We start from the raw sequence: 72,089 nt of genomic DNA, 5'->3' as shown, positions 1-72,089 counted from the left end.
AGTCATTATTGAATCATGCAGTCGATTAGCGACTTTTTTCACTCAAGTGAGGTGACGAAACAAATCGTGTAATGTTTATCTAACGCTCCACACTTGAGACTTTTTTTTTTTTAGTCTATATGGGTGAGACACATGCAGAGGTGGGTAGTAACATTTACTTCGTTACATTTACTTGAGTAATTTTTCGGGGTAACTAATACTTTTCGGAGTATATTTAAAAATGGGTACTTTATACTCTTACTTGAGTAAATGTTTTGGGAAAAATCTGTACTGTTCGTTACTGTGAGCGACGCTCCTCTCGTTACTTTATCTTAATGTAATAAATGTTATAAATGCTTCAGTTTATTCCAAACGCGCCGTCTACTTTTCTCTGGGCAATGAGCGATGCCCATTCGCTAATGATTCATTATTTTGAGTCAATTCTGTTCAAAGGCTTGATCAAACCAATTGGCAAACGAGTGAATTGGTTCATGAATCAGTTTGAATGAGTCGTTCAGTTCCCTGCCGCACGCGCTGAGCATCTGAAGCGGTTCACTCAGAGTTATAACGTTTATCATCAGCAGCGTTGAAAACGTGGCTATGGAACTGCACTGAATTGAAAGCAAATCTGCAAAGCCTACCCAGATAGCATACATATCCGGGCCTCATCTGGGCCAACTATGGCACATCTGGCTCAGTTCTGGCACCGGCAGAGGTTATATGGGCCATCTCTGGCCCACACACATCAAGCCGGTTTTAGTTTGAGTTGTGGCATGCTGTTTATGGGCCAGATCTGGCCCGTGTGCAACAAACCTGCTTTAGTTTGAGTCGTGGCTTGCTGTGTGTGGGCCAGATCTGGCCCGTGTGTGACAAACCGGCTTTAATTTGAGTCGTGGCTTGCTGTGTGTGGGCCAGATCTGGCCCGTGTGTGACAAACCGGCTTTAATTTGAGTCGTGGCTTGCTGTGTGTGGGCCAGATCTGGCCCGTGTGTGACAAACCGGCTTTAATTTGAGTCGTGGCTTGCTGTGTGTGGGCCAGATCTGGCCCGTGTGTGACAAACCGGCTTTAATTTGAGTCGTGGCTTGCTGTGTGTGGGCCAGATCTGGTCCGTGTGTGACAAACCGGCTTTAGGTTGAGTTCTGGCTTGTTGTATGTGGGCCAGATATGGCCTATACCAGGTGACCTTATGTGCCATTTTCTGAAGACACGTCCTGGCAGATCACCTTACTTTACCAGTCAGTGGTTCTAAAACTATTTTGAGTACTGGACGCCCATAATATTTTAGGACACGTAATATAAATACATACACACATTTATTTGACCTACACGGACCTGTTATGAAGCTGCAATGTTATTCAATTTTTTTACATTTTTGTACCATGTCCTCTGGTGTGACGCCATGTCCTTTGAACTTTTTCGGAACCACTACAAATGTTTTATGCTTTGTTGTGCATTAATATGACACCCCTAAATTATATATTTTTTTTTTTATTAAAAAGTGCATGTTAAGATACATAATCCTAGAAAATTTTGCAAATGTGTCTTGCTTGCCACTAATGACAGGTTAGCTTGGAACAGCAAGGTCATTAATTGACAGAAAAGGCTGAAACGTCCTTTGGTGTGATAAAAAAAAAGTCCTCCATTGTGACACCTGTACTGTCACACCACAGGACAAAGTTTCTTTAAAAATCATTTTAAATAATTAAATAATATTTGTTTAACTCCTTTTATATACTTTTAAATGCAATAATTACATTCATTAAATTAAGCTCTAGTCATCAAAAAAAATAATAATTATGAATCTTTAGAATATATGAAAATTTCACTTTTTAATAAACAAAAAATGAACTTTTTTCATGATATTCACATTTCTTCAAGATGCGCCTTACACACACACACACACACACACACACTTTTGTGAATGACATTAATTGAATGACATTTTGAATTATGTAGTGATCTAATTCTATACACCAAGAAATTGTATGTGAATGTGTGAGACTTATGGTCATGGTTATAGGGAAATAACAAGAAGAACAAAGTGCAGTAAACGGTAAAACTGTTTGCACTACAAACCAGTACGTTCATAATTAAGACAATACATTAAAAATAACATGGTAAGATACAGCAGTTTGCAACAGTAAACAGCAAAACAAGCTTGTACAGCTGATATAGCTGGAATGACACCGAAAGCCAGACACATTAAATTTACAAATGGCCGCGCCCCCTCTTACAGAAAAAAATAAGGGGCATATGTTTATTCATAAGTTTATTTATGTAACGTAAGTATGTGACTTTTAATTCGTGACGTGCTTTCATGGGCGTGCGCGCGGACCGGATAGAGTTGCCATGGAAACGGAGCTTAACACTGCAGATGTCACGAGGAAACACCCCGTTTCTCGCTGATTTCACTGTTTTCAGGTGAGTTAAGTCCATAAAATCACACAAATATTACTTGTAACTGTTGTTGACACTTCTCTTACTTGTATTTGACTCGCTTCTGTTGTTTATCTACTTTATAGGAATGGTTTAATGTCTTCGAAAAAGTCCGTTAGCATTTCTACCGTTTTCAGACGACGTATCGTCAGGTATGATAACTCTTTTGTGCTCTTATTTATGAAAGTTTGGGCTTTTAATCAAATCTTCATCTGTAGATGATAGCTTTTGACTGTTTTGTTGGTAATCTTTCAATGGATGATTGGAAATTGCTTAATTTATTTAACCTTAACATTTACACTTTACTGTTTATCGATGACGTCACGTTATCAAGGAGCGCGAAAATTGGCAGAAAACTAAAGTTGTTTTGATCTTTTATGGTAAACAGAAAACTGTTCTGCGATTTCAAGAGTGACAAAATAATCCTTCTACAACAGAAGGGAGTGTCCAAGATTTCAATATTTCTGAAGGGAGCTGCTGACAGAGATGTAGGAAGCGCTGAAAAGGTTAGGTAACCTAATATGCATTTTTTTCACAACATATATCGCAATGAATCTGTTATTTTATTTATTTATTTTTTCATCTCACCTGCTCTAGCTTGTTTCCATCTAATAAACCTGGAACTGCAGACTAAATATCGTCGGCTCTGTGTCAAATTGCTTGTTTTGTTCCTAGATTCTTCAGTGCTGATGGCCTGCTGCATCCAGCAGAGTCGAAGTGAACCTACTGTAAGACAACATCTCCAAGACGCTATTGACCACAAGACTAGTACAGTAAGTCAAACCTCAAATATACAGTACACCAGTGTTCAAAAGCTTGAAGTTGATACAATTTGTAATAATTATCTTCTGCTCACCTCTGTAGTAATTATTTGATTAAAATATGTAAAAAGAGTAATATTGTGAAATATTATTACAATTTAAAATAGCTGTTTTCTATGTGAATACATTATAAACTAATTTATTCCTGTGATGTGCAGCTGTATTTTCAGCATCATTTCTCCAGTCTTCAGTGTCACATGGATCCCTCAGAAATGCTGATTTGCTGCTCAAGAAACTTATTATCAGCGTTGAAACAGTTGTGCTGCTTCATTTTTCTTTGTGGAAACCGTGATGCATTTTATTTTTCAGGATTCACAGATGAATACAAAGTTCAAAAGACCTGCATTTATTTATGCATTTTTGCAGACGCTTTTATCCAAAGTGTCTTACAGTGCATTCAGGCTATAAATTTTTACATATCATGTGTTCCCGGGGAATCAAACCCCCAACCTTGCGCTTGCTTGCTAGCACAGTGCTCTACCAGTTGAGCTACAGGAACACTATTTGAAACAGATGATTTTGAACAATTTGATGCATGTAACACTAACATTCACATGTTTGGAGTCTATGTAACAATGAATCCAACAAAAAAAAAAAAATCAGCACGTCTGTATTTTAACATTGATCATAATCAGAAATGTTTCTTGAGCAGTAAATCATCATATTAGAATGATTTCTGAAGATGTATCACTGAAGACTGGAGTAATGTACTCCATTGATGAAATAGTAAAAAGTGCACATTGCCTGAAATGATATGAACAGCAGCTATGCTAATCTTTCTCCCTTTGCCTTCCTGTTTCTGCAAATGTCCATCCCAAGGTTATTAGAAACTGCACAGCACAGGACTTGCAGGACTTGTGAGGACTTCAGATGATACCAGTACTCAAAAGACCTTAGATGATGGCAACTATAGATGGACATACAAACTACCGCCACTGCAAAAAAGGTAATGTTAATTTGAAAGAGCTGTGTCACAGTATCAAGGGCTCCCTTATCAGTTCTGCTTTCAGTACTGGAGAGTAAAAGATACATATTTTTTGTTTGATGTTTTTATTAGTACATATACGTTATCTTGCACATTTTATCTCCCCAACAGATTCTAATTTGAAAGAAGTTTATAATGCATGTTCGCTACTCCCAATTCAGAAGACTGAATCAGCCTGTGTATCTGAATGTTTCTCATACTCACTCCTCTCTGCCGCGTCTGAATTTAGCTGTCAGTTATAAACGTCAAAATTAAAAGAAATAAACATTTGAAATATATCAGTCTATGTGTAATGAATAAATATAATATACAAGTTTCACTTTTTTAATGGAATTAGAGAAATAAATCAACTTTTTGATGATATTCTAATTATATGACCAGCACCTGTATATCATTGCTCTTTTGTTGATTTTGATTGCTTCCATTGTCCTCATTTGTAAGTTGCTTTGGATAAAAGTGTCTGCTAAATGTAAATGTAATGTTAATGTGTATTTAACTATATTTATAAATATTTATCTGTATTTTTTATTTTGTAATAATGTAAATGTATTTGTTTTATATATATATACACACATGCAGTTGTATTCATGTATGTATATTAATTTGTCTAATTTTTATATTTTAATAAAGCAGTTTAAACTACATGAGTGTTTTCTTTATTCTGGATGAATTACATATTCTTTTGTGTCTAGAAAGGGTAAATATGGGCCATATCTAACCCAGAAGTCAGCCACAACTGGGACGGATCTGGGCCACATCTCAGAAATGGCGTGGTTGACATCTGGGCCAGGTGTCGCCCATGCCATTTGTGAGATGCGGCATGGATCTGGCAAAGTTGTGGCCGACTTCTGTCAGACAAAACTGGGCCAGTTCTGGCCCAGATGTCACCCACACCATTTCTGAGATGTGGCCCAGATCTGGTTCAGTTGTGGCTGACATATGTCAGCCAGACTCAGGTTGAGTCATCGCCGTCATTCCGCGCGGTATGTGGGCCAGAAGAATATGGGAGATGTGGGCCAGAACTGGGCCACATGTCATTTGCTATCTGGGTATTATTTGCTTGCGATGGAGATCCTTATTAGATGAACACCGCGTGTACTGTCTACTGTTTAACAGGTAATAACTTGGGCTACATTCGATTACAGTACACGATACCACTGTGACATTAGTTTGTTGTACGTGTGTGGCTTATAACAGAGGGGAGTCAAGTTGAATGCAGCTTCCAAAAGACAAAAAATAGCCGATTAAGATTGTATTAATTTTAATACAATCACACCGGTGCGAGTACGTTCAGCAAGTCACATCATCAGCTGCTAAATTCAGATCTGTGATCGCTTGCTGGCGCTGAGCCAGAGATAGACGTGTTTTACATCGTTGCGCATTATAACCAATCAGACACGGTTCTGTTGAGCTTTTGAATGCAATGGCCAATCAGAGGCGTTCGGATGAGTCATCGCTGAAATGTCGGTGCTTCCTTCACTCGCTCACTGACTGAATACCTCTTTTTGGCGAATCCTCTCGTCAGAACCAACAAAGTGCAGATGTGTGTACGAATCTATAATTAAAGATATTGATTTTACAGTGTTAACAATTTCAGTGATTTTAATGGGAGTTTCTGAGAGTGATTGAAATCTAGACTGTCAGTGAAAATGTTCTTTAATAATGTAAAAGTTATTTGCTCTCTTTCTGAACAATGAAAGATTATTAGCAATATTTATATCACATTAACGTTCAATGTTAAATTCACATTTAATATAAAGTAAGTCGTATTAAAAATATGTTATGGCATGAAACCTATATCTGTTACTTAAGTAAACAGACAGGGTTTTATAATAAATTGGAGTAAAGGCTGATGAAATATATACATTTACACACGCACACATACATTACATACATTTATATATCTAAATAAAAATAGGCTCCGTATATATGACCCAAAGTAACTAACTACTTGAGTAGATTTTTTTATCCGATTACTCAAGTAACTATTCAAGACTAGTACTTTTACTTTTACTTGAGTAAATATTTCTAGAATTACTTTTACTTTTACTTGAGTAAAGTTTTTGGGTACTCTACCCACCTCTGGACACATGCAAAAACATTGTTTTTTTTTACTGGTCAATTTTGAGATTTGGGCCTGTTTGTCTTCAGTAACATGTCTTCTTTCAGACTTGTGGTGAAAAAAAAGTCCAAAATACACATATAGGTCTTTATTTTTCTACACCTTTAGTCTATTTGCGTCTGTAGATTCCTAATAAATTCAGTTGGCGTTCTAAATCACCATGGTGCTCCGCGATTGCTGTCTGCACCCTGGAAAGCTCTCTCTCTAGCTCTCTCTCCCTCCCTTCACAGAAGTTATTGACAAAACGTCATTTGATGACACCCAGAAACATTCTCAAAAAAATCATACATAATTATTTAATGCATGATTAAATAGCTAAATAAATAACTAATACTAAAATAACACTGGACTAATTAAGCTATTCTAAACTGTTTTATAGGATCCACATATTTTACATGTTAAACTAAAGCTACCTTTTTGAACAAGTAGCTTTCTAACAAAGTATGGATATATGATATTTTTAAATCAATATGCTCAAGATTAATTAGCCTTGGCATAAGTTGATTTTGTTTATTCATCAATGCAAATTTACTGCAACTGCTGCTATGCAAATTGAATGGGATGTGGATAATAAACAAAAACATATAATGAAATTATATTAAATTTATATTAGTTATATTAATTAATTAATTGTGTATTTATTTCTATGAATTATTAATGTTATTCTGCATTTATATAAATAAGGCTATTATATATATATTATATAAGGCTATTATAAATAAATTATATTATTATTATTTGTGAGTTGTACACTATTCATACATTGGATTATTTTATTTATTACAGTTTTTCTTTCACTTTTGTAAAGTGAAAAGTTAATACAAATTGTATTTGATTTTTTGTTATTTAGAGCAGTGAATAATTGCTATTATCACTGTTTATTACTAATTTTAAAGGTTACTGAACTCTTGAAATGATTTGGATATACAGTTCAAACAACACAAGATTGGCCCCTCTGTATTAATCGTGGCCCCTCTTGTGCCCCCCAGTTGAAAAAATCCTAGAATCGCCCCTGGTCCATAAATCATCGAGGAAACGTACGTCATACATTTATATCCAGTTTAATTCTTACCTGACGCCATTTGAACACCTTGACAAACATCGAAATAGAAAGAAGAGCACTGATAGAGATCTGAACAGCGCCCAGCCTGCACATACTCAGAGAAAATATTTGACAAATCAATCTTTCTGCGTCCTTTCATTTTCCTTTTCAAACCAGAAATGATCTACACGGAAGATGCGGTTTCTTTAATTATTCTGATCAACATTATAAGCAGAGACAAACTGACAGAAATATATTTTTACTATAAATAAATGCATTAGTTCAGATGAAGCAGATTGTGAGTCGCAGCTGAAGACGCGCTTCTGTGTGTTTGTGTGATTCAGACAGAGGGTGGCGCTATAATAGAGAACAACAGGAAACAACTACACACGCACAGAACGAGATCTTAGTACATTTATAGTCTGTGGAGGAGCATTCAAAAAAATGTTTGCACATTATACTTGTACACAACAATGGATGACTTTAACTTGACACTAGCTGGGTAAAAATAAACACATCACTTCATTTTCTGTTCATCTATTAGATTGTACAAAATTACATTTCTAAACTCTGTCAACAGTTACTTACCCTCACATTGTTCAAAATCAACCCTTTAAGACAAGTGTTCATCTTTGAAACCAAACCGAAGATACTTTAATGAAACATGAGAGATTTGTGTCCATCCAAATATATCCCCAAAAGAACACATTTCATGTTTTATTTTGAAATGGGGAAGTGTAAATTACAGGAACATTATTATCACACTTTCTGTGATAATAATAACACTGAATAATATTAAGATGGAGTTCTCACAGGAAAGATTATTTGAATGATATACATCACAGCGCTAAAGAAACATTGCATTTTACAGATTTGTTCAATGCCCCAAATGAATCATAAGCATAAGTGCACTTAAACGAAGCGTCTGCTCTAGTCTCAGTGATTGTGTGGCTGCTGAAATGCAGATGAACTCTATTAACACTGTGAAGGTTTAAAGTTTAAAGAGTTGAAAAGCTCCTCATCTTCCTCTGGTTTGGCACCTGATCTCAGGCTGAGCACATGTCTGTGTAGATGTTACTGACGATATGATTCAGATCCAGACTCTGGGTCAACATCACCAGTAAATTCATGTCATTTCTGTCACTGTGTTTATTTTATGGCATGGTCTGCTATCTGCTGGACTCTCAATCGAGTGGTCGACGCATGTATTAACTGATAGACAGACCTGGATCATCCAGACCACACGGCCATCCTCACTCGACTCGGGCCACCCCTTCTCAAACAGAGTCAGGGTACAAGTAATTCACGACCCTTTTAAACAAGACAGCTGTCTAGTTGTTATACTGTATATTACATTATATTTTATTTCAACCAGTATTAATTTGTATATTTTTACCTTACATGCACTGCATTATTATTTATCAGATTTTCCATAATAAATGTATTATTTCACATAGAAATAAATACTATATGATTGAATGTTTAGCAGTCTGATTGTTACGGTCAGCACACAGCAATGAAAGGGTTAAGTGTGTCACACACAAACTGGTAAACACTGTCAGTTTCAGCTGTTAGCATTCATTAACTTATATTACTTAACATAACCAGTATATTACATTTATGAATCTTAGTTGATATTATGTTCAAAATTTACTTCTATGTTATTAATTAAAATTGAAACTTGTATCTGTTAACATTAGTTAATACCATTAACTAACATGAACCGAGAGCTCTCAGTCCCTCCATTGAAGCTGTGTGTACGGTATACTGTCCATGTCCAGAAAGGTAAGAAAAACATCATCAAAGTAGTCCATGTGACATCAGAGGGTCAGTTAGAATATTTTGAAGCATCGCAAATACATTTTGGTCCAAAAATAGCAAAAACTACGACTTTATTCAGCATTGTCTTCTCTTCCGTGTCTGTTGTGAGAGAGTTCAAAACAAAGCAGTTTGTGATATCAAATTCGCGAACAAATCATTCGATGTAACCGGATCTTTTTGAACCAGTTCACCAAATCGAACTGAATCGTTTTAAAAGGTTCGCATCTCTAATACGCATTAATCCACAAATGACTTAAGCTGTTCACTTTTTAATGTGGCTGACACTCCCTCTGAGTTCAAACAAACCAATATCCCGGAGTAATTCATTTACTCAAACAGTACACTGACTGAACTGCTGTGAAGAGAGAACTGAAGATGAACACCGAGCCGAGATAACGAACAAAACATTGACTCGTTCACGAACAAACTGTTAAAGTTTGATTAAAATGGAAGTTACAAAACACTTCCTATATCAAATTTCTTGCCATAAATATGTTGCCTCACCATGGCCAAACTGTTCAAGATATCGAAAATCCCTTCGCAATTTAGCATCCTCAATGTCTTGAGATCAGAAGTTTGGTGGCAATCGGAGGAAAGCACTTGGACAAGTATAACAAATTCCAGAGCATGCAGTTTTCACAAAACCTAGAATAGCTGACTTCCTGTTGGGTGGAGCTAATGACATAAAGTGCAAAGTTGTTAAGCTTGATGTGTACCGAAGTTCATACAGGAAAATATGATATATGGACCACAATATTCTAAAACATGTGCTAATCATTTTGTTGGCATAGTATGTAGACTTTAATCATTATGAAAATTGTTCAATCCCTGCAGATCATTACCTTATTACTAAAGAAACATCTCTAATGAAGAGATTAATTCTTAATTCTTTCAGTTTCTCCACCTGTGTCTCCATCAGTGTCTCTGTGGAGAAACAAACACCACTGTTTTCTTCAACCATCTGCTCCAGTTTCTCCATCAACTCAGACACTTGTGTGTTCAGGCTGATGAAATGATGTCTTCCTCCAAATCTCTCAATGACAGACTGTGTTTCTTCATTTGGTTCTTCTGTCTGATGCTCTGAATCCTGCTTTATGAGGATCATGATGTGTTTGTTGACTCTAGAGCTGAACATCTTCTGGATCTCCTCTATTTCTGTTCTGTCTTCATTATTAAGTGGAGAATCAGGAATGATGAGGACGAACACATGAACTGACGAACACATGAACTGGACGAACAGGATGACAGAGAGACACACAGCGGTGAGTCGGACAAATCACTTCCTCCTCTGAGAGACTGGAAGCTCTATTACATTGATCTGTTTTCCATGAATCATTCCCTCTTTCTTTACACATGCTTTACTCATCTCTTTCTGAGGTTTTCGTATTTTGCCTCTCAATATTCTAGACACTGAGTTCTTGAGTGTTGAGATATTTCCACACAGCACAATATTCAGCTTTGCTTTCCCAGTAGTCGACACTGAAAACATGAATTTGAATATATTAGGTTGCTGTACAGTCTCTTATAAACTGAAGGGTTTGATCACATTTGTTCTCTATGTTTGGATCTATAACATCATGCAGACAGTCTGCACTCACAGCACAGCCTTAAGAGAAATAGTTCACTCAAAATGGAACATTATATTATCATTTACCCACTTCAAAAGTGGAAAAATGAATTCACATCGGAAAAAAACACACACAAATGAATCCTAGAAGACTTAGTTTTTCACCTGCTAATAACATCATGCTCCTCCTCACCTGCTAGCGACATTAGCATCATCTACACACCTTCTAGTGACATCAGCATCATCTACACACCTTCTAGTGACATCAGCATCATCTACACACCTGCTAATGACATCAGCATCATCTACACACCTGTTAGTGACATCAGCATAATCTACTCACCAGTCAGTGACATCAACATCATCTACACACCTGCTAGTGACATCAGCATCATCTACACACCTGCTAGTGACATCAGCATCATCTACACACCTGCTAGTGACATCAGCATCATCTACACACCTGCTAGTGACATCAGCATCATCTACACACCTGTTAGTGACATCAGCATCATCTACTCACCTGTTAGTGACATCAGCATCATCCACACACCTGCTAGTGACATCAGCATCATCCACACACCTGCTAGTGACATCAGCATCATCCACACACCTGCTAATGACATCAGCATCATCTACTCACCTGTTAGTGACATCAACATCATCTACTCACCTGCTGGCGACATCAGCATCATCTACACACCTGCTAGTGACATCAGCATCATCTACACACCTGCTGGCGACATCAGCATCATCTACACACATTCTAGCGACATCAGCATCATCTACACACCTGCTAGCGACATCAGCATCATCTACACACCTGCTAGTGACATCAGCATCATCTACACACCTGCTAGTGACATCAGCATCATCTACACACCTGCTGGCGACATCAGCATCATCTACACACCTTCTAGCGACATCAGCATCATCTACACACCTGCTAGTGACATCAGCATCATCTACACACCTTCTAGCGACATCAGCATCATCTACACACCTGCTAGCGACATCAGCATCATCTACACACCTGCTAGTGACATCAGCATCATCTACATCAGCATCATCTACACACCTGTTAGTGACTTCAGCATCATCTACACACCTGCTAGTGACATCAGCATCATCTACACACCTGCTAGTGACGTCAGCATCAGCTACACACCTGCTAGTGACATCAGCATCATCTACACACCTGCTAGCGACATCAGCATCGTCCACACACCTGCTAGTGACATCAGCATCATCTACACACCTGCCAGTGACGTCAGCATCATCTACACACCTGCTAGTGACATCAGCATCATCTACACACCTGCCAGTGACATCAGGATCATCTACACACATGCTAGTGACATCAGCATCATCTACATCAGCATCATCCACACACCTGCTAGCGACATCAGCATCATCTACACACCTGCTAGCGACATCAGCATCATCTACACACATGCTAGTGACATCAGCATCATCTACACACCTGCTAGTGACATCAGCATCATCTACACACTTGCTAGTGACTTCAGCATCATCTACACACCTGTTAGTGACATCAGCATCATCTACACACCTGCCAGTGACATCAGCATCATCTACACACCTGCTAGTGACATCAGAATCATCTACTCACCTGCTAGTGACATCAGCATTATCTACACACCTGCTAATGACATCAGCATCATCTACACACCTGCTAGTGTCATCAGCATCATCTACACACCTGCTGGCGACATCAGCATCATCTACACACCTGCTAATGACATCAGCATCATCTACACACCTGCTAGTGACATCAGCATCATCTACACACCTGCTAGTGACATCAGCATCATCTACACACCTTCTAGCGACATCAGCATCATCTACACACCTGCTAGTGACATCAGCATCATCTACATCAGCATCATCTACACACCTGTTAGTGACTTCAGCATCATCTACACACCTGTTAGTGACATCAGCATCATCTACACACCTGCTAGTGACATCAGCATCATCTACACACCTGCTAGTGACATCAGCATCATCTACACACCTGCTAGCGGCGTCAGCATCATCTACACACCTGCTAGTGACGTCAGCATCAGCTACACACCTGCTAGTGACATCAGCATCATCTACACACCTGCTAGCGGCGTCAGCATCATCCACACACCTGCTAGCGACGTCAGCATCATCCACACACCTGCTAGTCACGTCAGCATCATCCACACACCTGCTAGCGACATCAGCATCATCTACACACCTGCTAGAGACATCAGCATCATCTACATCAGCATCATCCACACACCTGCTAGCGACATCAGCATCATCTACACACATGCTAGTGACATCAGCATCATCTACACACCTGCTAGTGACATCAGCATCATCTACACACCTGCTAGTGACATCAGCATCATCTACACACCTGCTAGTGACATCAGCATCATCTACACACCTTCTAGCGACATCAGCATCATCTACACACCTGCTAGTGACATCAGCATCATCTACATCAGCATCATCTACACACCTGTTAGTGACTTCAGCATCATCTACACACCTGTTAGTGACATCAGCATCATCTACACACCTGCCAGTGACATCAGCATCATCTACACACCTGCTAGTGACATCAGCATCATCTACATCAGCATCATCTACACACCTGTTAGTGACTTCAGCATCATCTACACACCTGTTAGTGACATCAGCATCATCTACACACCTGCCAGTGACGTCAGCATCATCTACACACCTGCTAGTGACATCAGCATCATCTACATCAGCATCATCCACACACCTGCTAGCGACATCAGCATCATCTACACACCTGCTAGCGACATCAGCATCATCTACACACATGCTAGTGACATCAGCATCATCTACACACCTGCTAGTGACATCAGCATCATCTACACACTTGCTAGTGACTTCAGCATCATCTACACACCTGTTAGTGACATCAGAATCATCTACTCACCTGCTAGTGACATCAGCATCATCTACACACCTGCTAATGACATCAGCATCATCTACACACCTGCTAGTAACATCATTTGTTGGTCACTTTTTTCTTGACTATTTTCTTCCTAGCAAAACATGAATGTATGTGCCAAAGTAGAATTCATCAACGTTAGACGTGATCTCTGTGATCAGCTCATCATCTCTCCATACCCTCTCCACATGGAAGTCACCCTTGTCACAAGATCACACCAAGCTAACTAAGCCAGTAACCATCAGCTAACCTTGGACCTGCTAATTGTGTTTCTTTCTCAGTTTTGCATGGTCCCCAATAAAATCAATGTGGGATGCATCTGCGATTTCTTTAACAGCAGGGCACTTAACCTCTACCAGGCCACAGGAAGGTTCTTCATTTGGGTCATCCACTTTGCCATCTGCACCAAAGTGTGGAGCATCAGGGTGGATGATGAGACCAGATGGAAGAACGTTAACGTCAAAGGTTCAGCATAGCGGTGAAAAACCTCTGGCTCAAGTTTCCATCCTCTACACATCTCTCTCTAGAGACCCCAGACAGATGTTTTTTACATGTAGTTTCATAACAAGGTTCAGAATACAACTTTACCTTTTCCGTCTTGTGTCTGGAAATGCTTACCCTTTCGATGCCTTGTGTATTGAGCTCCCATCGGATGTCAGAAAGAGCCTCCCGGCTAGACAACCTTACCTTTACCTTTCTATGGTCGGCGAGGCTTACCCGTTCTATGCCTTGAGGATTGAGCTCCCATCAGACATCGGCGAGAGTCTAACGGCAACCTAACTTTTTGTTTCTGTTTGACGGGTGACGATGCTCGCTGTACGACGACAAGAGTCTCCACTTCCCACCAAACTCTGTCCAAATCTTTTCCCCCCTGCCTGGTGCCGCTTACACGTTTGATGTTCTGAGCCCTGATCTCCCATCAAATGCTGTGAGAGCCCGCACAGTCTGGTTTTCCTTTTCCTGCTCCCCGGCCAGTGAGGCTTACCTATCTGATGCCGTTGAGTCGTGTGCTCGTGTCAGATGTCGGCGAGAGTGCTCCCGGTTGGGTTTTCTTTACTTGCCGCCCACAAACAGTTCTAACCCATTTGATGCCGTGAGTATTGATCTCCCATCGGGTGTCTCAAGAGTCCTCTTTGTCTGCAGCCCAAAGCCTGTTTATCTGCTCAACTGAGAGGACTTGCATGTCCGTCGTCCTGAGTCTTGATCTCCAGTCGGAGGCTTCATGGGTCCTCTCGGTCAGTTTTCTACCCTGTTTGCTCACTGATTAGCAGGGCCTCATCAGCCAGTAGGGCCCGTACGCCAACACCGTGACCTATTCACGGCAACTCGGGCCCTCTTGGTCAGGCTATCCAATCACATTGCTTCTCCACTATTGTCTGGTAGGGCTCATCCATTCCAATGCAGTGAGGTGCTCCGGTTGTGCAGCGGCTCGAGCCCTCCCGACCAGGCATCCCAAATCACACAGTCCAATACAAGCAGCCGGTAGGGCCTATCTCTCCAAATATGTAAAGTTGCTTCCACTGGAGTACATAGGCTCTTCCGACCTGCCAACCAGCTGACTTTCTAAATAAAAAGCTATTGTGGGGGGGTCCTTAGGCTGGCGGCTGTCCTTTCCGCTATTGCTTTTTGGGGGGTACTCTAGGTTCGGCCCATTCCTGAGCTCTGAGCCCTTCCCCGGACAGCACGCCAAATATGTATTATAATACTTCAGGTAATTATATGTAAGTGTGAACTGAATATACAGAATATAATTTTTGTTTAAACTTTTTATTTTACATGTTTATATGAAATGCTTATACAAAAAAAAAACTGTAGTTAACTTTAGTTATCTATATTTCTTGCTTTCATACATGGTCATATGAAAAATTTGCCGTACTTTAGTAGCAGATTTATGCCATGTACTGGAAAACACATTTAAAATGACTATTTTAAACAAAAGCACTATATGACCATTATTGAGTGACTTTATTACACTAATATACAATCAGAAATCCCAATTTCTGTTTTGGTAAAGTCATTAAGTGTCATGTAATTTAGCACTTTTTTTTATTTGGGGTCCTGAAATACCCTGAACACTGCACAGAGGTTATGATGACTATTGCTACATAAAATAAAAATGTATTTCCCATCCTCGTTTAAATTTTTCTTACTAAATTATACAGTTACTGTTGCTATAGACTGTGGGATGACTTATAGGCAACATTGGAAACCATTTTGTGATTAAAAGACATTTATTAAACTAAATCCTGTAACTTATGTATTTACCTCGAGCTGATGTGGTTCTTCACGCTTTCTTAACGACCTATAATATCTTGCCCTAATAACCACTTTCCCTGCAATAATATCTGAGTCTGAAGTGTCCAAACACACACACATAGTTAACAAGCTAGATTTTATTAAACCACTTTCAAAATAATCAATAAAAGAAACTGAATTCAAAAATCAGTATCATGGAAACTGGCTCATTATACATAACGTTACCTTGATAATCAAATGTACATTGTTCCAAAAATTATTTGTAGCCTTTGTCCAATTTGGATCTCTTCACATCTCCCTGAAAATCATCAAAAAAACGAACAGCATATGCAATTCTGAGTTTTGGCAGATAACTTAATGATTAGGAGAAAACAAGCTGTTCGCAATCCATGATTGTGATCGTAGCACTGGCACGAGCGGAAGTACCACTACCCTACTTCCTGTCTCGCTCGTCATCTTGTGAAATAGGCCTATTCTCACAGATGAGAAATTCTATACTTTCTTTCTTGATTATCTCTTCTGTCCTTCTGAACATCTCATAGCGCCATCCTGTGCTTACTGTAGAAAACTTCAGATGTCCTCCTCCACACTCCTTTATTATATCATGAACAGAGTTATTCCTCGAAGTGAATTGTGATCTGTGTTGCACATCTTCAGTAGTCAGCACTATAGTGTGTTTCATGGCCTGGTAGCTGAAGAGGTTCAGCACATATTTCACTCTCTGTCTGTCATTCTCTCTGAAGTTGTTATACTTCAGTACGAGTACAAACACATGAGGTCCTGGAGCAGACAGAGATACACACTCTCTCACTCCATCTATTATCTCTCCCTGTGGGAAATTTGGCTGGAGCAGGTGAGGATTGAAGACTGTGATCTTTCTCTCCTCCACCTCTCCACTGATTCTGTCACTGGATTGCTGTAAATAATATGTAGCTTCACTGTCAAACACTGCTCTTCCCAGTATAGTGTTTGCCACTCGTCTGTTTTCTGATCCATTCTTTCCTATCAGCACAATCCTCAGATCACTCACTGAAAAAGAGCGCACACAAACAAAGTTCAATACAAAACACTGCACAAGAATTTCATGTTAAATATTCTACAGAACAAACAGATTTAACACAAGCAAAATATCACGTAACCCTTCCACAAGGATTTCTTTACACAAAACACAGAAACAGCTTAAACTGCAGTGTGCACAGATCATGTTTTCTCTAGGCTACTGTATTAAGAGTACTGTATTGTGTCTGACATCACTGCTCTTACCTATAATGAGATCTCAGTTATTATGGACTGAATTAGTTTTATGGTAATTCTATCCCAGATAGCACAATTCCTACAGGCCCAGATCAGGCCCACACCTGGCACTTATAAATAAAGCAGAACTGGCCCAAATCAAAGCCACATTGGTTTGAATTCTCACCCAGATCCTAGACCTTGCTCCGGCCCACATAATGTATGGAATAATGCCATTTGGGCGGTCCATTCCTGATACAGATTTGGTATTCAAATAAGTGCCTGATGTAAGCCAACCAAATAAACCAAAACTGGCAAACTCGAAGTGAACATACAGGAACTTAAGTACTCAGACCAAACAAGGATAATTAACTAGGCACAGCTCAACAGAATAATACAATCAACACAACAAGGGAAACAAAGTCCAAATTAACAGAAAACATGATGATAAAGTCCGAGACACACTGCATGATTTTAGCAATTTTCACGTTGACTTCATATCTCATTTTATTGGTTGGTCAGTAAATGTGGATCATATCAGCAAACACACTGTGCAATAATCATGCTGTATCAGCCCAATCTCATGGCAATTTCTACATATTTTACGAGGTCGCTAATTTGTACGAATTCGTACAACCACACTCGTACAAATTCATAAAATTTTTGCCAAATCGTACATATTTTATGAATTGCACAACTCCGCTCCTAAACCGACCCGACATTAGGGTTTAGACAAATCCTATAAAATCGTACGAGTGAGGTTGTACAAATTCGTATGAATTAGCCACCTCGTAAAATATGTCCGAATTGTTTGTGAGATTACATTAGCTGTATCACTGGCTATTTTTGGTCGCAAGACTATGACAACAGCCATCTTTTGACTTTTTTTAGTATACGACACAGAACCACCGATTAGGAGCCACGATCACAGAAATTACGATTGTTTCACAATGCCAATCTTTCATCTGGGACAGCCAAAAATCATGCAGTGTTTCTCGGGCTTGAGAGCTATCATTAAAGTGCACTTCTGTTTTAATGCTGCACAGTACACATATAAAAAACTGCCATTAAAAGCATGTTTTAAAAAATGATGATAATAGCTTCTCACACAATATAAGTGGGCCTTTATTCATGTAAAAATCATAGCTGATTTTATAATTTAGTAAAGTAATTATATCTCCTGCAAGGGAATTAAAATATTTGGGTTTCTTTGGCATCAGACAGTGTTTTGTCTCTCTCACACACAACTTGATATTTAATTAAGGACAAGTGACTTTCAATTGAACAGTTTTAGGAGTTGTTCACATTCTCATTTTTATAAAACAATTAAAGCTTAATATATTATGACTATTTGTAATTTTTGACTTTTTTTAGAGTTTAATTTAAAGTTTAGAATTTTAGAGATTCATCGATAATGTCTCATATAAAATCAAACACATAACTGTTTGTGCTTCAATTAACTTACTGTCAGGACGATCAAATAATGGACTACATCTACCTGCTTCTATAGGGAGAAACACACACACAGAGAGAGAGAGAGAACAGATTGTTTAGCTATTATACATTATTTATAAAAACATCTGTTAGAACTGAGTAAATAACAGTGTGTTAGTGATAGATCGACGCTAATTTAATTGATGTTGATTCTTACCTGTCGCCATTTTAACAATATCCCCTTTAAATCTTAATCGAAAGAAAAACGCCGCAAGACTTGTCCTGTTCTCCTGTAGAGCTCGAGGGCAAATGAACTCAAATTCACAGAGGAGCTGTGTGACGAGTCAGATTCTAGTTTCGGTTTCGATTCCCACCAACGTGAAAATGTGACACGCTGTTGCTTTCCTTCACGGTTTCGCCCCTGCTTTACAGTCTAAACGTAACGTCTATGCTTTATTTTAAGAGTTATTAAAAGCTCTTTAAACCGAGAAAGAGAAGTTTGGCCTAAACCATCAAATAAACATCAAAATATGTCAACGCCCGCTGCAGTCACGCCATCTGCGTTAGAGTAGCGCGGTCACGCCATCTGCGTTTAGAGTAGCGCGGTCACGCTAGGCGCGCTTCAAGTTCATTGCGCGTCTACTCGCGGTGTTGTGCCTGAACGCGTTCATTGAAGGATAGTTCATGAACTCGTTCATATTTTGGGCGAACGTGAACTGAACGTGCTGTATTAATGCCTGATGAACGTTACTGTCAACTCGTTCATTCTGGTGTCTGTGCACGCTCTCTCAGGTTAATTTCGTTCAGTAGGGTGCCAGATTTCTATAGAGCCTTCCAGGCGAAAAACCAGCTAAAACACACCGTAAACGGGTTTTAATATGTAGCGGAAAAACACCCAAATCTGGCAACACCAGCCACCAGGGTCGCACCACCGTCCGCCGCATGCGTGACGCGTCATCAAAAAAAAAAGGCATCGAGGCGACAGCAGCATGTAGCAAGAAGGCGTATGATCATTTAAAATAATTTTATGATGTTTATGACAAGGTCGGTGAGAATGGGAGACAAAGCATTAAAGCAACAAGGGGGAGTGCTGTCCCCTTAATGCTTATGTAAACCCTGGTTGGATAAGGATTCAAAATTGGATATGAAGATGAAATCTGAAGCATAGCTTCATTGTTAAAACTGATAAAATAATTGCTGTCTGTGATTCTATATGGGCTGTCGCAGCAACATATGGAAAAAAAGAACTATGAACTAGTTCATTTTTGGAACTGTGTGAACTTAGTTCAAAATTTTGTAGTTTGAACTATGAAGTGATCTAGTTCATTTTTAAATTTGTGAATTGAACTTTGAACTAGTTCATGTAGAAAGTGAACTTTCCCAACACTGTCTACTCGGCGGTGCGTGGTACATTAACGTGCGAGCGTTACAGTCTTCTTCTTTTAGTAAATCCTCCTTCGGTTGTCATATTTATACATATTCATACGAATGGCGGAATTCATTCACGTTTTAAGTGTTATAAGTGCATATGTTATCATTCAATCTGTACCTGCTATTGTATGGTGTATCCTGCTTATGTGGAGAGAATCTAAATTCTTATTTTTAAAAAATATAAAAAAGGATTAAAGCAAAATAATAATTCTTTAATAAATTCTTTAATAATTGCATGCCAAAATCAGGGGGGGGGGGAACACAAAAACAAATCATAAATTGCCAAATCATGAAGAATGCTATCTTTTTCAATATCATGAATTTGGTGGGTAATTATTAAATAATGATGCAGTAAAATGTTATGACAATCACCACAGTGGCACGTGGGGAGATGTACAACAAGAGTCTGGTGGAGTTTGCAGAAAACAATTTAATTCATTTTTTTATGAATTTTCAAATCTGACTGTATAGTGAAAAAGATAGCATTCCTCATGATTTTGGCACGCAATTATTAAAGAATGATACAGTAAAAAATACAGTAGAAAGACAGTTGTACAAAACACAATCCCAATTCAGTAGCATTCCCCATAAAAAGGAAAAAGTATACAGCTTTGAACCCAAAAATACATAAATAAATAAAAACACATAATTTTAGTAAAATAAATGGTGAAAACTTAAATAGAAGGCCGTGAATATGAATAAGAATATGAATAAATATGAAAACCGAGGGAGGATTTAGTAAAGAAGAAGACGGTAGCGTCTTTAACCCGCTCGCACGGTAATGTACCACGCACCGCCGAGTAGACGCGCAATTTATTTGAAGCGCAGATAGCGTGACCTCAGTTTTGTTTAAGTTAACGAGGCGCAGTGACAGGGAAAGTTTGCTCAGAAACCCTTGTTGAAATATGAATCAGTAGCTGTAATGTACCCGGAAAGGGACATAAGTTCAGCTTACTAAGTTCTGTTGTGGCTGCACGAGTTTAATGTCTAAACAAACCTGCATGACCACAGCGAGGGGCGTCATGCACTCGTTATTTTCGAGGGGGCACGAGTTGGGGGTAGGGTCGTCATGTGCCATACAGCAGCCACAACAGCATATGGGCTAGTCAAGAGGGTCTGGCTGCAGACATATCCAAAGTTGCATATCTCCGCCATCTTGGATTTCCGGTCTTGCGAGTGTGTTCGTAGATATTTCCGGTTGTGCTGTACGCCAGTGCGGAGAACCGGAGAAGTCCGAATATTACCTTCTATATATGTTTACAGGACTTATAATATCACTTAAAATGCAAATAAGATATACACTGCTATTATTACTATTCTATAAATGTTAACTGAGCCAGTGCATTTGAAACTGTATATGTTTGGGTACAGTGAATGAATTAAATACACTAATGTTCCCTACTGTTCACGAAATGAAAATTAAACTCATGGTGTGTACACACAGATATATAATTTATTTTTACCTTACCAATTATGTAAATGTAAAAATTACTTATTTCTCGTAAATGTTTGTATTACATTGATTATTATTTTTTTGTTTAATGAAATATTCACCTTGTGCGACATGGGCTGTGATTTATCTTCACATTTCTCAATTGTGCACATACAGTTTGTTTCATCATCATTTTCACAACATATTTCATTATTTGACAGTCAATTTTGCATCAAACATTTTGAAATGAAAAAAACGGGCTGTAAAATAATATAACTAACACATGGCTAATTTTAATATTTGTTTTATCTGAAGAATTCATAACAAAATACATGCGCTGCTTATAGACAAAATTATTTATGCTGCAGATATTTTACAAAACAGATGAACATTGATAAAACGCAAATGAATGCACACAGCGATCTTTTAATTAATGCAAACCTACCATAATAGCATTACTAAAATTGTACACAGTTATAATCAAATAAAGTAAAAAAACATACATACTTTATCTCGTTTGACAGTCAGAAACCTTATGATCTTATAGATAACAGTCAGAACAAAATCAGCTCTCCATTTGAGTGGTTTGTGTTTGAATGAAGAAATCCCTGTGGACTGATTAACCTGATGCTGGCGCTGATCCGCATAATCAACAGAAGAATAAAGCAATCTCCGTGTTGTATCTAGATTAATTTCCACAAAGAGGTACACAAAAATGTAGGGAGGATGTTTCCTCGTGTCTTTGATATACCACTATTCGCTGTTAAATTTGAAAAACATTAATTATATCCATCTAGCCAAGTTTCGTATGTAAGTTTGCCTTACAGTAAATGCTAGCGTCACAGGACCGGAAATAAGTATGCACACACTCGCGTTGCTGAAGCTCACCGGCGCCATCTTGTGCACCTAGCCCATTGGCAAATTATTATTAGGCATTAATATTATTCATTTTTATTGGAAACATTGCTAGACGCATGAACTATATCATGAAATATCTCGATTCACACCTTCATAGATTGTTAGATAATATGCTAGGGTCAAAGTAGCCTAATATTGTGTTAACTATATGCAGAAAAACCTGTCTGTTTACTTAAGTATGCACGTGCCCCCTCAGATTTCTGAGCCGAGTGGATTTTGAATGCAGCTTCCCAAAGATAAAAAAATATAATCACATGGGTGTGAGAGAGTAACTGTTAATATAATAATAATATTAACATTGATGTTAATGTATGTAGCAGTAGCCTGTATTAAATGCCCCTGCGTTTTGATTTAGACAAAATGCAAGTTTTGGACGTGTAAACAGGTCAACCAAACTGGCGGTGCAAACGTCTTTTGAAGCATCCAAACAGGCGAAAGAAACGTGCGCTCTCCTAGTGTTTTCAAAATGGCACGTCGAAAGCGTGTGCTCACGTCATAGGGCAGAAGTCCGTAATGCTTCGTCCGCTAAATATGGGCTTTTATGGTAAGGCATTTGCTACAGCATTCATATTCTTTTTTTCCACTCGGTCATAATGAGGGATGTTATGTCGTTTAAATGACACATTTTAATTTAATGTGGTTAAGCTTCATTAAAGAAATGGGTCTGGTACACTCTTTATTATAGATCAGTGGTGTGGTACAGTTTACACGAATGTTGTTCATTTTAGCTGCTATCTAAAGTTACCTCTGTAGCACCATGTAGCACCAGCACAGATGAGCACCACGACATAATAACTCTTGGGAACGTGATAGTATGTCGTGGCCACGAGTTTCATGTGTAAACAACCTGCCAGACCATACCAACACGGGATTGTCAGAGTTGGATTCATTAATGTTTTATTTTGAATTAAGAGATTATTATATTATTTATAATATACATTATTTCATTATTAAATTATTATATTAACCAGAGGCCTTGGCTACCGGGCTGTATGCGATCGTCAGCATTCAAGTGAAGTTTATCATGAATAAATGTTACATAAAGTGTGTAATATAAAATAGGCCTACAAGAAAAATATTTGATCATTGTCTTGTGAGTGTGTTATTTGATCGTCTTTTCCCGTTAATATTTGTATATTATTATTTTCATATAATTATTGTTTATATTTTTATATTATATTCGTTCATATTCATCTTTTCCTTTGATTTCGATCTCTTTACTTAACATTCTGAATGCTTTTGTAAATAGCGTACTGTAAATAGTAGACATGCAAATCATGCTTTGATTATGCTGACTGGAATTTATGTTGGAATGCAGTCAAAGTCATTTTAAGACATACGGGTATTCGGTAGTCTATGGTTTGAGTTTAACATATATTTCATTTTATTTTGGCTAAATAATAGACCACAATTATAATTACAATAGTGTTCCGTTGAGGAATTGATCATTCACGTAGTAATGTCACGTTTGTAAATGAAAACACAAGATGCTCATTTATCATTTATCTGACAATTAAGCCAAGAAAGTTTTGAATTTGTGATTGTATTTATGCCCATGTGTGATGATAAGTGACCATGTTGTGCTTTCATTTACAAATGAACCTATACGTGAATTATTAATTCCTCAACGAAACACTATAGTATTTACAATTATGGTCTATTAATTAGCCAAAATAAAATTAAATATGTTACATTTAAAATGCATTCCAGCAAAAATTCCAGTCAGCATAATCAAAGCATGATTTGCATGTCGACCGTTTACAGTAGGCTACGCTATTATTTACAAAAGTATTCAGAACGTAAAGAGATCGAAATGAAAGGAAAAGATGAATATAAACGAATATAAAATATAACCAATAATAATAATAATATACAAATATTACGGGGACAAGACGATCAGTTAATGGACAAAACAAGGATAAAGTATTTTTCAGTCAAATGGAAACATATATGCAGCAATCATCCTTAATTGAAGAAGTGTGCCAAATCATCTCTTGAGAGAAGCTCATAAATTCTACATTTTCTGCAGTGTCGTGTGTCAAGTCATGCTCCCGTGGGCATCTTACAGACTGCATCTTAACGAACTCCCGAACTGACTCAAATGATTCGTGATCCCCAAACTTACTCACATGATTCGCGAACCCCGCTCCGAACTCCTGACTCAAATGATTCATGATTGAACTTAGAACTGACTAAAATGATTCGCGAACCCACTTTGAAGTCCAGAACTGACTCAAATGATTCGCGAACCACTCCGAACTCCCGAACTGACTCAAATGATTCGCGAACCCGCTACAAACTCCCGAACTGACTTAAATGATTAGCGAACCAAAAACTGACTAAAATGATTCGCCAACCTGCTCCAAACTTCCAAACTGACTCAAATGATTCGCGAACCACCTACGAACTCCCAAACTGACTCAAATGATTCGCGAACCCGCTCCGAACTCCCGAACAGATTCAATTGATTCGCGAACCACCTACGAACTCCCAAACTGACTCAAATGATTCACGAACCCGCTCCGAACTCCCGAACAGATTCAAATGATTCGCGATCCCCATACTGACTCAAATGATTCGTGATCCCACTCCGAACTCCAAACTGACTCAAATGATTCCCGATCCCGCTCCGAACACACGAGAACTCTTTGGCCACAGCTGCTGTGCTTCAGAAGCTCTTGCAGCAGCTCAACACTGGTTTTCTCTGAGGTGGTTGGATCACATCAGATTGTGGTTAATCTTGCAGATCATGACTTATATCTACTCTTCCTCTCCCTGCAGTTTGGTAATATAAAGATTCCTCCTTTGAACTCCCACCTCTTCTGTGGGTTTTATTGTTCTGGGTCTGAATTTGGGCTCCAGGGGTTTCAAAAAAGAAAAATTTTCAATCTCCAAGGTGAACATTAAGGTGAACATAGCTGGTAAAATTATTGGTGAGAAACAAGTAACCCTGTCTGATCTTTATATTGTGGCAGTAAAAAGGAAAGCATCTGCTATTGTGACAGACTCTGCCCATCCTCTGCACAGCTCATTTGATTTACTTCCGTCTGGTAGACGATTTAAAGTACCTTTGGCGAAAAAGGCCACATATAAGAAGTCTTTTATCCCTACGGCCGTTGACATTTTAAATAGGAAATAGGGGAGGGGGTTATCTTAAATTGTGTGGTTGTCTTTTGTATTGTATTGTTGTTAGCTGTGTATTGATAGTTGTATATTGTTTGTTGAGCCTCTTGCCTAAAGACAATTTTCTACCCCTGTGGGGATAGACAATAAAGCTTTTTTGAATTTGAATTTTGAATTTGAATAGTTACTTAATTCAAAAAGTAACTCAATTACTTTGTTGATTACTTACACCAAAAAGTAATGCATTACTGTTAAAAGTAACTTTTTAGTTATTTTTTAAAGAACTTTCTTTAATGTTCCCATTAATGCGCTTTTATGCGTTATGGTCTATACAAACATAAAGTAAAACAGAAAGTAATTTTTAAACATTATTTTGATTGAGGCAGACCAGCACAAACTTTGTATATCACAAGGATTAAGACCAAACTGGGCCTGATGACCAGAGGTGGAAAGAGTACAAAAATATTCTACTCAAGTAAAAGTACCATTACATGAATGAAATTTTACTTAAGTACAAGTAAAAGTACCAGTCTAAAAATCTACTCAAGTAAAAGTAAAAAGTAGCTTGTTTAAAATTTACTCAGAGTAAAAATTACTTAGTTACATTTTAACAGTGATGGGGAGGCAAAAATGGGACCAAGGGTGTCAGACTCAGTTCCTGGAGGGCCACAGTCCTGCACAGTTTAGATATAACCCTAATTAAACACACCTGATCCAGCTAATCTAATCATTTAGGCTTATTTGAAAACTACATGATATGTGTGCTGGAGCAGGGTTAGAACTAAACTCTGCAGGGCTACGGCCCTCCAGGAACTGAGTTTGACACCCCTGGGATAGGCCTATTAATCTCAAACTAGTTGTTTTTAATTAAAGAAATCAGTTATTTAGAATAATAAGACATTTGGGCTGTTACCAGGCAAATCAGTATCAACAAACTCATCTTTTCAATGCAGACGAAATGCAGAAGCTTCATCGGAAGTGGCATTTAGAATTTAGTATTTTCACACTGTTTAGTGCAGGACAAGAATGCATTTAACCTGCAGTTACAAATGCATGAATAATGTTTTGATATACAAGACATAAAATATTGAATACTCATTTGAAATGATAAGAAATAAATTATTTTAAAAAAAAAATCAAAAGATACTTTAATTGTGAACTTAAAATGGCCAGTATGTGTCAGCAAGTCACTGTTAATAAGTGAGTCATTGCGATTGAACCGAATCAATTAAACGGTTGATTCATTCAGGAACTAAACAGTCATGTTGCTCAGAGATGCAAAACTGTGCTTTGGTGGCTATGTTTGGAATTATTTTTTGTTGTAAAAATAGAGCAAAAACAGGCAATATGGTATCTAAAACGCAAGTCACTTAATTAACTTGTTTACTGACCTGTTGTAAAATATGTATATTATATTAAATATGTATTATATATATAATCATGATGATTTTTGGAGGAATTTTGGAGAAATTATTCCGTTTATTTTTAATTATTTATTTATTTTGCTAAATATTTAAAATTGGTGTATTTTATTATTGAGGAAAAAAATTGTTTGTTTAATGTTTGAGGAAAATAAGGCATTCTTAAGCAGTATAGGCAAATTTTCCTTTGAACATGAAATAAATCCAGGTTTATTATTATTATATAATTCATTAGGCTATACTATAGCCTAATAGGTATATTTTTTTATTTAGATTTCTTAGTTTTTTACTGTATTTCTATGTTATATGTTCTACGTTCCTTGTTCGTTCCTTTCATACATTTAATTAAACGCAAATAAAACGAAACATTTGTTTCTTTTTTAAATTCATATTCAACTGGGGAGCAATTGAAAAAATAACAGAGTAGCAGATAGAATATGCAATGCATTAAAAAAAAAAAAAAAAAAAACGTATACTTCACCCACAGGATTTTGCAGGAGGTAGCAGGACGAAACTTGATTCGCGGGCGGTAGCGGGAAAAATAACATTTTTGCGGGAGCGGGATAAAATCTTGCAGGAGCGGGACAGAAAAATCCCGCGCAGTTCTCTACACTAAAGCGCCAGCATACTTAGCCTTTCCTGCCCAACTGAGGACCGCAGCTCTCCTTTGATTATTCCCAACTTTGAGAAGCTCCGCTCGCCAGAGTCATTGGACATCATCACGCACAGATAGATGCGACAACCAATTTCGACATAAACGTCTGAGAAAGATCTAACGATGACAAAAGCTCGTACAAGCTCTGCTGATTCGTTCACAGTCACGGGTTTCTGAGTGCAGCAAACTCACATCAGCTGATTTTGACCGATTAATCCTAGAGAGAGAAACTTATATATAAGTTTTTTTAGATAAAAACAATTATTTCATTCAGAAATAGACATAATGCAGACACAAAATGTTTACAAACATTAGGCTATTTTTTTATAATCATTTGTTATTCAAATACATGGCGAATACGGAAACTTTGATTTTGTGTCGAATGAGAAACCCAACGTTGGTTTCAGTTTCGTTTTAGTCTAAATTAATTAGTTTTGGTTTGTCGTTAATATTGCTATAGCTTCTTATATTTGTAATTCTTGTTCTTTTCTAAATACTGTTAATTGAAATTATTTTGTTGTGGAGTGAGGGGAATTAAAATAGCCTAGCGGAGCATCTCAAATTTACCAGAAGCTGAACAGTTTTCATTTGCTATTAACCTCAAAATAATTAAATGATATTTGGAGTCCGACTGTCGGACGCATATACAGCGTTACTTATTATACATTTACTATTATTCTATATTCTTTATATTAAATAACATTTTAGCATCCAGATACGTCGGGAACATGGAAACATTTGGATTCGTGCTGAATGAGAGAGGTAGGCGTCAGCTTCAGCTTACATTCATTTGTTTTTGGATTTAGGTTTTTATAGCCTAAACTTTAGAGGATTTGATTTGAAGAGAAACGAATAACTGTTTTTAAAATGTTTTTAAACATTTTGCTTTAGACTACAGGCATTTTAGCCTTTCGGAAAGTAAAGTAATAGGGCTAATAAAATGCAAAGTGAGCCGAGACTTAAGTTTTTTTTTTACTCTCAAAACACAATCTTATACAAGTGTTTTTTTTTGTTTTTTTTTTAACAATCTTAAAAATCTTATCTTAAAAATACTTTTAAATTGTTGGTAATTATTAAGTAGGCCAAGCTTACATTTGGACAAAACCTGGTGCAAGCTGTAAACTGTAAGCGTTATTATTACGCTATTATTAGGCAAATAATATTGTTTTTTAAAAATAAGGTTATTAACCGGTATTTCTTCCAACACAAATAGTATTTTAAAATTACATTTCAATTTTTTTTTATTTTACTCTTTAATTTACTATTAATTTATTCTTCATTTTTGTCTATTCTGTATTATTCCACCCTTGATATTACATATTCTTCTTGCTATTGTTAACCGGTTATTTGTTCGGTTATTTATTATGTTATTATTCCTATTATACATATCATTTTATGCTATTATAAATCTATTATATCACATACTGGTATGTTATTGTACCGTTGTACTTGCTTTTCATTTTATTCACTTTACTTTAAGTTGTACTACATATACTTTTTAATATAAAATATCACTTTTACTATATTTCTACTGTGCACTATTAGAGCATATTTTCATTTTCACCGGATCCATATCCACATCAGTTATATGTTATTATTTGTTGTGGAGTTCATCTGTAGGTTATAGTGCTATCAAAATGAAAAGCAGACTACAAGTGTGTCACTTTTTGATTTGTATTTACTTGTTTTATTACATTTTCTCAACGATAGTAAACTATTAGTGTTTAGTGTTCTGACCTGAGACACAAGAAAGAGAGAAACAAAAAGAAAGAAAACTGTTGGGATTGAACACAGAGAAAGCAATAAAACAACTACATATCATGTAATGTACATTCAAATTACATTACATGAATATGTCACAGTTATACTAAATTAACAGATTTGTAAACCAAAAAAAAAATCAACGAAATCAACAAGTGAGACACATGTGAGCTTTCAATTAATAATTTACCAAACCTAACTAAATAACTGGAGGCAAAGTTTTTTTTAACTGCACGTAGATCACAAACCTCTGACATCGGTTGATAAATGTGAAAGTTATCGTGTTTTTATTCAGTAAAAACCGCAGCTCCCCCGTTTACTTTGATTTGTTTTAAGGCAGTCTTGCCCTCACCAACATGGCGGACGCGTTGACGTATCGCGGCAACGGCTCAAAGCGGCCAATGAGGCGTCTAGGTATTTATGTAGGGATGGGTACCGAAACCCGGTATTAAAATGGCCCCGGGGCTAAATTATGAAAGACCATAGTATCAGTAAGATCTGACGGTATCGGTTCTGCTTTCGGTACTGGAGGGGGAAAAATTCATGTACTATGTATTTTCGATTAATAATGTTATCGTGTCCTTTTTATCTCACCAAACATTTCTAATGTGCGATCATATTAAGATGTTTGTCTGTGAGATCTGCGAGATCTGTCATGCGCGCCGCGGAGGCTGTCTGTCAGTCACACATGTAACCGTCTTCTTCTGTCTGCGTTGTGTTGTTAATTCAGTGCAAAAAAAGACAGGAGAGCACCAGATTGGGTCTGCATAAGAGAATATATTTTGTTTTACAGGCCGTCACGCCAGCTTCAGCTCAATTACACAGTGACACTCAGTTCGGGAGAAAGGCAGAAAAGCCCGCTCAAAGATTAATACAGCGGATATAGCTGCCTGGACCGAACCACTTTGTTGTAAAGAGGAGGGGGGGGGGGGGGGGGGCGGTCGAACCATCACCTCTTTACAGACCCTCTTTTAATGAATTTAATGAATATAAACACTTGTTTCAATAATAGTAAAACAGCCTTAAATGTATAATAACAGAAAAATCTTGTGAAATAAAACCATTTTAACCTCGTTACACTCACCCCCACTGATTTCACTAGATTTTACATATCATAAAAAGAGTAATACATAAAAAAAACAAAAAAAATCAATCATGCCAAAAATACTCAACTCTACAGTTAGATGACTCAGCAATCAAGTGTATCTCCCAAACATGAAGACTGAAGAAAGTCTACCAACATTATCGCTGTCCACAGAAGGACTAGGAAAGACAAAGGTTAGCTACTCCTTTACCTAACCATAGGAAGACATGCCATATACACATCTTATCGACAAATTACATCCAAGATTGCATAATTGTCTATTGTCATAGACTACACATAAATGTGTTTTTTTTTTCTTTACAAGGACATTTAAAACGTGAAATGAAAGAGAGAGAAAAAAAAAAAACAATAATAATAACAAATGAACTCTGTATCAACTCTGCTTGTTTTCTCCAAACGAGATCGACAAAAGATAGGTTAGATATAGTCTTAATGAGCCTATTTAACGGCTATACCAGTCTGAATGAGCCTATTTAACGGCTTTACTAGTCTTAGACTGTACACTATTGCACATTAACCCTCTTAAACAAAATAGAAAACAGGAAATGTATCAATAGAAATTGTAACAACAGAACAAAAACAAAAAAACAAAAATATATATATACACACACAAGTAACCATCTACCAATTACTCATAGTATAAATTTCTTTTACCCAAAAAGATTCTTAACAAATTGACTAGACATAGTCTGAATGAGCCTATTTAACGGCTTTACAAGTCTGCCATGTCTAGTACGATAACCCTCACTCTGCCCAGGCCTTTCCACTGACAGCTCCTTTCCAAAGGTAGATGGTTGTACAGAGGGGGGATGCTCATTAACCAGGCTTTCTTCGTGAACTGCCTTAATCTCAGTGACATTCTCCTCACTCAAATTGACACTTGTTGCCGAATCATCCTGATTCCCATTCCTTAATTCAGAGTGGTCACAACCGTGTTTATCATTGCCCACATGGAAATCAACACCAGTAACCGTAACATCTCACTCACTGGTAGCAGAAGTTACCAACTCCCCCTCAAATTCTACATCATCACTTTCGTGAACAGTTTCCTCACACATCACATTCTGCTCATCCACTTCATCTCTATGTGCGACAGAACCACCAGACCTGCTAGAGTGGTCAGCTACCCACCGAGTAGTCCTTTCTTCTGCAAGCTGCTCAAAACTAGAGTCCTCAGGTTCATCACCACTCATACTGGATAACTGTTCCTCGACAGCGCCTGCATCAAGCAAAGGCAGAAAGTCAACCGGCATAATCAGATTCCTATGAACAGTTTTAACAACGCCCAAAAGGCTTCGGAGTTTGTACGTGTTCATTAAGGAATTTTTGTCAATCACTACATAAACTGTACTCTCCCAACGATCTGCCAGTTTCTTTTTACCTCTTTCGCCTTTGTTGGCTAATAAAACTCTTTGCCCAATGTCAATTGACTGTCCTTTACACCTTTTGTTATACATTTCTGCTTGTTTGTGTTGTTGTTTTTCTGAATGGGACTGTGCAAGCTTCATAGCTTCACAGAGGTCTCGCTTGAGTGACTGCACATACTTATCAATGTCAACTGTTTCTCCACTCAAAAGTACAGGTTCAAACATCAGGTCAACGGGTAGTCTCGGAGTACGGCCGTACATGAGAAAAAAAGGTGAAAAACCTGTAGTTTCGTGAACTGTACAATTATATGCAAAAGTCAAGGTGTTCAACATTTGTGGCCATCTGACTTTAGATCTGGGGGGCAGTGCACGGATCATGTTACCAAGAGTACGGTTCATTCGTTCTACCTGGCCATTGCCCATTGGATGGTACGGTGTGGTGTGCGTTTTGTCAATACCAGCCAACTGACACAGCTCTGCAATCAATAGACTCTCAAAATTGGCGCCCTGGTCAGAGTGAATGCTAACTGGAAAACCATACACGCAAAAGAAGTTATTCCAAAGAACCCGTGCCACTGTCTTCGCAGATTGATTAGCACAAGGATATGCACACGCCAACTTCGTGAAATGGTCAGTGACTACTAAAACGTCAACAGACTTATTGTTGTGGTCTTCAGCTGACCAAAAGTCTATACAGACTAATTCGAGTGGCGACAAAGTGGTAATGGAAACTAATGGGGCCCTAGCCTCAGGCTCTGGGGCTTTACTCACAATGCATCTCTTACAGTAGTGTACGTAATCCTTGACATCTTTCTCCATTGTATCCCAATAAAACCTCTGTCTGGCCAACCCCAATGAGCGCTGCTGACCCTGATGGCCCGCGTCATCATGAATGCCTTTCAATACTGCCATTCGGAGCGATTCCGGCACAACATATTGGTAAACCTTCTGTTTGGTCACTGGGTGCTTGGACACACGATACACTATTCCCAGGCGTGTGGTCAGTTTACCCCACTGTCTCAATATCCTTAACGTTCCACGTGATTCATGAACTTTTTCGCGCCTAGAGGGGCGACGACCGCGGTCAATGAAAAACTTGACACGACCCACAACACCATCATTGACTTGTTTGGTAAGAAGTACATCATGAGTGAAAACGGGAACCGGGTTCTGCCCCACTGCGACAAGAGATTCCAAGTACTGCACATGTGAAATAGCTCTTATAGTACCAGTGTCTTCCCAATGCTGATGTGTCCTCATAACAGCAGAAACCTCATCACTGCACACATGTACACTTCCTGTAGTACACACAGCTTTCACAGTAGTGTCCACAGTGCCAATCTGAGCAGTCACACCCCTCATCTCAGGAAGCTCCGCCGAGAGCCGAAACATATTCTGAACTTCATCCGTTTTGAAATTGTCTGCCTGCTTAAGAAGGGTGGAATAAGGAGCTCTAGTAAGTCTGTGCAAAATTTTTGTCTGCACAAAAGGCTCTCTGCTGAGGGCATCAGCCACCACATTTCTAGGGCCTGGAATATACTGGATGTCGAAGTCAAACGGTGCCAACTGCGCCACCCAACGCTGCTCGCAAGCATCCAATCTGGGATTGGTCAGTATGTACTTCAAGGGATTGTTGTCGGTCCACACAGTGAACCTGTGACCACGCAACCAATGGCTAAATTTATGACAAATTGCCCATTTCATTGCGAAAAATTCAAGGCGATGTGCTGGATATTTTGCCTGAGCGTGATTTAGAGACTTGCTGGCAAAAGCTATAGGTTGTGCTCTCTCACTGTTGTGTTGAACTTGCGACAATACTGCACCAAGTCCAGATGTAGAAGCATCAACGGATAAAATGAACGGCTTACTAAAGTCAGGGTGAGCCAAAAGTACTTCCTCAACGAGTGCTGCCTTAAGATTCTGAAATGCCTGTTTACACTCCTGGGTCCAATCATCTGGGACAAGTTTGCGGGACAGCGAAGGCTTTTTCCTACTTTTCGAATGCCGAGGCCTTTTCTGACCACCAGTCAGAGCAAACAAGGGTTTAGCCAGTACAGAACAGTTTTCAATAAAATGCTGGTAGTAGATAACCATCCCTAAAAAGGAACGTATTTTGGAAGGAGATGGAGTGACACCATCTAACTCCATCAAATCAGCCTCTTTAACCTTGACTATAGCTTCTACTTTACCCGGATCCCTCGAAATTCCATGTTGGGAAATAACATGACCTAGAAATTTAACTGAGCGCCTCAAAAACAGACATTTTGAAGGTGAAAGTTTCAAATTATGCTCCTTCAGACGCTGAAATACCATTTCCAAACGGGCTAAGCCCTCTTCTTCAGACTTCGCAAATACCAACAAATCATCAAGGTAACACAGAAGACTTAAAAAGTTCTGGTCACCGAATATGGTAAGCATCATTCGCATAAACGTGGCTGGGCTATTACACAGACCCTGTGGGAGACGATTGTATTCGTGCAATCCTAACGGTGACGAAAACGCAGTATACTTCCTGTCAAACTCATGTAGAGGTATGTTAATATGTAATAGCCAGCCGTCAAGTCCATGGTACTAAAGAACATGTTTCCCCCCAACGCAGCCAGGACGTCACTCTGATGTGGAAGCGGATGGGCATCTTTAACAGTTCTGGCATTAAGCCATCTGAAGTCGGTGCAAATTCGTAGATCGCCGTTCTTTTTCCACACGAGAACCAAGGGAGAGGCAAATTCACTACAAGATTTACGAATTATGTCCTTTTTTTCCATTTCATCCAAGGTCTCTTTCAATTTGTGATAATGAGCAGGCGATATTCTACGATATGGTAACCTGAATGGTCGGTCATCTGTTAGTCTAATACGATGACAGAAATCCTGCGCCTCACCACAATCTAGATGATTTCTCGAGAAGACAGACTCATAGGCCCCAATCAAATCAACAAGTCTCTCTTTACACTGCACAGAAACTTCACAGCCACCAATTGGAATGGAGCCAAGCCCTAGCTTTTCCAGCTTATCGTTCACATCACAGATGTCACTACACACACTTCTCGCAGTGAGGCTACCACAGGAACCATTACTTCGCACTTCCCCCATATTTTGGTGAACAGTCAAAGTGTCAGACAACTGATCAAAATCCTCTAAAGCAACACAGGGAAAAACGTCTGCAATTTTCGAATTTCTGCGTAGAGTTATTTCTGCATTGGTGGGGTTAATGATCTTCATGGGTAGCCACCCATCTCCCCACAATGGAGAAACTATTCGCCCAACCATTATCCGTTTGTTCACACATGGAGATGCACAAGGCTCAACAACAACCGTACTGCAAGCTGATAACACGGTACCCGTGGGTAAACGACCCCACACCAAATGTTCAGTCATAGGCTGAAGAGTTACAGCACCTTTCAACTTCAAAGTTCCGACCTTGTCAGGGATGGACTCCCCTCGCCATCTCTCTAGGTTAGACAGAAGACGAAGAAACTGGCTACTGTCACTCTGGCCCGGTACATCAGGTTTACTCATAACACGCCAGAATCCATCATTTGACTTGAAATGTCGTATAAGTGGCTTAAGCACATTGGTACCCAAAACAATGGGATCAAACTGTCCTTCAACAAACAGAACTGGGACTAAAAACTTGTACCCATAAACTTCAAGTTTCAAATCACACAGCCCTAAAGGACTGGTTTGTTTACCCCCACAACCCACTAAAATAATATCCGCTGGGACAAGCATGTCGTCTGTAAACACACCTGCTTGTTTTAACATGGGTATTACAGCAGCACTGATGGTAGTCGCCATTGACCCAGTATCCAACATTCCTTTCAACTCAACTTTATCCTGCACTAAAATATTAGTGTAGAATAAACTTTCATTTTGAGGTGTTCTCATGGTGTTTTGCAAGATTACTTTGCTAGACTTTGGGACATTTTCACAAACAAAAGCATATACAGACTCAATGTCATCACTGTCAAAGGAGGTTGAATTCATGTGCCTACCATCGCCCTCCTCCAGATATAGGCTCAATAGTTTCCCTGAGGGGGCCTTTGACTGTTACCATCGACCGCAGCAGTCGAGGTGTTCGGTCTAACCTGTGAAGCAGACATCTCACACATGTCACGTGTATGTCCAGGAAGATAACAAGTGAAACACAATTTGTGCAATCTACAGTGGGCAACTGTGCTGTGGTCAAGACTCTGACAGACCCTACACACCTGTGGTCTCTTAACATTCGGTTTACGATGCACGACTGCTTTGGAGGACTGTGCATTACATGTCAATGCTTTTTCCAGCATATTTAGTATCCTATCCATTGTGTTACCTTCACATGTTGGGTTATCAGGCTCAACTGGGACTTGGGTTCTACCAGGTGGTGTACCACCTACATCAGGAATGACAGGGCTAACGGTTTGTTGTGAGAACTGACACTCGTACACTTTGCGGTCTCTTACAAATTCATCTAAGCGGTCCTGCACCTCTGCAGCGGTCCACTCACGCTGTGGTTTGCTCAAGAACATCATGGAAAGACCTTTATCGGGACAATTACGTATGAACATAACTGCAAGCTCCATGTCCCGGTGTTGCAATGTTCTGCCCTCACTTTTAAGATGCTGTTCAGCTAGGTCAGCGGCTTTGTTTAATCTGATCCAATAATCAAAAGGACCTTCATTTTGATATGGTGTCGTAGCATAAAAATCAGCCATAGGAAGACCTGTGGATATCACACCCCCAAAGTGCTGTTTGAGGATGCGGAACACCAAATCTACATCACCAGTCCTTGAGACTGAGGCACTATTGATATTGGTATATCGTGGGACACTGGAGTAGAAAAGTGTACTGTTAGCATCATAATCAGTGCTATTCAACTTCCCAGGAGTACACGGAACACTAAATGGCAAAACCCCTCTACCTCTCCCCAAATGATAGCCACCAAAATCACTGGTATCTTTGTTATAATTCATCATGAATTACCATACTTATAAATAAAATAAAAATAAAAAATAAAAATACAAAAATATATATATATATTTTTTTCCACAGCTGAATAAATCAGCACTTTTGATTTTACCTCTCTAATAAGCTGATTAATCACTCAAAACATTTAACCTAAATCAAATCTATATCTGTTTGATACCTCTTAAACTTGCTGGTTCAAAAATACTGTAAGCTTAGTTCGTGCGTCTCCTCGGTGAACTGTAAAACGGCAAAGTCCGACGTCTTCTTAACCTCTGTACCAGCAGTCTGTGCGTCCCCTCAATGAAACGGAAAAACGGAGCGATCTGACGTCATCTAATCTCCGTGCAGCATTCCGCGCGTCCCCACGATGAAGCAGGAAAGCAGTGAGATCCGACGACTTCTAATCTCCGTGCAGCAACCTCGGGAGTTCGGCAGCCGCTGAACAATCGAACGGGTCACGACACCAGTGTAACCGTCTTCTTCTGTCTGCGTTGTGTTGTTAATTCAGTGCAAAAAAAGACAGGAGAGCACAGGGGCGTAGCAAGCTTTTCAAAAGTGTGGGGGATGGATGCGGTTTGTTTATAAACAATAAAAATGATGAACACATTGACAGAGGGGTACAAAATGCAGGGCTTAAAGTTCTCTGGCACTGTGCGGGATTTCTGGCTTGCAGCGTTTGGCTGGGAAAAAATAATCCTACATTAAAAAAAAAAAAAATCAGAAAAGGGGAGAAAAAAAACGCAAAATCAGAAAAGGGGAGAAAAAAAACGCAAAATCAGAAAAGGAGAGAAAAAACGCCCACACAAAGCTTTTTATCTGGTGGTATAAATCATGTAACAATTTACTGTTTTTAAACATTAAAATAATATACACTTTAATTTCATAGTTCTTCAACAGGTATGCAAACAATATCCCAATAATAGCAATTAGCATTAGTCTAAAAAACTAAATATAATACCAAAAACACTCGACATGTCAACAAAACGATTAACAGAACATCTTCCCAAACACATCAAGCTTATTTAAATACCTCTAAAGCATAAACACTCATTCAAAGTACCTGGAAAAGGGAGATGTAAATAACCATAAGTTCCCGCCTCCTCAGCACGAGCTGACCGATAACACGCCAAGAGAGGCGGGACTTAAGGCAGAACAGCCAATCATCAGCCGATCACACTCAAAGCCGGTGTCAAGTTTGAGAGGGGGGAGGCAGCCGCGTCGAACCATCACCTCTTTACAGACCCTTTTTTAATGAATTTAATTAATATAAACACTTGTTTCAATAATAGTAAAACAGCCTTAAATGTATAATAACAGAAAAATCTTGTGAAATAAAACCATTTTAACCTCGTTACACTCGCACTGCCGCTGACACAGAGAGGGCAGTTATGTTTGGTTAAGAAACATCTTCACAAACTGTCTTTTCAACTACACAGTATTATATCTGTCTTACAGTCATTTATATTATCACAGAAATACTGGGATAAAGTTTATAGTTCAGATATTAACACTGATGTCTATATTGTAGCGATCAAAATATAACAAATCCCCTTTTGAAAGTACTGCGCTTCAAATAACGTTCGTGTCGATTGCATTATTTCACCACTAGGTGGCGACAAGTGTCTTAAAAATGTATTTGTCAATGAATTAATATTTCATTCAAGAGAATCGTTCAAAAACGCTGATTAATCCAGTAATTAAACAAGTGTAGTAGGTTTATGAGTGAGTCGATGAATCAGTGATTTAAACAACTTTTTCATCATTCTATTATAAAAATTTGGGGTTTTAAGGCCCGATTACAGCTTGAATCCCCGAGGTGAATCAAACGATTCGCGACGCGAATCTGAATCAAACGAGTCGCGACGCGCGGTTGAATCCCCGATCCGAATCAAACGATTCGCCACACGCGGTTTGAATCCCCGATCCGAATCAAACGATTCGCGACGCGCGTTTTAAATCCCCGATCGCGACGCGGGGTTTGAATTCCCGAGGTGAATCAAACGATTCGCGACGCGAATCTGAATCAAACGAGTCGCAATGCTTGGTTTGAATCCCCGAGGTGAATCAAACGACTCGCGACGCGCGGTTTGAATCCCCGATCCGAATCAAACGATTCGCCACGCGCGGTTTGAATCCCCGATCCGAATCAAACGATTCGCGACGCGCGGTTTGAATCCCCGATCTGAATCAAACGATTCGCGACGCGAATCTGAATCAAACGAGTCGCAATGCTTGGTTTGAATCCCCGAGGTGAATCAAACGATTCGCGACGCGCGGTTTGAATCCGATCCGAATCAAACGATTCGCGAGGCGTGGTTTGAATCCCCGATCTGAATCAACGATTCGCGATGCGAATCTGAATCAAACGAGTCGCAACGCGCGGTTTGAATCCCCGAGATGAATCAAACGATTCGGGACGCGCGGTTTAAATCCGCGATCGCGACGCGCTGTTTGAATCCCCGATCTGAATCAAACGATTCAAATGATGCGCGGTTTGAAATCCCCGAGGTGAATCAAATGATTCGTAATTCGCGATCCAATTGCAGTGAATCATTTTTCAAAGCAATGGTTTCTTGAAAGAAACAATTATTTAACTTCTAATGTAGCCTAATTTCAGATGCAGCCGAAATTACAATAGCAATGCTGGCAATAATTGTGATCAAACAAATAAATATATGTGTATGTGTGTGTGTATGTATGTATGTATGTAATTTTCTACCATAGCAACATTAGCTACAAATAAAGATTCATTAGAAACAAATGCACTTGTTTAAAAGTCATTTTTAATCAAGCAGTAATTTTGTCAAACTAAGCAAGTACGTTTGAAAATATGATTTAACTGTGTACACTCACTGGACGTTGTAAGTTAACAAATGAAATATTCTTATTTGTGGAATGTCTGCATTAACTATGAAAAAACCCATTGTGGAGATTCTAGAATGAGTGTGTCGTCATGGTGACGTCTCTGTGATGTCATCACAAACACTGAACTGGGATCAGATGCTGACAGACAGACAGAAGACGAGTACTTGTGCTGATATGATGAAGAAGCAGACGAGAGCAGAAACCCAGCGGACTCGGGTAAGAACCTGAGTCACGTTCAGTATTTCTGATGTGTGTGAGACACTCATGTGTTCATCACTGACCAGGCTTCAGCGGAGATGCATGACATCAGATCTGTGGCTTCTCCTCCTGAGCGTGTCCAAACCCATCCAGACACCAGCCGAAACTCTCTGAGACCCTTCTACACGGCTCAGAAACCGGCGTGTGGCTTCAGCTTCTCCTGGAGCACAGACCACCGACGCAAACACAACGGCCTGCAGGCCTGCGACCCGGTGAAGTGGAGGAGCCAGTGTGTGTCCAGAGCACAATAAACCTGCCTTCATTAACCACACACTGTCTGTGTCGCTTCACTCAGCTCTACAGGGCTATACATACAGCTGAGAATAACCATTAGAATGTGCTTTATTAGATCGTCACATAACAGTCGCACAGCTGTGCTCGAGCATCATGTTTGACTGACAGTCAGAGGTCGTGACCTCAGGTCACTGGGGCGTGCTGACACACTGTATTTAGGATTCCCTGTAAGCAGGAGGTAATTCGCTGTAATTTCCAGAGCGGAAAAGAACAGCGGGGAGTGACGTCAGTGGTAATTGGACGGGACACCCTCCTCCTCGCCCTGCTCTGTCCTGCCGGCTGAGCCGAGCTCTGTGTGTCAGTGTGTGTCTGCACAGGGAAGCGGTGACCGATCTCTGCTGCAGCGGCATCATGGGAAACACCTCCGGCATATCAGTGAAGGAGCTGAGCGCATGTCACTCCCACTGGTGGTACCGCAAGTTCATGACCGAGTGTCCGTCCGGGCAGCTCACCTTCTACGAGTTCAAGAAGTTCTTCGGCCTGAAGAATCTGTCCGAGACATCCAATGAGTACGTCAAGACCATGTTCAAGACCTTCGACATTAACGACGTAAGAAAGTCTGCTGTTCTTCTACTTCTTAGGCTACCATTTGACAAAGTGTTACTAATATACCTGTGCATGTTTGTGCATCCTCATCCTCAATTTACTCCAAACCAGCACAAAAGAAAATATTCTAAAGAATGTTGGTGAACAAACAGTTGACGGTACCCATTGACTTCCACAGTATTTTTCTCCATGCTATAGTCAAAGGCTAGCATGAAGTGCTTGGTTATCAACACAATTAATTATTTAGTGAAGAATTATTGTATCCAAATGGCTGACGGTAGCTATTGACTTGCATAGTGTGAAAAAAAACTATGGAAGTCAATGGGTACCGTCAAATACTTGGCTACCAAAGTGGTTAAAAAATATCTTATTTTGTGTTCAACAGGTTTGCAACAACATTAGTAAATTAGAGTATTTTCATTTCGGGTGAACTATGCCTTTAAATGTTTAGTAGCCAAACAGCTGACGGTACCCATTGCCTTCCACAGTATTTTTCTCCATGCTATAGAAGTCAAAGGCTACCATCAGCTGCTTGGTTGCCAACACAGTGGAAGCTTTAGGGAACAATGCTTGTATCTAATTGGCTAATGGTAGCCATTGACTTGCATAGTGTGGAAAAATACAACAACTATGGAAGTCAATGGGTACCATCAAATATTTACCAACAAGATTCAAATTATGTATTTTTTTGTGTTCAACAGGTTTGGAACAACATTAGTAAATTGCATAATTTTCACTATCCCTTTAAATGTTCGGTAACCAAACAGTTGGCGGTACCCATTGACTTACACAGTATTTTCTCCATGCTACAGAAGTCAATAGCTACCGTTAACTGCTTTTTACCAACACAATGGAAGATTTGTTGAAGAATGCTAGTAACCAAATGATTGACGGTAGTCATTGACTTTCATAGTGTGGAAGAAATACTATGGAAGTCAATGGGTACCATCATTTGCTTGGTTACCAGCATTCTTCAAAATATCATCTTTTGTTGTAGAGAGGTTATTGTTAGGGAAAATTAAAAGTATAAACCTGATTCTTGAACGCACCCCAAACAAAACTTAACTTGATATAAATAAACTGAAAAATATAAAGCCATGAGGGCTGAACTCATTAACTCTTTATCCAGCGCACGCCTCACGTTCCTTCTGCTTGAAAGATCCTCTTTTATGTTCTTTGTGCCAGAATCCATTATCTTTGAAGCATATTTTGTGGATTGTAATAGTTTAACGTCTGTCAGAACTCTTAGTTTCTCTGTTGACTTTCATGGAAAGATTTTTATTGAAGTAAAGCTAGATATAGTATTATAATTTTATCTGGGATCAAATTAAAAAATTTATTTTAACTTAACTAACCTCGTTGTCGCCCATGAATATAGATGAGGTATCTCGCATATACAAACAAATAAACAAACGTTCCTTCTGCTTCAGTTCAGCTGAGGATTATGGGTAACGAGATCTGTGTTAATATAGTAAACTCAGGCCAAACATCAGTGATGCAGAAGGTCAGAGATCTTCACTAAGACCCAGCAGATCCTGTAATCTGGTTAACTCTGGAGTTTATACAGTGACCGCTCTACTTTATTTCTGATTACAGCGGCTTCCATTCACGTCACGGCACTTTCCATGAAAAATACAAGACTATCTGGATTATTAGCCTCATCAATTACAGCTTTAGAGCTCATAGTGACATAAAAACCCTTTATACCAAAAGACCTGATTCCTCTGGGCCATTAATTTACTACTCAATTTTATAAACACATTTTTTTTTTCTAATCTTGTCAAAACAATTATCATTTTAAAAGTCTGAAGGTTCCACATTTGGTGACTATTCTATGCTAGAAGCAGTATAGTGACATTCACTGTGACATTCAGTGTAGTTGATATTCGCACAAATCTAGTCAGGAAGGACATGAATCATTGGATGACTCTTTATTAAAAGATTTCCATGCTGCTCCTACAAACTAATTAAGTGTCATTTTCAATATTAACCAATCTTTGCTATTATCCTTCTAACCACTAGGTTTTACCCATTTGTCAACCAGAAGTTTTTAATAATTTGGAATATAACACAAGTTTAGTATGATTACATATTTTTTTGCATATATAAATAAGTGCAGATCAGAATAATTGTTGTTTTATTTTTACATGAATTCCTGTGTTATACTGAATAACAAGAGAACATTATTTCTTCCATATTTTGAAATTTTAGCTAATCGTGCTAGCTAAATGCTAATCATGCTAGAAACATGCTAGCGACATGGTAGTCTCTTGCTAATCATGCTAGAAACATTGTAGTGACATGCTAGTAATTTTTTATAATCATGCTAGCAACATTCTAGGTGCATGCTAATCATGCTATAGAAACATGCTAGTCACTTGCTAATCATGCTAGCAACATGCTAGGGGGCATGATAATCACGCTAGAAACATGCTAGCTACATGCTAGTCTCTTCCTAATCATGCTAGAAACATCCTAGTGACATGCTAGTAATTTGTTAATCATGCTAGTGACATGCTAGTCACTTGATAATCATGCTAGCAACATGCTAGGGGGCATGATGAGCATGCTATAAACATGCTAGCTACATGCTAGTCTCTTCCTAATCATTCTAGAAACATCCTAGTGACATGCTAGTAATTTGCTAATCATGCTAGTGACATGCTAGTCACTTGATAATCATGCTAGCAACATGCTAGGGGGCATGATATTCATGCTAGAAACATGCTAGCGACATGCTAGTCACTTGTTAATCATGTTAGCAACATGCTAGGTGCATGCTTATCACAGTAACAACATGCTAATCACTTGCTAATCTTGCTAACAATATTTTAGTAACATGCTAATCATGTTAGAAACATGCTAGCGAAATGCTACTAAATTGTTATTTATGTCAGCAAACATGCTAGGTGCATGCTTATCACGGTAACAACGTGCTAATCACTAGCTAATCTTGCTAACAATATTCTAGTAACATGCTAATCATGTTAGAAACATGCTAGCGAAATGCTACTAAATTGTTATTAATGTCAGCAATATGCTAGTAACAGGCTAATCATGTTAAAAGCATTCTAATCATGCTAGAAACATGTTATTAACATCTGTCTAACCTATCAGAATTTTCAAACTTTAGGCTTTTATCACTGCTTTAAACTTTCAGGCTAGGCTTTCTCAAGCCAACCTAAAGTTTGTCTTTACGAACTTTTTTATCTAGTTGTAATTTTAAGCCTCAAACTTTGAAAGACACTTTACTTATATTTGGTTTGATGTGATCACTAGATCACAGTATCATAATTAGTTTTGTGTTGTGATGTCATCATCAGGACGGCTGCATTGATTTCATGGAGTACGTGGCAGCTCTGAGTCTGGTTCTGAAGGGTGGAGTTCAGCAGAAGCTGCGCTGGTACTTTAAACTGTTCGACGTGGACGGCAGCGGCTGCATCGACCGCGAGGAGCTGCTGCTCATCTTCAAGGTATCTGAAGAATTCAGTGCTGTCTGTGACATATTGTACTGAAAACCATCTCATAAGACGTCAGAACAAACACACAATCAACTCGCTTTCATCTGTTGTTTTTCTGCTGCAGGCCATCGAAGCCATTAACGGAGTAGAGCAGGAGTTTTCCGCTGAAGAACTTACTGACATGGTGTTTAACAAGATTGATGTTAACGGAGACGGTAATATGACGATCTGTGTGTGCTATTTAAATATGCAGATGAAGCGGTGTGATTTACATATGTAAATGTGTGTGTGTTCAGGCGAGCTGTCTCTGGACGAGTTCATCGAGGGCATCCAGGCGGACGAGGTTCTGTCGGTGATGCTGACCCAGAGTCTGGATCTGACTCATATCGTCAGTAACATCTACACAGACATGGGCTCAGCCTGAGATCAGGTGCCAAACCAGAAGAAGAAGAGGAGCGTTTCTCAACTCTGAAGATGCTGATTCAGCTTTAAACCCTCACAGTGTTAATAAAGTTCATCTGCATTTCAGCAGCCACACAATAACTGAGACTAGAGCAGACGCTTCGTTTAAGTGCACTTATACTTATGGTTCATTTGTGATATTAAAACCTAGGATTTCAACCAATCCTGTGAAATACTTTTCTTCAGCCCTGTGATGTCCTGTAAGAACTCCATCTTAATATGACGTAGTATTATTATTATAGATATGAAGTATTGTAGTATTTGTTATGTTGTTGTAATTTTACACTTTCCCCAATAAAACATGAAATGTGTTTTTTGTATACTGAATAATGACTATAATCAACCTCCTTTATATATTTTGACATGAATCATATGTGTACTTGGATCCTATAATTCTCCATTATAGCGCCACCTTCTGGCTGAATCACGTAAACACACAGAAGCGCGTCTTCAGCCAAGCGTGTACGTCTGCAGACTGCAAGACGGGGGCGTTACTTGAAGTTGTCCAAATCACACAGAACCACGCGAGATCTCAAAACGATAAGTTGTTGGCAATATGGCGGCTTTAATTAGGGCACAGAGTAGAATATTGATTACGTTTTAAGGGAGGCATGGGTTTTAGGCAGGATTTGATGCGTGATGTGTGTGTGGATATTAATGTTAGGGGACAATGTGAGAGATGTGTACACTTAGTAGGAAAACGTATTATCTGATCCACACTCCGGAACAGAAGAGGGCGGTAATGCACCAATAAACTGGATGCCAACCGCCATTAAACTGGAAAGAAGACGAATATGACAGCTTGCTGTGAGAGACAACGGTGAGAATATATATTTTCCCCGAAATACTTATTTAAATTGAAGTGTATAAGTCATTTTCATACAGTGGTATTGTTTTTGGAGTTAATAATTTATTAAAACTAAGGCGTAAATTAAGCAACATATAAGCAAAGGGTCTAAAGACGCTATCCCCAGGTTTCACAGGCTTAATCTAAACCCTGTCTGTGACCTACATAATATAGCATATTTGTGCTTTTGCTGTAAACATGTTTTATAATGCATAACTAACAGGGGAGCTCCATTAAGTACACGACTCATTAGTGGATTTACAAAAACCATATATACTTCTTAAAGACTATTACTAAATGTCTATTTATCATCTGACTGGATAATGTTTGATAAGTATTGCAGATGAGCACATCTAACAGACATGAAACAGGTGTCTGAGTGATGTGTGTGTGATATTGTGTAGAATTCACTTTTGTCAACACAAAAGAAAGTAAATTTTGCTTCTTTTACTAAAGTGTAATTTTAAGAAAAAAAATATATATTGGTTGGCATTTATCGTTATTATTGCACGTCAGTGTTGGGGTGGGCAAAAGATGCAATTCATTATGGGGTAATGTTAATTTTTAAGTAGTAATACTTACATTTTTAGAGTATCAAATCAACAGTCTTTTCCAAAGGTGAGATCTTCAAGCAGCTGATCGACGTACCCTTTGTCACTGTGAGGTGTTTGTGCATCTGACCCTCTTTTTTATTATTATTACCAAATTATTACATAAAAGATCATGTTAAGACGGTTGTATCTAACAATAAACAATCATAATGCCATAAAACAGTAAATAAAAAAATGTGTTCATCATAGTATGAGATACTATACAAGAAAAACATTTTTCACGTAAAATAATTGAAAAAAAATATTCAAGAGATAATGATTTTGGGTTTTCTAATAATAAAAAAAAATGCTTTAAGGGTAACACTTACATTAGTGGAGTTAAAAATATAAAAAAATCAAATGCATCCCGACAAAATCTCTTTTTGAGATCTCGCGTGGTTCTGTGTGATTTGAACAACTTCAAGTTACGCCTCCTACTTCAAGTTACGCCCTTATCTTGCAGTCTGCAGACAGAAATCAGGGCAACTTTATGGTAATGAGCTATGACGCGGTTGAGCAGCAACCAATCGGAATGTAGAAGTGCACCGCTTGAGAGGATTCCAGAGAACGCAGCTCCGACCACATTAGTTCTCAAGCAGAAAGAGGACAGGATGCTGTGGCGGGTTTGCAATAATCTATGATGTGTCCCTGTTTGTGTACAGGGACATAAAATAAATAAATATATAAAAATGTCTGAGTCTGAGATTGTTCATGTTTCTGGTGAGTTGCTGATGTGCATTAACGGTATATAATAATCTAATGATATTATAAATAATAGTAGGCTACAGTTGTCCCAGTTTACTTTTAAACAAATTTCCTTGATTATACTTACATTAAGTAATGTTTATACTTGCTTATATTTACTTAAGTAACATTTTCAATGCAGGACTTTCACTTGCAGAGTATTTTCACAGCGCTTTATACATTATTAGGTAAAGGACTTTAAAACTTCGCCCACAACATTATATTTAATGAGGGTAACTTATAACGTTCCTCTCATTGGGGTTAGTCTGCACGAGATCAACAAGCTTGCTTTGCGGCCGCTTTAAAAACAGGATAAGTATTCGATCTACGTCAGAGCGTCAGATCGCTCACGAATCTTTCTGCAGCGTCGTGAGCAGAGCGGCAAAAGAGCGATTTTTGACGCTCTCGACGCCCGGCGGTGTGAACGCACAGTTAGTAAAATGGACAGAGATGAATAAGTTTGCATGTTGCTTGAGTGTTATCCATTGGCTCGCCTTCCTGGTTTGAAACAAATATTTACAAAATTACGACAACAATGCAGAAAATTAATAACTATGACTGGGACTGTCATATATTTGTTTGATTACTTCAGATGGGGCTCGATCCCCTGCCCCTCTGTGGTCTATCCCCGATCCGCGATTTCCGCCGAGGGTAGGATATGAAGATTTGCAGAAATATCGCAGATTCTATCAGCTGCAGTTCTGGCGTCGCGGAATCAATACAGGCTACTGCGCCATACATTAACATCAATGTTAACTCAGCGCTAGAGTTACTCTCTCACACCGATGTGAACTTATTTTTTGTCTTTTGGAAGCTGCATTCAAAATCCACTTGGCTCAGAAATCTGAGGGGGCACGTGCATACTTAAGTAAACAGACAGCCCCGCTAATAACATTACGTAACTGTTACGTCGTGTGTTAGGGAGGTATTTATGCATAGTTATTAGGCTGCTTTGACCATCGCATATTATTATCTAACAATCTATGAAGGTGTGAATCGAGATATTTCATGATATAGTTCATGCGTCTAGGAATGTTTCCAATAAAAATGAATAATAATAATGCTTAATAATAATTTGCCAATATGCTGTTGTGGCTGCTGTATGTCACATGACGACCCTACCCCCAACTCGTGCCCCCTCAAAAATAATGAGTGCATGACGCCCCTCGCTGTGGTAATGCAGGTTTGTTTAGGCATTAAACTCGTGCAGCCACGACAGAACTTAGTAAATCGAACGTATGTCCCTTTCCGGTTACCGTACAGCTCATACTGATTCATATTTAAACAAAGGTTTCTGAGCAATCTTTCCCTGTCACTGCGCCTCGTTAACTTTCACAAAACTGCGGTCACGCTATCTGCGCTTCAAGTTCATTGCGCGTCTACTCGGCGGTGCGTGGTACATTAACGTGCGAGCGCTACCGCCCAGCCGGCACATGACCGACCTTCAACGTTGAAATATGGTTGAAATAAGGTCAGTTGTGGTTTCAACGTTGAAACAACGTTGATTCAACGTTTAAAGCTGAATGGTTGAAAAACATCCAGCACATGACCAACTTTCAATGTTGAAATATGGTTGAAATAAGGTCAGTTGTGGTTTCAACGTTGAAACAACGTTGATTCAACGTTTAAAGCTGAATGGTTGAAAAACATCCAGCACATGACCAACTTTCAATGTTGAAATATGGTTGAAATAAGGTCAGTTGTGGTTTCAACGTTGAAACAACGTTGATTCAACGTTTAAAGATGAACTGTTGAAAAACTTCCAGCACATGACCAACTTTCAACATTGAAATATGGCTGAAATAAGGTCAGTTGTTTTAATGAAACAACGTTAAAAATGTTTAATGCTAAATGGTAGTTAAAGGTTAACAAGCTTTTAAATTATTTATATTAAATTATTTAAATTAATTAATTATTTTAATAGCATTTTAAAATATTTTAGTCATGATACCTATTCTAAAATCTAAAGGTATATGTTAAATATTAGCATCATTAACAACAATAAAACTATATACATTTCGCTGCTTTATCACACTGAAACAACTCCCATTGGTAGTTTTATTTTATTACTTCTATCATGATTGGTTAATCTGGCTGTCATTCAGGAAACTGGACAATGAATCGGTTCGCGCCTTTCTACATTTAAAAATATGACCGTTATTGTCGTCTTTCTGTGAGTGAGGCGGCTAACTGTGAGCTGCTGCTCGTTATAACTGACTGCTCTATCGGTCCCGAATTATTTCATATTTGCCTGTACATTTTTTATTTATTTTGAGCGAATTTGAGTCGTGACATGTCAATGGAGAACAAAAACTGTGAACACAAGAAGGGTCAGGTGTTCTGCGAGGTCCTGAAAACATCCTGGCAAAATGAGGTAAGAAAATCGCTAACGTTATCTTTATTATCTTTTGAAAATAGTAAAGTATTACCAGAGTTTACAAATGGGTAGTTTAAAGGACATGTAATCTGCAGATGAATAAATACCCGTGTGTCTATTTTTGCATTGCTTTATCACAGCTGATCAAGTTAGGTGCTCACCTAATGTGTTGCTGGTAAGAGAGATTTAGAGATGGTTTAGAGATTTTCCCATATTTTCCTGATATGTATCCCATGCATTAGGTGTGTTATATATGTTTGTATGCTTATAATAGTTTCAAAGTGTTTTCTGAAACATATAAGTGCAAATGTCTGTATTTAAATAATATAATTTTAATGAATTAATGAAAATGAATAAATGAATAAAAGGATTGTTTAAAGCCATGGTTCTCAAAGTGTCAGGCCCCCTCTAGTTGTTATGCAGGTGAATCACTAAATTAAACTAATTAATGTTAATATATTTTAACTTAATCTTTGAGTAAGTTTTTTTTTTTGCACATTTAAGTATGTTAGAGTTAAAGTACAGTACAGTTTTGTAACTTTTGTTACATAATTACATTTAAAATTACATTTTAATTTAAACTTTTTTTTATTTACCTGTGTATGTAAGCACAGTTGTAGTGTTAATGTTCAAACATGGTAAAGTGTCTGACAACAATAAATATTCTTATTAGAATAAAACTGTAGACCTGTAGCTGAATAGTTTGGTCTACTACGCTGCTGAAATGTAATGTTGGTCATTATGGTGCAACTTAATATTTAATAACAAATATTTTCTGAAGTGGTACTTGGTATAAAAAGTTTGAGAACCAGTGGTTTAAAGAAATGGTATAATATGAAATCCTGCTTTTTAAGAACTTTTCAGTAAACCATTTCTTCTTTCCCCTTGTAGAGTCATCAAGGATCCAGCTTGTTCTTGAAACATTGGTAAGAAATTGTTCATCTGCTACATTGCACTGTCACTTCTGCTAGAGATGCTTTGACCTTTTGTGATAGGTTTTGATTGTACTTAGTTTATTAAAAATTTACTGAATTAGATTTTATTTGTTTTACTACACTGTATTACTAGTGTTTTGATTAAAACAGTGTAACTGGGGGCTCTGAAAACACTGCTTGTGAATAATTTGTTAATATTGTAAATTTTCATCTGAATACATTAAATAAGTGTTTAATGAATAGTGTTGTCCACTTTGTTTCCAACCTCACTGTTACTGAACTGTAAAGTGAAAATATTGTGTGATTTATTTTGCATTCAGTTTTCAGTTAAATATATTTCACAATATCAAAGTTATTGTGAAAAGTTGTGGACATACCTAAACAAACTGGTTAAATCTTATGTTCCCTCCAGAAGTTTGCCCTCTGCAAGTGAACGACGCCTTGTGGTGCCATCCCAAAGAAGTTCACAATCACTCTCACGGACCTTTTCCTGGACTGTGCCCAGCTGCTGGAATCACCTCCCAATCTCAATCCGAACTGCTGAGTCTTTACTCATTTTCAAGAAACATTTTAAGACTCATCTTTTTCACCGGAACTTAACCAACTAATGCTAGCACTTTTCCTTCTTTTCTTGTCTTTCATATTAAAAAAAAAAAAAAACCTGGCTATGTGTTCTGTACTAGACTAACTGAGACTTGTCATGGCACTTGTATACTGTTGTTGTTCGCTTGTACACCTGACTGCTTCTGTTCTTCTCATTTGTAAGTCGCTTTGGATAAAAGCGGCTGTTAAATGATTAAATGTAAATGTTTATACAGGACGGTACAGAAAGTGCACAAGTGGGAGAGAGTGGAGGGGACGGCGTCAGAAAGGACCTAGCGCTGGGACACTTTCAAGGATCACCCGAAGCACAAGCACACTATATACACGAGGCTGCTGGTTCTAACATTTTAGAGTGCCCTGCGGTAGAAATCTCATTCTGCATTCCCCACGGTAAAGAAGACACAGTCTGGGGGGGTTCCCATTAGAAATCAACTGGTGGAAGGTTCCCTGCTCGTACTGTGCAACACATTTTCACTGCACAAATGTGCACAACTTGAAATGAGACACATTACTAAAACATGTTTTTGACAGAAACTGTAGTTTTCCACCAAAATAAAAGATCCACTGGTTTCAGTCATAAAGGTACAAGGGTTTGTCTTGTAAGTGCTGAAAAAAATATGCATTTTTGTGCCGAATTATTTTACAAAAACCTTTAAATATTATTGTATTTGGATTGTTCTACTACATGTTTTTAGCATTACCTCCATGCATACTCTGCATAATAAAGTGTGGGATTATTTTCATCTGTTTTATTCAGTATGTTTCCAAAATTTAACTGCTGTGTGACAATTTTGAGCATGTGGTAGTTTACTGAAGTTGTTTGTAAAGCCATTGCTGCCAGTCATTAGATTTTTAGCCTTGCATGTACATTGTTGATCTAAATGCCAACTAGGATCTAGGTGTATTTATACACGGTGCAAGGTACGACGGGGAAACAACGTCGTGTTATCAACGCTGATTAACTTTTCAAAATCAACACCTCATTCAGCTTTCATCCCAGGGCTGCAGCACGACCCTAATTCACCCATAATGCAGGTAAGACGGTGAAACAGCGTCGCGATTTCAACGGTGAATCCACGTCGTGATTTCAACGTTGATCCAATTTGCAAAATCGAAAGGTTATTCAACGTTGATTCAACGTCGGGATTTCAACAGTGAATCAGCGTTGTGATTTCAACCGTACATCAACGTCACGATTTCAACGGTGAATCAACGTCGTGATTTCAACGTTGATCCAATTTGCAAAATCGAAAGGTTTTTCAACGTTGATTCAACCATGGTACCTGACGTTGTTTCAACGTTGAATCAACGTTGAAATGCCGGCTGGGCGTCTTCTTCATTACTAAATCCTCCTTCGGTTGTCATATTTATTCATATTCTTATTCGTATTCATATTCACGGCCTTCTATTTAAGTTTTCACCATTTATTTTACTAAAATTATGTGTTTTTATTTATTTATGTATTTTTGGGTTCAAGCTGTATACGTTTTCCTTTTTATGTGGAATGCTGCTGAATTAATGCATAATTTGGATTGTGTTTTTTACAGCTGTCTTTCTACTTACAGTTAACATTATTCTACATCAGTTGGATCAATGGATTTTTTTTTTTTTAAGAATGACGGAATTCATTCACGTTTTAAGTGTTAAGTGATAAGAAAATCTACATATGAATATGAACAAATATGACAACCGAAGGAGGATTTACTAAAAGAAGAAGACTGTAGCGCTCGCACGTTAATGTACCACGCACCGCCGAGTAGACGCGCGATGAACTTGAAGCGCAGGTGGCGTGACCGCGCTACTCTAAACGCAGATGGCGTGACCGCGCTATTCTAACGCAGATGGCGTGACCGCAGCGGGCGAACTGACATATTTTGACGTTTATTTGACGGTTTAGGCCAAGCTTCTCTTTCTCAGTTTAAAGAGCTTTTAATAACTCTTAAAATAAAGCATAGACGTTACGTTTAGAGCTCTTCAGGAGAACAGGACAAGTCTTTAAGCGTTTTTCTTTCGATTAAGTTTTAAAGGTGTTATTGTTAAAATGGCGACAGGTAAGACTCAACATCAATTAAATTAGCGTCGATCTATCATTAACACACTGTTATTTACTCAATTAGTTCTAACAGATGTTTTTATAAATAATGTATAATAGCTAAACAATCTGTCCTCTCTCTGTGTGTGTGTTGTTTTCTCTCTACTAGCAGCAGGTAGATGTAGTCCATTATTTGATCGTCCGGACAGTAAGTTAATTAAAGCACAAACATTTATGTGTTTGCTTTTATATGAAACATTATGGATGAATCTCTAAAATTCTAAACTTTAAACTAAACTCTAAAAAAAGTCTGTGTAAAGTATTATCATTACACGATTTTCGAGTATTAGTTCACACCAAAAAGAAAATTACAAATAGTCCTAATATATTAAGGTTTAATTGTTACATACAAATGAGGATGTGAATAACTCCCAAAACTGTTCAATTGAAAGTCACTTGTGCCTAATTAAATATCTCGTGTGTGAGAGAGACAGAACACTGTCTGATGCCAAAGAAACCCAAATATTTTAATTCCCTTGCAGGAGAAATAATTACTTTACTAAATTATAAACTCAGCTATGTTTTTTACATGAATAAAGATCCACTTATATTGTGTGAGAAGCTATTATCATCATTTTTTAAACATGCCTTTATTGGCAGGTTTTTTACATGTGTACTGTGCAGCATTTAAACAGAAGTGCACTTGATATGATAATGATAGCTCTCAAGCCCGAGACACACTGCACGATTTTTGGCTGTCCAGATGAAAGATTGGCATTGTGAAACAATCGTGGTAATTTCTGTGATCGTGGCTCTGTGTCGTATACTGAGAAAGGTTCAAAAGACGGCCGTTGTCATGGTCTTGTGATCAAAGATAGCCAGTGATACAGCTAATGTAATCTCACAAACAATTCATACATATTTTACGAGGTGGCTAATTGGTACGAATTTGTACAACCTTACTCGTACGATTTTATAGAATTTGTCTAAACCCCAATGTCGGGTCGGTTTAGGGGCAGAGTTAGGTGTAGGTCATTCATACAAATTCATACGACTTGTGCAATTCATAAAATATGTAAGATTTGACAAAAATTTATGGATTTGTACGAGTGTGGTTGTACGAATTCGTACAAATTAGCGACCTGGTAAAATATGTACGAATTGCCATGAGATTGGGCTGATACAGCATGATAATTGCACAGTGTGTTTGCTGATATGATCCACATTTACTGACCAACCAATAAAATGAGATATGAAGTCAACGTGAAAATTGCTAAAATCATGCAGTGTGTCTCGGACTTTATCGTCATGTTTTCTGTTAATTTGGACTTTGTTTCCCTTGTTGTGTTGATTGTATTATTCTGTGCCTAGTTAATTATCCTTGTTTGGTCTGAGTACTTAAGTTCCTGTATGTTCTCTTCAAGTTTGTCTGGTTTTATGTCTACATGTTTTTGAATGTTGCTCTGCTACATTTTGTTTAGATTTATGACTTATGACTTACTGACACTTACAGACTTACTGTGTAGGCAGGGTCTTAATGATAGGCGTTTAGGTCCAAACTTGTGAAGAACTGTTTTTAAACTCTTGGAATGTGTCTTTAAATATTTGTCTGTGACATTTGAATTGTTGCTTGTCAAAAATAATGAAATCAGCTGTGGCCCACATTAGGGCCAGTTTTGGTTTATTTGGTTGGCTTACATGAGGCACTTATTTGAGTACCAAATCTGGCAAACAGGAATGGACCGCCCAAATGGCATTATTCCATACAGGATCTGGGCCAGAATTCAAACCAATGTGGCTCTGATTTGGGCCAGTTCTGCTTTATTTGGTTTATTCATAGCTGACATTGGGCCTTGCTTTGGCTTGCTCGTGGCCCAAATCTGTTAAACGGGAGCGGACCGCCACAGTGCCCTCATTCTATGCGGTATATGGTCCAGATGAAAGTTCCAGATGTGGGCCTGTAGGAATCGTGCTATCTGGGATAAAATTACCATAAAACTAGTTCAGTCCATAATAACTGAGATCTCATTATAGATAACAGCAGTGATGTCAGACACAATACAGTACTCTTAATACAATAGCCTAGAGAAAAAATGATCTCTGCACACTGCAGTTGAAGCTGTTTCTGTGTTTTGTGTCACAAGAAAACATGAGAAGATTTTCTAAGATTGACAAAATCCTTGTGGAAGGGTTACGTGATATTTTGCTTGTGTTAAATCTGTTTGTTCTGTAGAATATTTAACATGAAATTCTTGTGCAGTGTTTTTTATTGAACTTTGTTTGTGTGTGCTCTTTTTCAGTGAGTGATCTGAGGATTGTGCTGATGGGAAAGAATGGATCAGAAAACAGACGAGTGGCAAACACTATACTGGGAAGAGCAGTGTTTGACAGTGAAGCTCCATATTATTTACAGCAATCCAGTGACAGAATCAGTGGAGAGGTGGAGGAGAGAAAGATCACAGTCTTCAATCCTCACCTGCTCCAGCCAAATTTCCCACAGGGAGAGATAATAGATGGAGTGAGAGATTGTGTGTCTCTGTCTGCTCCAGGACCTCATGTGTTTGTACTCGTACTGCAGTATAACAACTTCACTGAGAACGACAGACACCAAGTGAAATATGTGCTGAACCTCTTCAGCTACCAGGCCATGAAACACACTATAGTGCTGACTACTGATGATGTGCAACACAGATCACAATTCACTTCGAGGAATAACTCTGTTCATGATATAATAAAGGAGTGTGGAGGAGGATATCTGAGGTTTTCTACAGTAAGCACAGGATGGCGCTATGAGATGTTCAGAAGGACAGAGGAGATACTCAAGAAAGAAAGTATAGAATTTCTCATTTGTGACAATAGGCCTATTTCACAAGATGACGAGCGAGACAGGAAGTAGGGTAGGGGTACTTCCGCTCGTGCCAGTGCTACGATCACAATCATGGATTGCGAACATCTTGTTTTCTTCTAATCATTAAGTTATCTGCCAAAACTCAGAATTGCACATGCTGTTCGTTTTTTTGATGATTTTCAGGGAGATGTGAAGAGATCCAAATTGGACAATGGCTACAAATGATTTTTGGAACAATTTACATTTGATTATCAAGGTAACGTTATGTATAATGAGCCAGTTGCCATGATATTGATTTTCGAATTCATTTACTTTTATTGATTATTTTGAAAGTGGTTTAATAAAATCTAGCTTGTTAACTATGTGTGTGTGTTTGGACACTTCAGACTCAGATATTATTGCAGGGAAAGTGGTTATTAAGGCAAGATATTATAGGTCGTTAAGAAAGCGTGAAGAACCACATCAGCTCGAGGTAAATACATAAGTTACAGGATTTAGTTTAATAAATTGTTTTTTAATCACAAAATGGTTTCCAATGTTGCCTGTTAGTCATCCCACAGTCTATAGCAACAGTAACTGTATAATTTAGTAAGAAAAATTAAAACGAGGATGGGAAATCCATTTTTATTTTATGTACCAATAGTCATCGTAACCTCTGTGCAGTGTTCAGGGTATTTCAGGACCCCAAAAAAAAAAAAAAAAAAAGTGGTCCCTTCATCTAAATTACATGACACTTAATGAATTTACCAAAACAGAAATTGGGATGTCCGATTGTATATTAGTGTAATAAAGTCACTCCAAAATGTTCATATAGTGCTTTTGTTTAAAATAGTTATTTTAAATGTGTTTTCCAGTATATGGCAGAAATCTGCTACTAAAGTATGGCAAATTTTTCATACGACCATGTATGAAAGCAAGAAATGTAGATAAACTTTAAAGTTAACTACATATTTATTTTGTCTAAGCATTTCATATAAACATGTAATAATTATTTTTTTTGCAAAAGTGAAGAAACAAAAAAAAAGTTTAAACAAAAATTCCATACCAACTGTATATTCAGTTCACACTTACATATAATTACCTGAAGTGTAAAATGAACTCTAGTGGAGGAGATGGGGTGGAGAGGGAATGCTGATAAACCATTCAATGGAGACAGGTAGGCTAAGTCAGCTGTATTTATACCCTAAGGTTGATTATCTTAAGTGGCTCCACCTTTGCTAATTATGCTAAGTATCTGACGTGCTCCTCCAGAACCTTGTTATGAAACTACATTTCACAAGTTCACACTTACATATAATTAGCTTTAGTATTATAATGCATATTTGGCGTGCTGTCCGGGGAAGGGCTCAGAGGTCAGGAATGGCCCGAACCTAGAGTACCTGCCAAAAAGCAATAGCGGAAAGGACAGCCGCCAGACTAAGGACCCCCCCCCCCCCACAATAGCTTTGAGATCTGGTGGGGGCTGATATTTAGAAAGTCAGCTGGTTGGCAGGTTGGAAGAGCCTATGTACTCCAGTGGGAGCAACTTTACATATTTGGAGAGATAGGCCCTGCCCGCTGTTTGTATCGGACTATGTGATTTGGGGTGCCTGGTCGGGAGGACTCGAGCCGTTGCACAACCGGAGCAGATAAACAGGCTTTGGGACGCCGACAAAGAGGACTCTTGCGACACTCGACGGGAGATCAATACTCATGGCATCAGATGGATAAGACCTGTTTGTGGGCAGCAAGTAAAGAAAACCCAAATGGGAGCACTCACGCCTACATCTGACATGAGCACAATACTCAGCGGCATCAGATGGGTTAGCCTTGCCGGCTGGGGAGCGCGAATAGGAAAACCCGACTGCGCGGGCTCTCACAGCATCCGATGGGAGATCAGGACTCAGAACATCAAACGGGTAAGCGGCACCAGGCGGGGGGGGGAGAGATTCGGACAGAGTTTGGCGGAAAAGTTAGGTGGCCGTGAGACTCTCGCCGACGTCCGATGGGAACTCAATACTCAAGGCATCGAACGGGTAAGCCTCTCCAGACACAAGATGGAAAGGGTAAAGTTGTGTTGCCAGGAGGCTCTCGCCGGTGTCCGATGGGAGCTCAATACTCAAGGCATCGAAAGGGTAAGGCTCACTGACCGTAGGAGGAAAAGGTAAGGGTGTGTGGCCTGGAGGCTTGCGCCAGCATCCCATGGGAGCTCAATACTGACAGCATCGGATGGGTAAGCCTTTTTTGACCAAAGGATGAAAAAAGTTGTCTAGCCGGGAGACTCTCGCCGACATCTGATGGGAGCTCAATACTCAGGGCCTCGAATGGGTAAGCCTTCGCCGACCGTAGAAAGGAAAAAGTAATGTTGTCTAGACGGGAGGCTCTCACCGACGTCTGATGGGAGGTAAATACTCACGACATCAAATGGGAAAGCCTCTCCAAACGTTTTAAAGTTTTTTTTTTTCTCATCTAAAATAGAGGTTCATGGGAGAATTGCGTCTGAGAATTTCTAAGGAGGAGGTATTCGAAGATGGACTAGTATGGTTGGATTGGAGAAGAAAAAGTCAGTTGTCTAGCCAGGAGGCTTTCACTGATATCTGATGGGAGCTCAATACTCACTGTATCAAACTGGTAGCCTCACTGATGTAAGACAGAAAGGCCAAGATTGCTTAACCGGGAAAGCTCTTTGCAGCATCTGATAGGAGTTTAATACTCGCAACGTCAGATGAGCAAGCTTTGCTGGTAGTTGAACGGAAAAGGCAAAGGTTGGCTCAACCGGGAGCAGTCTTGCAGCGCCTGACAGGGGGCTCAATACGAAGAACAATTTGGTTGTCTAAAGGGTAGATGCTATGAGGATTACTTGCATAACTGTTTAACAAATCCAATGAGCTGCTTCCGCTAACAAGTCAGAAAATCTTGGTGCAGTCATTGTATTCGAAAATTAAGCGTACAAAAAATAAATAGAATTTCCTGTGCCAATGTAGTCCAAATAAGTGCCATGAATCAGCGATATGGTCATTGTCAAATCGTCATCTTGTCAGCGTGTGAGATCGCAATACATACTGACGATGTAATCGTGCTTGGGTGGAGTAAGAGAGAGACTCTGTTCTGGTCATGGCATGACTATTTGCCATTTTAAACCATGCAGGTGAATGAAAGAGAGCCTATGGGATCACTGATAGTCTAAAAAAAAAAATACTTTCGGATGCACTGATAAACTGACGTTAAATATAAAATTACTATATTTAAAACAGCTAGTTCATGTAGTCGGGTACTACTGTCATCTCGCTTGTCCTGTGACAAATTTGCCGCATCTGAGCACGGAAGTTATCTGTCTAAATGTTCTGCAAATCGGTCAACGGTGAAAACAATAGATTTCATTTAAAGTCCAACAATTTAATCCTAATATGGACGTAAATGAACGTGTTAAATATAAAGTATTCAAAACAGGTAAGTTCATATATTTGGAGTAAGGTTTAGTTGAAACTGATGCATTGGTCATACGCGCTCATGATGAGACCAACGCACCACCACAGAAACAAGAATGAGATGCATTCTAACGTAACTGTGGCATTAAACGCAGTTAGTGAGGCTCGTTTAAAATATTGCACATATCAGATTACCTGTTAAAGTGCAATGAAATACCTTGTATCTGCAGACTATGTACGTCAGTTTGTGGATTGAGACTTCTTCACCGCCTACAGGCTCAAATCATCCTTGCAAGCACGGGCAAGCGTGAAATGCAGTGCTGAAATGGATTAACGGAGCAGTTTGGTAGCTGAATTATAGTAGGCCACCTAATAATGATAGTTAAATACATTAATAGGAGAATGAGCCTAATATTCTCTTGACTGTCGTCGATACGGAACACCATCACCACCACCTAGGATGAATAGGCATAACTTTGAAGCGGAGGTGATGTTGAATTTTGCCAGAAGAGGACCACGACCCATGAAATGATGAAAAAGGATTTTTTTTTTTGGGCTAATGCAAAACTGAGCGTCGAAGCTGATCATGAACCCTTGTTCCAATTCATGTCGCCTATTGGGGAAAACTGAACAGCTTATTTCAGTGAAATGGCTTAACATAATGAAAATCAGAAAAATGGCAACTTTTGATGTCCACATTCAAGGATTTTTATTTTATTTTTTTATATATGCTCCTGTGGGAGCAGACGCTGGTGTGGCAGTGGGGAGATACAGAAAAGGCTCCTGCGGGAGCAGACACTGCTGTGGCAGTGGGGAGATACGGAAAACAGAAGTAAAGGGGAGCATGAAAGGAGGAGGAGAGATAGCTGCTTGAGCCGCCTGCGGAGCTTGCTTCGGCTGCTGTAGTTGTTGGCTGCTGGAAGAGTAGAAGGGTTAGTAACATTTGATAGGGCAAGCTAAAAATGAATGCCTAGCCTACTGTGTTACCAGTTTAGCAATTGGTTGCCTGATTTGACAATTCCTTAAGCCTTGTCCGCATTAGTACTTTCCTGTTGGAAAAGCATCTTTCCTCTCGTTTTGGCCTTCCAGCCTTTTTAAACTGCCTCCAGAACAGATAAATTTGGAACACTGGTTTCACATTGTAGTATGGACTGTGGAAACAGAGGCTTTTGAAAACGATGAATATCTTTTAGTCTTGTAAAACATTATACTAATAGACATGATTATAGCAGTAAGATTAATTGCAGTTATGTGCTATTCACTTCCAAATGGTTTCTAAAGATATTTTCTTGAATGCTTTTCGTATTACAGTCCTAGAAAGACAACAGAATTTTACTCACACTTGCTGTCCTGCGGCAAAACACGAGGGTAGTGGTGTATTACTTAAATTCTAAGTGATTATGCGAGTAAATGGTGAAATATGTCCCTAAATAAATTGGTCCTGCCAGAATAATTGCATGAAACTTATGTCTGTATAATCTAAGTGAGGTTTAAACATGCACGGTAAGGCAAATGTAATATCATGGACATTTCAGTGTGGATGACGACTCTGGAAATAATGCCTGGGCTTCGTGGTAAAAAATGGCATCGTTATCCGACAGAACTACGTCATAACCTCATTTAACAAACTTTAAGCCCCCTTTCCACTGCACACGACATTCGGACACAATTTCTTTTGCATTTCTCACTCTAGCGGCAGTCGCGCAGAACTTTCAAACTGGTTGTGCAGCAACTGTTACCTTGGCATATTCACCATAAAATTTATAATTTTAATGAATATAATTAATGTATAAATGCATCGTCACAAATCAGATGACCCCCAAAATAAAAACAATAGGTTTTATAGGGCTTATCAATGAAAATAATGGTTTAATAATTATTTCTCACATTATTATTATAAACCACCATTTTACAGAAATAGCGTTTAAAGAATAATGTTAAAGTTAACAAAATATTGGTAATTCTGACCTCGCACCAGAGATGTATAAAGTACTAGAGAACCATACTTGAGTAAAAGTACAAGTGCTCTATCAAAAAAGTGACTTGAGTAGAAGTTGAAGTGCTCTTTAAGCACCACACTTAAGTAGAAGTACTAAAGTATTCAACATTTTTTGTACTTAAGTATTGCAAGTAGTCTATTTTAAAATTTACTACTCAAGTACTGAAAGTAAAAGTAGAAGTATTGTGTTATGTAGCTATTAAAGAAAGTAGTCAAAAGTTTGAACATATTGTTTTTACTATTTCAAATGATTAACCTAAAGGACAATCACAATTCCTTTGACTGTAACTTCTTGTAAACAAAATATGGTTACTAGGGTTAGTTAACCCAATTTGCAAAATGATGTCATTAATAACTTACCCTCATGTTGTTTCAAACCCGTAAGACATCAAGGGTCATTTAGAATTTTTTGAAGCATCGAAAATACATTTTGGTCCAAAAATAGCAAAAACTACGACTTTATTCAGCATTGTCTTCTCTTCCGTGTCTGTTGTAAGACAGTTAAAAACAAAGCAGTTTGTGATATCTGGTTCGCGAACGAATCATTCGATGTAGCCGGATCTTTTTGAAACAGTTCACCAAATCGAACTGAATCGTTTTAAACGGTTCGCGTCTCCAATACGCATTAATCCACAGATGAATTAAGCTGTTAACTTGTTTAATGTGTCTGACACTCCCTCTGAGTTAAAACAAACCAATATCCCGGAGTAATTCATTGACTCAAACAGTACACTGACTGAACTGATGTGAAGAGAGAACTGAAGATGAACACCGAGCCGAGCCAGATAATGACTCGTTCGTGAGTCAAGAACCGTTTCTGTCAGACGCGTCCGATTCGTGAACCGAGGAGCTGATGATACTGCGCATGTGTGATTTAGCGTGAAGCAAACCGACACACAGAGCGTCTGGAACCGAACTGATTCTTTTGGTGATTGATTCTGAACTGATTCTGTGTTAATGTTATGAGCCCATGTGCAGTCAACGCCAATGACGCCATTGCATCGAGCGCAAAAGAATCGGTGAACTGTTTTCTTCAACTGGTTTATTGAATCGAACTGTCAGAAAGAACTAACGTTACTGGTCATCCGAAAACCGATGCAACCGGTTCTTGACTCGTGAACGAGTCATTATCTGGCTCGGCTCGGTGTTCATCTCTCTCTTCACAGGCAGTTCAGTCAGCACGCGCAGTCTCGCTTGATTCGCTCAATGATGTGCCAGCTTCATCAAACCTCTCATCTACAGTTCTGGCAGTGGTTTGTAATGGAATGATTCGTAACATTATTATAATTGTAACGAGTAACGATGCAGCACATAAAAAAAATATCGGAGTAAAAGTATTAAACTCAGCGAAAATATGTACTGAAGTAAAAGTGGAAGTAGGAGAAAAAAATAATACTCTAGTAAAGTACAGATACCGCCTTTTAGTACTTAAGTACAGTAGTGAAGTTGTTCTACTTCGTTACTATACATCTCTGCCTCGCACCTATAGTTTTGATTAGAATACATCACATCCGGTCAGGCGTTTGCATACGGTCTAGTCGCAGAAGTTCAAATATTTGAACACATCTGAGGCTTAAATCAGATCTGAAATTTCCGCATACATATGTGATCGGAACTCCACACAGCTCCTGCACTACTTTCTTGCCGCAAAACCTGTATTTAGTGTCTTCAACTGAAAATGTATTGATTTACTCTGTGCGGTCTGCGCCGCTGGAGGTGGCAGCCTCAAACGGGAAGTAAAAGAGCCTTGCTGCGGTAAGAACTGGGGTGCGGCCCAGGCTGGTTGAATGCCTGCTGCTGCTGCGATCCAGCACTCGAGGAGAGCCCGGTCTTGAGCGGAACGATCGTGGTGTCGAGCAAGGCGAGCTCGGGGCTTTGCGTGGTCATTTGGCCACGACGAGTGGCTTGGCGAGAAGAGCAGCTGTCGCGATGTCGCTTGATGGTGCTCAACGGGCGTGTTTGGCAAGGTAGGAATGATCATGGGTATCTGCAAAAGCAGCAGATCTGAAAAATCCCCGGTATGGATCTCCTTGCTGGAAGGAAAATTGGGTCTGTGATAAGATGCCAGAGCAAACCCGGATGCTGATAAACCATCAATGGAGACAGGTAGGCTAAGTCAGCTGTATTTATATCCTAAGGTTGATTATCTTAAGTGGCTCCACCTGTGATAATTAGGCTAAGTATCTGACGTGCCCCTCCTGAACCTTGTTATGAAACTACATGTAAAAACATAAAAGGAAGTGATGTTACAATTCATGATTGTCTAGATATTGGTGTTTTTAATTTCACATCCTAAAGCAATTTCTTTTTTTTAAATTTCAAATATCACCATTCAACATTAAACATTAAAATATCAAAACATTATGCATTTGTAAATTGCAGTTTAAATGAATTTATATCTTGCATTAAACAGTGTGAGTAAACTTCTGTCAGGGTCTCTAGAGAGAGATGTGTAGAGGATGGAAACTTGAGCCCGAGGTTTTTCACTGCTATGCTGAACCTTTGACGTTAACGTTCTTCCATCTGGTCTCATCATCCACCCTGATGCTCCACACCTTGATGCAGATGGCAAAGTGGATGTCCCAAATGAAGAACCTCCCTGTGACCTGGTAGAGGTTAAGTTCCCTGCTGTTAAAGAAATCGGAGAGGCATCCCACATTGAGTTTATTGGGGACCATGCAAAACTGAGAAAGAAACACAATTAGCAAGTCCAAGGTGAGCTGATGGTTACTGGCTTAGTTAGCTTGGTGTGATCTTGTGACAAGTACAAGGGGTGACTTCCATGTGGAGAGGGTATGGAGAGATGATGAGCTGATCACAGAGGTCAGCTCATCATATAAAATAAATGAATACATGTACATCGTATAGGTCACGGCTAACGTTGATGAATTATACTTTGGCACATACATTCATGTTTTGCTAGTTAGAAAATAGGCAAGAAAAAGTGACCAACAAATGATGTTACTAGCAGGTATGAAGACGATGCTGATGTCACTAGCAGGTGAGGAAGAGCATGATGTTATTAGCAGGTGAAAAACAAAGTCTTGTAGGATTCATTTGTGTGTGTTTTTTGTGGGTAAATGATAATATAATGTTCCATTTTGAGTGAACTATTTCTCTTAAGGCTGTGCTGTGAGTGCAGACTGTGTGTATGATGTTATAGATCCATACATAGAGAACAAATGTGATCAAACCCTTCAGTTTATAAGAGACTGTACAGCAACCTAATATATTCAAATTCATGTTTTCAGTGTCGACTACTGGGAAAGCAAAGCTGAATATTGTGCTGTGTGGAAATATCTCAACACTCAAGAACTCAGTGTCTAGAATATTGAGAGGCAAAATAAGAAAACCTCAGAAAGAGATGAGTAAAGCATGTGTAAAGAAAGAGGGAAAACAGATCAATGTAATAGAGCTTCCAGTCTCTCAGAGGAGGAAGTGATGCGTCAGACTCACCGCTGTGTGTCTCTCTGTCATCCTGGAGTTCATGTGTTCATCCTCATCATTCCTGATGCTCCACTTAATAATGAAGACAGAGCAGAAATAGAGGAGATCCAGAAGATGTTCAGCTCTAGAGTCAACAAACACATCATGATCCTCATAAAGCAGGATTCAGATCATCAGACAGGAGAACTCAATGAAGAAACACAGTCTGTCATTGAGAGATTTGGAGGACGACATCATTTCATCAGCCTGAACACACAAGTGTCTGAGTTGATGGAGAAACTGGAGCAGATGATTAAGGAAAACAGTGGTGTTTGTTTCTCCACAGAGACACTGATGGAGGCACAGATGGAGAAACTGCTGAAATGAAGAATTAATCTGTTCATTAGAGATGTTTCTTTAGTCAAAAGATAATGATCTGCAGGGATTAAACAATTTTCATAATGATTAAAGTCTACATACTATGCCAACAAAATGATTAGCACATGTTTTAGAATATTGTGGTCCATATATCATATTTTCCTGTATGAACTTCGGTACACATATAGATCTCATCAAGCTGAACAACTTTTGCACTTTATGTCATTAGCTCCACCCAACAGGAAGTCAGCTATTATAGGTTTTGTGAAAACTGCATGCTCTGGAATTTGTTATACTTGTCCAAGTGCTTTCCTCCGATTGCCACCAAACTTCTGATCTCAAGACATTGAGGATGCTAAATTGCGAAGGGATTTTTGATATCTTGAACAGTTTGGCCATGGTGAGGCAACATATTTATGGTAAGAAATTTGATATAGGAAGTGTTTTGTAACTTCCATTTTAATCAAACTTTAACAGTTTGTTCGTGAACGAGTCAGTCTGTTGTTCGTTATCTGGCTCGGCTCGGTGTTCATCTTCAGTTCTCTCTTCACAGCAGTTCAGTCAGTGTACTGTTTGAGTAAATGAATTACTCCAGGATATTGGTTTGTTTGAACTCAGAGGGAGTGTCAGACACATTAAACAAGTTAATAGCTAAAGTCATTTGTGGATTAATGCGTATTAGAGATGCGAACCGTTTAAAACGATTCAGTTCGATTTGGTGAACTGGTTCAAAAAGATCCGGTTACATCGAATGATTTGTTCGCGAACCGGATATCACAAACTGCTTTGTTTTGAACTCTCTCTCACAACAGACACGGAAGAGAAGACAATGCTGAATAAAGTCATAGTTCTTGCTATTTTTGGACCAAAATATGTTTATATTCTAACCGACACTCTGATGTCACATGGACTACTTTGATGGTGTTTTTCTTACCTTTCTGGACATGGACAGTAGACCGTACACACAGTTTCAATGGAGGGACTGAGAGCTCTCGGACTAAATCTAAAATATCTTAAACTGTGTTCCGAAGATAAATGGATGTCTTACTGGTTTGGAACGACATGAGGGTGAGTCATTAATGACATAATTTTGCTATTAGTGTTAGTAAATAAAAATGTTCATGTTAGTTAATGGTATTAACTAATGTTAACAGATACAAGTTTCAATTTCATTTAATAACATATAAGTAAATTTTGAACATAATATAAACTAAGATTCATAAATGCAATATATTGTTCATGTTAAGTAATATAGTTAATGAATGCTAACAGCTGAAACTGAGAGTGTTTACCAGTTTGTGTGTGACACTCTGGTGTTCTAGAAGTAACCCTTTCATTGCTGTGTGCTGACCGTAACAATCAGACTGCCAAACATTCAATCATATAGTATTTATTTCTATATGAAATAATACATTTATTATGGAAAATCTGATTGTATTGTGTTTTTCAAATAATAAATGTCAAATTATGTGTAAGGTAAAAATATACAGATTAATACTGGTTGAAATAAAATAAAATGTAATATATAGTATAACAACTAGACAGCTGTCTAGGTCTATTTTTATTTTTATTTGTTTAATAGGGTCGTGAATTACTTGTACCATGACTCTGCTTGAGAAGGGGTGGCCCGAGTCGAGTGAGGATGGCCGCGTGATGATCCAGAAGACTGGTGTGAAATTCAGTTATGAGAGCTGGGACCAAGATGTCATCTGCTGCTACCCAAGAACACTCCTCAGGTCTGTCTATCAGTTAATACATGCGTCGACCACTCGATTGAGAGTCCAGCAGATAGCAGACCATGCCATAAAATAAACACAGTGACAGAAATGACATGAATTTACTGGTGATGTTGACCCAGAGTCTGGATCTGAATCATATCGTCAGTAACATCTACACAGACATGGGCTCAGCCTGAGATCAGGTGCCAAACCAGAGGAAGAAGAGGAGCTTTTCTCAACTCTTTAAACTTTAAACCTTCACAGTGTTAATAGAGTTCATCTGCATTTCAGCAGCCACACAATCACTGAGACTAGAGCAGACGCTTCGTTTAAGTGCACTTATAGTACAGGGTTCATTTGGGACATTGAACAAATCTGTAAAATGCAATGTTTCTTTAGCGCTGTGATGTACATCAGGCAAATAATCTTTCCTGTGAGAACTCCATCTTAATATGACTCAGTGTTATTATTATCACAGAAAGTGTGAGAATAATGTTCCTGTAATTTACACTTCCCCATTTCAAAATAAAACATGAAATGTGTTCTTTTGGGGATATATTTGGATGGACATAAATCTCTCATGTTTCATTAAAGTATCTTCGGTTTGGTTTCAGAGATGAACACTAGTCTTAAAGGGTTGATTTGGAACAATGTGAGGGTAAGTAACTGTTGACAGAGTTTAGAAATGTAATTTTATACAATCTAATAGATGAATAGAAAATGAAGTGATATGTTTATTTTTACCCAGCTTCTTTTAAAGTCATTCATTGTTGTGTACAAGTATAATGTGCAAACATTTTCTTGAATTGCTCTCCGCAGACTATAAACGAGTCAGAATGTACTAAGATCTCGTTCTGTGCGTGTGTAGTTGTTTCCTGTTGTTCTCTATTATAGCGCCACCCTCTGTCTGAATCACACAAACACACAGAAGCGCGTCTTCAGCTGCGACTCACAATCTGCTTCATCTGAACTAATGCATTTATTTATAGTAAAAATATATTTCTGTCAGTTTGTCTCTGCTTATAATGTTGATCAGAATAATTAAAGAAACCGCATCTTCCGTGTATCATTTCTGGTTTAAAAAGGAAAATGAAAGGACGCAGAAAGATTCATTTGTCAAATATTTTCTCTGAGTGTGTGCAGACGGGGCGCTGTTCAGATCTCTATCAGTGCTTTTCTTTCTATTTCGATGTTTGTCAAGGTGCTCAAATGGCGTCAGGTAAGAATTAAACTGGATACAAATGTATGACACCACGTTTCCTCGATGATTTATGAATTATTTATTAAATATTAAACAAGAGTAGACCGTTGTTAACTTTGTTTAGATTATTAAATTATATTTCACCGTGCATTTTCGCTTGTTTAATCGTGTCACTGAACACCAGGAAGTAACTAAACTTCTGCGTCAGATTATTTTTTTTTTTTTTTTATTAATCCTCGATTCTTTACACTTACCTTTGTTGATTTCTGGCCTGTTTATCAATAATTGTATAGAGGCTATAGATCAATAAGTATGTGTTAAAGTGTAATTCTGACACTTTAGATGTTCCGAGGATAAAGAAAATCATAATTTCACGAAGTGACAGTCACAGCTTTATAGTGCACATCTGCTTTTAAAAGATGTATAGCTAATGGATGAACCATCTGTTCTTTCGGTCCATGTGTGTGTGTGTGTGTGTGTGTGTGTGTGATTGTTGTTCTTCTCTCTCTTGCAGCAGGTAGACGCAATCCAGACTTTCATCGTCCTGACCGTAAGTACATTAAATCACTGGCAGTGATGTTATGATGTGTTTAACATTAATATGTATTGTGTTGTAACAGTCAAAGTATAGGTCACCCAAAAATGAAAATAATGGTAAGTAATTTTAATTTATAATGTTGAATTATAATGTGAATTACTCTCATATGTGCGACTTTCCTAAGACTGTTTTACTGATAAAGTCGCTTGTGTTTAAATGTATCCCTGTGTGAGAAAGCCTGAACACACTGTAGATCAGGGCTTTTCAAACTGTCTGATGAGAAAGACCCCAAAATATAAAAATACCCTTTCAGGAGAAATAATTACACCTTCCTAAGCTATAAAATCAGCTACATGTTAACATGTATAGAAAGACCAACCTCTGTTGTAGAACAAAATATAAGGCATCATATTGTAAGCATAAACGTAAATGCTTTTTTATCATTTAAATTGTTATAATTTAACTTTTAACTTTTTTTTTTTTTTAGCAAAATAAATTTAGTTTTATATTGCTACCGTAAAGCCAAATCCAATTTCAGAATATATGTTTTGAAATAGTTTAAGAATATTTTATCTGGAAATGTTAGATCATGTTAAGTTACTTTTTCTACCCACATTAAAATAAAATAAAGTTATACAAATAAAACTGAATAAAAATAAAACATTAAATGACTATGATTCTGAAGCAACATATGGAAATTATTCATATAGTACTTCTTCAAAAATTCAAAGTTGACACTGAATTTCACCCTCATTCTCCAAAAATGACGAAGGCCACCATAGAAGAACTATGAAAGATCTGGGCCTGAATTCCAAGTCTTCTGAACCCATTCAGTAACTTTGTGTGAGGAACAGATTGACATAAAGTTGTTGATATCTATATATCAGTTCATATCTATCTGTAATATATACCATTCAATTTCAGTCATGTGCAGGGAGAAAATGTATTTATTAGGCGGTTAAAGGCTTTATTTGTCATGATAATTAAAACATAGAAAGTCAATAATAGCAGTTAATTGCTTTGTTTCAGATATATGCAAAATCATGAATTGATTCATTCTTGATGCAAGTATTAAAAAGACATAAAAAATGGACAATACAAGTTATTGATAAAAATTACTTGAAAATGAATTAGATGGTTCTCTGTCTTTATTGAGCTCTTTTTCAAACAAGCCAGAGCATCTTGACAGAAGAAAGGAAGCAAAAAAAAAAAAAAAAACAATCAAAGAAAGAAGAAAAAGACTTTGGCTTCTGCTTCTTCAGGTCAACTTTGGACTTTTCATCATCGTGTACACATATCTGACAAAAAAAACCTGTTTGTGTTGCTCTAGTATCTGCATTAGCTAACAATTAACTAATCAGTTTCAGCACGGCAATAAGTAAAAATAAATAAATAAATGATGCTGTTGTTTTGTTTGAATCTCTATATTTGAGTTTAATAAAATGTGAGACACAAAGTCAGATTTATACAGGGGTGAAGCTGTATAAAGGAGTCAACAAACAAAAACTAGTTGTGTTTTGAGGGATACTGAGTCTATTCTGAATAACCTACTGTAAACATCTGATTGGTCAGTGCTTTTAACAGACATATCAGTCACTGGCTTTAATACTGACGCTGCAAAACATAGTGTACATATGGTCCGTGTATCTTTTGGTCATTCGATTTTCTATTTAAAAATAAATAAAGATAAATGAGAAACGATTTGATTTTAATTTTTTTTTTTCATTTGTTTAAGAAACGGAAAACAAAAATTTAGCTGGATTTTTCGTATTTTTGTTTGTGGGTAAAAAATCAGATTATGCTTTAATATTTGTTTGAATGTGTGGGCGGCGCTGAAACGCCCCTTTCATCCCTTTTGTACTGCACTGACAAGCAGCAACTGCAAGCTCAGTTCATTTTCACCAGGAGAGAAGCGGCATACAGCAGAGTTTATTAATCCTGCCAATTCTTTGCTAGTGGTGCTTGCAAGATAAAATAATAATAATAATAATAATAATAATAATTAATTAATTAAATTAATAATAAAATAAAAAAAATAATATTATATTTTTCCGGCTGCTGCAGTTATTGACAAAGCAGACTTGACAACTTTATTCATAAAACACCATTTGCATTTTACTTTAGCCTGTGATCTACAACGACATGGAATAAAATATAGGCCTACTACAAATTTTTTGCCTACTTATTTTATTCTAGGCCATTCATAAAAAAAAAAATTAAATGGGAAAAATCCAACCCCACATTTATAATAAAATTTATATTAATATAAGTTACGTTTTCCCCATAATTAGTCTACTTTAAATGTTTTAATTATAGGCTATAGGCTACTTAGAATTATGAACTGAATTCACGAATTCTGTAGATGACTGTATGAATATAGTGACGGTGTGACATCATTACAGATAATGAGTTCAGACGGGAAACACTGCACCTCTCGTTGGTTTCATTTGAATTACATAGGCCTAAATATAAAATTATTATTATTATTATTCTATTTAAATGGCTTATTTTAAAAGTAGACGTGTTCAGCAAGACATGGTTCGTCTGATGCATGAGCCTGGTTCATTTCTGACGTTTCAGAAAGAAGTTAATGTAGACCGAGATTGCAGAAAGCAAATCCTGTTGAGTTTTCATGTTATTTAGGGTGTCTTACGACCCAAACTGATGGAGCTGAAGCTCTCTCCTCTTGTTATCGGGATGGAAGCTGTGGATCGGGATCCGCCGATCGGAGAAGTGCAGCAGACTACACTCTACAAGATAAAGTTTCAGTTGCTGTTGTTTGTATAGCAAATGAAAACATGTTAGGCTGTGAGGTTTTTCTTAATTAGGCATAGAATAAAATTAGTAGGCAAAAAATCTGCACATATTTGTCATTGTAGATCTTACAGTAAAATTCAAATGTCATTGAATAAATTAATTTCTGTTTGGTCAAAAAAAAAAAAAAAAAAAAAAATATATATATATATATATATATATATATATATATATATATATATATATATATATATATATATATATATATATAAAGCTTGCAAGCACCACTAGCAAAGAATTGGCAGGATTAATAAACTCTGCCGTCTGCTGCTTCTCTCCTGGTGAAAATGAACTGAGCTCACGGTTGCCGCTTGTCGGTGCAGTACAGAAGGGATGAAAGGGGCGTTTCAGCACCGCCCACACATTCAAACAAATATTAAAGCATAATATGATTTTTTACCCACAAACAAAAATACGAAAAATCCAGCTAAATTTTCGTTTTCCGTTTCTTAAACAAAACGAAAAAACGAAAATCAAACTGTTTCTCATTTATCTTTATTTATTTTTAAATAGAAAATCGAATGACCAAAAGATACACGGACCACATATAAACCTTTGACTTTGTTATTAGAAACCAGAGCTTGCTTTTCAGCGGGTACAGAATGCAGACTAATTAGTCAAAATAAAGCATTAAGCTGCAGATGAACTCTACTGACCATGATTTCAGACTCTGGATGTTTCTTTTATGATTGCGTAGAGAAGATGATTCAGTGTAGCTCTTCCCGCATTGATCACATGTGTATGGTTTCTCTCCAGTCTGAATCCTCTCGTGCAGTTTCAAATGCTCGGCTGAAAAAAAAAATGTCTTCTCACACTCAAAGCACACATAATATTTTTGGGCAGTATGTCTTTTCTGTTTTTTTTTTTTTTTTTTTTACTTTTCAGCCGTGAAAAACTCTTT

General features: G+C 38.2%; 4 protein-coding genes and 2 long non-coding RNA genes across 8 annotated transcripts; 5 read left to right on the top strand and 1 right to left on the bottom strand.

Moving 5' to 3' along the window:
* The first annotated feature begins 2,330 nt into the window (after nucleotides 1–2,330).
* Nucleotides 2,331–4,862, top strand: LOC127987793 (uncharacterized). 2 transcript variants are annotated; one of them, XR_008161401.1, is made up of 6 exons: nucleotides 2,331–2,401; nucleotides 2,503–2,568; nucleotides 2,805–2,922; nucleotides 3,092–3,189; nucleotides 4,057–4,183; nucleotides 4,334–4,862. It is a non-coding gene; the product is annotated as an uncharacterized LOC127987793 (long non-coding RNA). The 2 variants fall into 2 exon arrangements; XR_008161400.1 differs by having other exon boundaries at nucleotides 2,359–2,401; nucleotides 2,854–2,922.
* Nucleotides 4,863–16,135: 11,273 nt separating this feature from the next.
* On the bottom strand, nucleotides 16,136–19,502 carry LOC127987752 (GTPase IMAP family member 7-like). 2 transcript variants are annotated; one of them, XM_052590154.1, is made up of 3 exons: nucleotides 18,898–19,497; nucleotides 18,712–18,750; nucleotides 16,136–17,042 (listed from the first exon to the last, which is right to left on the bottom strand). In XM_052590154.1, exons 1-3 carry the CDS (start codon nucleotides 18,905–18,907, stop codon nucleotides 16,447–16,449), a joined length of 645 nt encoding a protein of 214 aa, XP_052446114.1. In that variant the 5' UTR covers nucleotides 18,908–19,497; the 3' UTR covers nucleotides 16,136–16,446. The 2 variants fall into 2 exon arrangements, with proteins under 2 accessions (XP_052446114.1, XP_052446115.1); XM_052590155.1 differs by lacking the exon at nucleotides 18,712–18,750 and having other exon boundaries at nucleotides 18,898–19,502.
* A 20,090-nt stretch (nucleotides 19,503–39,592) lies between these two features.
* LOC127987765 (putative uncharacterized protein GUCA1ANB) lies at nucleotides 39,593–40,227 on the top strand. Its single transcript, XM_052590171.1, has 2 exons — nucleotides 39,593–39,926; nucleotides 39,995–40,227. The coding sequence occupies exons 1-2, from the start codon at nucleotides 39,816–39,818 to the stop codon at nucleotides 40,217–40,219; spliced, it is 336 nt and encodes a 111-aa protein (XP_052446131.1). The 5' UTR covers nucleotides 39,593–39,815; the 3' UTR covers nucleotides 40,220–40,227.
* Nucleotides 40,228–40,593: 366 nt separating this feature from the next.
* LOC127987760 (guanylyl cyclase-activating protein 1-like) lies at nucleotides 40,594–45,018 on the top strand. Its single transcript, XM_052590165.1, has 4 exons — nucleotides 40,594–40,811; nucleotides 44,132–44,281; nucleotides 44,394–44,484; nucleotides 44,566–45,018. Exons 1-4 carry the CDS (start codon nucleotides 40,614–40,616, stop codon nucleotides 44,691–44,693), a joined length of 567 nt encoding a protein of 188 aa, XP_052446125.1. The 5' UTR covers nucleotides 40,594–40,613; the 3' UTR covers nucleotides 44,694–45,018.
* Nucleotides 45,019–48,338: 3,320 nt separating this feature from the next.
* LOC127987808 (uncharacterized) lies at nucleotides 48,339–51,588 on the top strand. Its single transcript, XR_008161422.1, has 3 exons — nucleotides 48,339–49,286; nucleotides 50,181–50,215; nucleotides 50,637–51,588. It is a non-coding gene; the product is annotated as an uncharacterized LOC127987808 (long non-coding RNA).
* A 1,440-nt stretch (nucleotides 51,589–53,028) lies between these two features.
* LOC127987693 (GTPase IMAP family member 5-like) lies at nucleotides 53,029–56,082 on the top strand. Its single transcript, XM_052590052.1, has 3 exons — nucleotides 53,029–53,067; nucleotides 55,160–55,629; nucleotides 55,891–56,082. Coding segments are annotated over exons 1-3 (513 nt in total). The 5' UTR covers nucleotides 53,029–53,066; the 3' UTR covers nucleotides 55,933–56,082.
* Nucleotides 56,083–72,089: the final 16,007 nt, after the last annotated feature.

Source organism: Carassius gibelio, chromosome B22, assembly GCF_023724105.1.
Source record: "Carassius gibelio isolate Cgi1373 ecotype wild population from Czech Republic chromosome B22, carGib1.2-hapl.c, whole genome shotgun sequence".
In the NCBI taxonomy this organism is placed as follows: Eukaryota; Metazoa; Chordata; class Actinopteri; order Cypriniformes; family Cyprinidae; genus Carassius; species Carassius gibelio.
This window is presented reverse-complemented; position numbering and strand designations above follow the sequence as displayed.

Coding starts and splice junctions, on each gene's coding strand:
- LOC127987752 (XM_052590154.1), bottom strand. Junction 17,043..18,711: donor ATTATTTGATCGTCCTGACA/GTAAGTTAATTG, acceptor GCTCTTTTTCAG/TGAGTGATCTGAGGATTGTG.
- LOC127987765 (XM_052590171.1), top strand. CDS start 39,816: ATGTCATCACAAACACTGAACTGGGATCAGATGCTGACAGACAGACAG. Junction 39,927..39,994: donor CAGAAACCCAGCGGACTCGG/GTAAGAACCTGA, acceptor ATCACTGACCAG/GCTTCAGCGGAGATGCATGA.
- LOC127987760 (XM_052590165.1), top strand. CDS start 40,614: ATGGGAAACACCTCCGGCATATCAGTGAAGGAGCTGAGCGCATGTCAC. Junction 40,812..44,131: donor AGACCTTCGACATTAACGAC/GTAAGAAAGTCT, acceptor TGTCATCATCAG/GACGGCTGCATTGATTTCAT. Junction 44,282..44,393: donor AGCTGCTGCTCATCTTCAAG/GTATCTGAAGAA, acceptor TTTCTGCTGCAG/GCCATCGAAGCCATTAACGG.
- LOC127987693 (XM_052590052.1), top strand. Junction 55,630..55,890: donor GATATCTGAGGTTTTCTACA/GTAAGCACAGGA, acceptor GATGATTTTCAG/GGAGATGTGAAGAGATCCAA.